The sequence below is a fragment of the Rana temporaria genome, chromosome 3, assembly GCF_905171775.1.
Source record: "Rana temporaria chromosome 3, aRanTem1.1, whole genome shotgun sequence".
Classification (NCBI taxonomy): domain Eukaryota; kingdom Metazoa; phylum Chordata; class Amphibia; order Anura; family Ranidae; genus Rana; species Rana temporaria.
In genome coordinates, this window is record NC_053491.1 from 31,409,456 (window position 1) to 31,481,544 (window position 72,089).

General features: G+C 43.8%; 1 protein-coding gene across 1 annotated transcript; it reads right to left on the reverse strand.

Annotated features, from left to right (window-relative positions):
* Positions 1-24,732: 24,732 nt before the first annotated feature.
* On the reverse strand, positions 24,733-38,962 carry KLHL25 (kelch like family member 25). Its single transcript, XM_040342383.1, has 2 exons — positions 37,139-38,962; positions 24,733-25,452 (listed from the first exon to the last, which is right to left on the reverse strand). Exon 1 carries the CDS (start codon positions 38,947-38,949, stop codon positions 37,180-37,182), a length of 1,770 nt encoding a protein of 589 aa, XP_040198317.1. The 5' UTR covers positions 38,950-38,962; the 3' UTR covers positions 24,733-25,452; positions 37,139-37,179.
* Between the last annotated feature and the right edge of the window lie 33,127 nt (positions 38,963-72,089).

Here is a 72,089-nt window from a genome sequence, read left to right on the forward strand (position 1 = left end):
TTCCTTTCTTTATCTAGAATTGGTGTCTTGTTGTTGCAGTGTGTGTGTGTATATGTATGTGTGTATGTATATATGTGTGTGTGTGTGTATGTATGTATGTATATGTATGTGTGTGTGTATATGTATGTGTGTATGTATATATGTGTATGTGTATATATATATATATATATATATATATATATATATATATATATATATATATATATATATATATATATATATATATATATATATATATATATATATGTATATATATATATATATATATATATATATATATATATATATATATATATATATAGTAAAGTTGGGGGTTGTTTATCTCAAGTGTAGCACCCACTAGCGAGAACAGTCCACGCCAAAAATTCAATTTCAGGGCTTGTTGGCCCACTTTTATTAAGACAGGGTTTGACAAATTTGCTTGGAATCTAGGAGCCATCTAAAAAAGTTAGGAGCCAGAAAACGCACCCTGTCCCGACGAGCTTGCGCGCAGAAGCGAACACATACGTGAGCAGCGCCCGCATATGTAAACGGTGTTCAAACCACACATGTGAGGTATCGCCGCGATTGGTAGAGCGAGAGCAATAATTCTAGCCCTTGACCTCCTCTGTAACTCAAAACATGCAACCTGTAGATTTTTTTAAACGTCGCATATGAAGATTTTAAAGGGTAAAAGTTTGTCGGCATTCCACGAGCGGACGCTATTTTGAAGCGTGACATATTGGGTATGAATTTACTCGGCGTAACATTATCTTTCATAGTATTAAAAAAATGGGATAACTTTACTGTTGTCTTATTTTTTTAATTAAAAAAAGTGTAATTTTTTCCCAAAAAAGTGCGCTTGTAAGACCGCTGCGCAAATACGGCGTGACAGAAAGTATTGTAACGATCGCCATTTTATTCTCTAGGGTGTTAGGATAAAAAATATATATAATGTTTGGGGGTTCTAATTAGAGGGAAGAAGATGGCAGTGAAAATAGTGAAAAATGACATTAGAATTGCTGTTTAACTTGTAATGCTTAACTTGTAATACCAACGGCCACCACCAGATGGCGCCAGCTCACATCTGGTGGTAATAACTTGTAATACCAACGGCTCACCACCAGATGGCGCCACCTTCCAAGCCAAGTTGCCAGGACGCTATTTCTAGTCGCCCTGGCAACGGATTTGTCGAGCCCTGTATTAAGAAAAGTTCAAGAAAACAAAAATCACAGGTTTTCTCTCACAGAGGATTTTCACTGTCCGTACAAAATAATAACTTCAGCCTCCTGGCTTATACATACAGCAGTGCTGCTCAGGCCTTCCGCTTCAGGCTCTTGTCTGTCTCCTACAGACTAATCTCCTTTGCCAACACTGTCCATACAGGTAGCAAGCCCCTCACTGCTCTGACCCTCAGACTTGGGTCTCTGACTTTCATGCCGTGTACACACGGTCGATCCATCCGATGAGAATGGTCCGATGGACCGTTTTCATCGGTTCACTGCTGAAGTGGACTGATGGTCTGATGTGCGTACACACCACCAATTCAAAAAACGATCGGGTCAGAACGTGGTGACGTAAAACACACAACGTGCTGAAAAAAACGAAGTTCAATGCTTCCAAGCATGCGTCGACTTGATTCTGAGCATGCGTGGGTTTTGAACCGATGCTTTTGTGTACTAACCATCGGTTTGGACCTATCGGGCAGCGGTCCATCGGTTCGATTTTAAAGCAAGTTCTAAAATTTTTGACCGAAGGACAACGGACCGATGGGCCATACACCCGGTCAGTTTGGATTGATGAAACTGGACTTCAGGCCGCTTTCATCGGTTTGGACCGACCGTGTGTACGCGGCCTCATTGTGCTCACCTGCACTCTCTGGCTTCTCCCTTCCAAGCCTGGTCTCTTAGGGAGGGTGGAGCCCAGAATGCTGGTCCTGACTCTACTATCGGGCCCACACACACCTGAGCAACCAGTGTGCCGTTGAGACTCAAAACCTGGATCTCTAAGAAATCCCCAGGCTCCCAAAATGGACTTTTGTAAAAAATGTGAAAACTGAAAAGCCAGTTTCCTCCCAAACAAGCAAATACCCTGGAACCCCTCAACCTGCCTGGTTGAGAATCCTGTATTCAGACACTGGTGGGGTACCACACTACCACAATACTGTATTTGCTGGCGTATAAGACTACCTTTTACAAAAAAAAATGTCCAAAAAGCAGGGGTCGTCTTCTACGCCGGGTCAGCTGCTCGGATGCCTGCTGGATGTGCGGTAATACTGTATGTAGCTTCGGCCACATACAGTATATACCGCTTAGCCAATCCCGGTGAGCGATGTATTCAAATGAATACAGAGCCTGCTCGGATTGGAGTAACAACCTCTGCCAATCCAAGAAGGCTACATACAGTAGCCTCCTTGAATTGGCTTTGAGAGTCAGAGAGGCCGGAGCTGATGATGTTACAGCCTCTTCCAATCCAAGCAGGCTTTGTATTCATTAATAGAATACATTGCTCACAGTGATTGGCTCCAGCAAGAAGGAAGAAGAATATGGCTCCAGAAGGAAGAAATATGAAGCCTCGGAAGGGGGGTCGTCTTATACGGTGAGTACAGGCAAAAAATCTTTAAAAAATGTAAAATTAGGGGGTCGCCTTATACACCGGCAAATATGGTATATATGTGTATATATCGGAGAATGTTCTGAAAATGAAAATTTTCAAACAGAATTCTACTGATGTACATGGCCAGCTTTAGAAAGTGTCTCCTTACTTCCTGAAAGCATTTTTCCTTTAAATTTAAAGCTGGCTACACAATAGTAGAATTTAATCACTTGACCTTCAAAAGGTTTTGCCCCCTTCATGACCAGGCTATTTTTCGCTACTTACCTCGTGTTCCGTGATTGGACCACAGCTATCACATAGTACAGGGCGCTGTGATTGGCTCAGGTACCATGTGATGGCTGTACCATCCCTTGGCTGGATCACATACATGTACGTGATCCCGTCTACCCGTGCCACCCTGGCAAGTAAATGTACTGTGGCCGGGCGGCAACCAGTTAATTCAAAAATGTTAATTTTAAGAATATTTTACGATCGCTGACCATGGCCAATCCTAGTATGGATGTACACATGTGAAAGCCTCAGCCAATACCGCTCCTCGGGCCATGACCCTGAGGCTTTCACATGTACAAAAGCAATGTTCATTGCTCACTGGATGAGTTTTTTATTTTTTTACGCTGATATCCCTACTATCCTGAGTGCCAATGGGGCTCTACACCTCTGCATGGAGCGGCACCACCAAGTACTTATGACCTTTTTATTTTAAGAATGTCACTTCACTTTTCTAATGGTTAGTGGGGTCAAACTGATCATCTTTGACAACAGGGATGAGAAAATTTGAAGTAGCTGGATGAATATGTTTCTCCAACTAACACATCTAATATTGTATGTGGTTTTCGTTTTGGGAAAGTCAATTCATTCCAACATCGAATGTTAAAAGCAAACACAATTTTTAAAGCGGTTGTAAACCCGCGTATGAATTTTTTTTTTATACACCTGCAAGGCCCAGCATACTAGCTCATTATGAAATACTTACCTCGGAACGAGGAGAAGAGAACTTACCTGGTCCACGCCGAGCGAGATGTCATCTTGACTCGGCGTGTCTTCCGGGTATCGCCGCTCCATCGCTGTGATTGGCTGGAGCGGCGATGTCGTCACTCCCGCGCATGCGCGGGAGACCAATTCTGCAAGGTCCGGCGGCTGCCGGTCCTTTAGCCGAGGATCCCCCCTGCGCATGCGCCGCTGCAATCAGCGGCGCATTGCGAGGAGAATATCTCCTAAACCGTAGAGGTTTCGGAGATAGTCTCTATACCTACAGGTAATCCTTAATATAGGCTTACCTGTAGGTAAAAGTTAAAAAAACAAGTATACAACCACTTTAAGTACTTTCCAACTGAGGATTTTCATACAAATGTACCATACAACAATCCTATTGGTGCACACGTGTCAAACACAAGGCCAGCCAGGCCAATTCATGTGTGGCCCTCACCTTGTCCTCAGCAGTCGACGCCAAAGATCCTCTCTGTGCAGCCACAGCACCCCCTGGTCTCCGCATTTAGCAAACTCCAGCTTCCCTCCGCTGCACTTTCTGCTTCCCGACTCTGCTCCCAGCTTCTTCCCAGCAGCAGCACAAGGTAAGGGGGGTGCACTGTGATGTAAGGGAGGGTGGTGGACTTTTTACTTCTGATGGTGGAGAGCCTTTGACATCTAATGTAAGGGGGGATGGGGTGCTCTGGACATCTAGTATTGCAGGAACAACCGGCCCTTTGAGGGCAACCATGGCCTGCGATAAAGGCCGAGTTTGACACGCCTGTACTAGTGTATGGCCAGCATGAGTCGCAGAAAGTGCATTGCCTATTGGTCACCCATGACTGGCAGACTTGCATTGAGGTAAGGGAGCCGTGAAGCACAAACATTGTGCAGCATTAGCAGAAAGTAGTAATATTTTAAACATTATAGACACTGAGAAGGATATTTTTAAAAACTCAACGCTTGCAAATATAGCTGTTAAAAAATAATAATAATAAATTAACCTTTTGTAAATATCATTTGCATTTCTTTTCCGCTTTCTGAAGTCTGGAAGTGAAGAGGTTCCCAGTAGTCTGTATCTGAGAAGAGACAGTCTACAGGAAGTCTCTATTCTATTCTCACATGGTAATTGCACACACAGCCCGGACTCGAGTCTCGCGCTCCCCACAGGCGCCTTACTTTTGCAGGATTCATTTCATGCTGGTTATACAATATAATGCCATCGCTGAATGTGGCCTAAAAAAATATGCTGAGAACACCGATCTCATTAATTGCCATCCTCTGCATAGCATAGCCTGCTTTCATCACATAAGGAAACCGCAATTGAAATTGACGTGGTCATCAGATCATGTATTCAGCAGTCATGAGATTTGGAAGATAACCGGCTGTAGTCACGAAGAGTTAGGCAGCCCAAAGATGACACAAGTGGAAGAAAAGAAAATCGCTTGATTCCCCAATCAACAGTGTCTACTGCAGTGCAATTGTGTTTTGCTGAAGGTGGGGGGCCTTCCTGGCCAGCAGAACACCATTACATGGAAAAAAATCAGACAGGATGGTGGTACCCAAATCGATCGAATGACTTTGGTACAATTGGCCTTGCCAGTACATGGATTGAATCTCAGCTGGTCCCTGATGAACCGGACAAATTTCAATCCATTTGTGGACGGATGCACCAATACCATTTATTAATTTTTTTAAATACTCGCCGATACCAATTACCGAAACCTACCTACCGCAACTGTTTTGCTTACACTTCAGCTGTTAGCAAAGGTACAAAACATTGAAAAGTTATTTACAAATTAAAGCGGTGGTTCACCCTTATTAACATGTTTTTAGCATAAAATGAGGCATAGTAGCGCGAGCTACAGTATGCCTGTCTTTATTTTTTTATCCCCGTACTCATGTCGTAGACACAAGATTCTGACTGCCCGCGGGGAATGGGCGTTCCTATGGAGAGGGAAGGTGATTGACGGCCGGCTCTGGCACGTCACGCTCCCCGAAGACAGCCGGAACAGGTCTCGGTGCTATACGGCGCCTGCGCACAGACTATGCGCAGGCGCCGTGAAGCGCCAAGTCCTATTTCGGGTATTTCCGGAGAAGCGTGACGTGCCAGAGCCGGCCGTCAATCATGCTGCCTCTCCATAGGAACGCCCATTCCCCGAGGGCGGTCGGAATCTTGTCTCTACGATTACACAGTGAGTACCGGACTAAAAAAATAAAGACAGGCATACTGTAGCTCGCGCTACTATGCCTCATGTTATGCTAGAAGAAATTTTTATTTTTTTTTATTTTTTTTATTAATGGGGTGAACCCCCGCTTTAAGTACATTTTATTTTAATGTGAATTGTGTAAATATGTTAAAATATTAAATATATACAGTTAATATAATACAAATTTTAATGAACAAGGCAAACAGCAAAAGGTTTAAATTATTAATAGTTCATAAAATAGAAGTTATCAAAAAAACATTCAGCGGGAAAATAATTAAATGAAGGAGAATAAGGAGTTAATTGAGGCTGATTGGAGTAAATTAAGTGTGGTTAAGGGGTAACACAGAGAAACATTTAATAAAAAACAAAAAAAATATATACTTTTTCTCTTTCGTTCGACGGACACAGCGCCTACTTAATCTTGACCATTGGGTTATATCACCTCGGCAGTTGTTTCCGTCAGCTGTCAGGTGCTGCCGCCGCCATTGTGGGTAAGGGAACCAGGCAGTGTAGCCTTTCGGCTTAACGCCGGGAACCCTACTGTGCATGTGCGAGGCCCCGCTCCTCTCGCCTATTGGCCAGTGGCCGGGGGAGGATGAGGAGAGAGCCCCGTGGTGATGTCACGGGTGGCGGCCCGGACTCCCGGAAGTCTCCCCTCTCCCCCCAAAAGGTGCCAATTGTGGCACCGGAGGGGGGAGAAATCGGATGAGGGGTAGTTCCACTTTAGGGTGGAACTCCACTTTAAGTGCCCCTTCCCACTGGCAGCACTCCGCGTCAGCTAGAGGCTTTTCCACCTCTAGTTGGGCACTTTTAACCCGCCAAAAAAGCAGGCACTTCGGCAGAGGTGCCCAATAATTTCAATGGGCAGGGGTGGCGTATACACCACTTCAAAGATACTGCTTGAAGGACTTTTTCTAATGTCCTGCAAGCACGTCACTCTAGTGTAAAAGCACTCAGGCGTTCTTCATCGGGGCTGCAGGGGAGGCGTATTTCAGGTGCTTTACAGACGCTATTTTTAGCATTGTGCACTGTTAGAACTGATGGGTGCCACTGGTGGGTAGCACTGATGGGCAGCACTAATGGGCACTGCTGGGGCTTTACTGTAATCAGGGCACTGAGGAGATGCCGCTGATTGGCTCTCCTCGCTTCACAAACTGTCAGTGTGGGGCAAGAAAAGCCGGTTACTGGCACTTCCAGATTTACATGTGATTGGACACAGCCGATCACATGGTTAAAGAGTCACGTCATCGGCTCTTTACAGAGATCAGGGTCGTGCCATGTCCTAGTAACACGGTGAGGGCGTGCGAGAGCGGCAGTTCTGGGGCGACGTCATATGAAGGAGATCCGCCTCGCTCCTCCATCATTTTAAGGTAGGCGGGTGGCAAGTGGTTAAACTGACAGAAAGATGCAGATCTGTAAATGGTTTTATACCCCTTTCCAGTTGCCATCATAGGCTCTGGTTACGTAACATCCCAAAAGGGCAATTCGTTAGATTATGTAGAAATTGTTCATCAGAGCTTGATTTTCTTTCACAAGCCCAAATATTGGCTGAGAGATTTACATAAAAGGGGTATTCTTTACCTACTATCGACGAGGAAATCGAGAAAGTCAGGTCCATGGATAGAGGTACTATTATTGCTGACAAGCCTTTGAGTTTGGTAGCCAAGTAATTATAAATTAATCCTGGACTATAACATCCAACATAAAAAGTTTGAAAGAATTGTAGCCAAACATTGGCCTATTTTAAAGGGGATTTGACTTTGGGTCCTGTTCTCCCAGAGCGCCCTCAATTTATATATAGGAAGGCTCCGGCATTAAGGGATTGTATAGCCCCTGGGGTTATAGATCCACCCATAGTTGCCCAACCAAGGTTATTCAACTTTTTGTCTGGTTTTTACGCTTGTGGCAGGTGTGCGACTTGCAAAGAAAAATGTAAAAAAAAACGCAAAACGTTTACCTCCTCTGTCACACATGTGGAGCACCCCATTAAACAACTGGTCACTTGCACTACTGAAGGGGTGGTGTATATGCTAGAATGCGAATGCGGACTGCAATACGTGGGGCGCATTTCACGTGCTGTATTAAAAGAGGAATAAAAATGCATAGTGTATCCAGACACTTCAGACAGCATCACCATCGTGACCCTAAGGGGTTAAAGTTCTGGGGGATAGAGAAGGTGTCAAAACATTGGAGGGGTGGACACTTCATCAGACAACTTAGTCGTCGTGAATCTTTCTGGATTTTTGAGCTCAAAGTTGCTTCGCCAGGCGGTTTGAACGTAGAGTTCGACCTGAACTGCTTCATCTCAGATAGATGAGGTTGATTATAGGTGTACTATTTTGGAATATTTTAGAATGCAATGGTCATTTTAAGTTCAGGATTTTCTTGATTTTAATTTGTCTAAAAGTTTTTATATTTTATTATATATATATATATATATATATATATATATATATATATATATATATATATATATATATATAAATATATATAATATATATTTTTTTATATATATATTTTTTATTTTTTTCATGATTCTGTATTTTTATATATATTTTGTAATATTAATAGTAATATCAGATATTAATTATGTTTATGGTGGCATTGTTTGTTGACTCACCAATTGTGGTGATCGCGGATGACGTCCTGTTTTTTTCAAATATATTGGCATATAAATCTGAGTGTATTTACACCTTTATGTGTGCAAACTTCATTTAAATTTTCAGTAAGAACTATGCTCTAATTTTTGATATGACAATACCAGTGAACTTTATATTTTGAATTTTTCCTTTTGTTTGCCGGATTTAGTCTGTTTAATCATCTTTAGCCATGTGTTCTTTCTAAATTGTTTTCTCAGCTCATATACCGCCATTCCTAGCTCATTAGCTCTTCATGTGGGATGCAATTGCTGTTATAGGCTGCATCTACATCAGGATGCGATTGGTGGACATGTTGCTGGGGTTACATATAAATATTAGTCAAGGGGGATGTTTTAGTGTGTGTTCCCTTAACCCAGTGTTTCTCAATTCCAGTCCTCAGGCCCCCCCAACAGGTCAGGTTTTCAGGATTTCCCTCAGATGAAAAGGCTGTGGTGATTACTAAGGCAGTGAAACTGATCAAATCACCTGTGCAAAATAATGGAAATCCTGAAAACCTGACCTGTTGGGGGGGCCTGAGGACTGGAATTGAGAAACACTGCCTTAACCCATGCTGAGGAAGTCCCGCCCACGGGACGTAACGCGTACAGGGGGGAGGAGCCACGCAGAATGTCACCCACGACCGCCGGAGATTGCAGACAGACGGTTTTGTATATATGCTGTTACATGCTGTTATGCTGACACTCGGCATACTGAGTGGACACTCTTTTCTTTTATTATATACACTAGAGATTGTGTATTCTATAACTTTAATTTGTTTATTTAATTTATATTGCGCTGCACTGTTTATATTATCTAGTTCTATTTGGGATTTTGTTATGAATTTGTCCTTAGTGCTGGCTTGCATTTATTAGGTTTTTAGTTTATATTTTTTCTAGCGCTGAATACTTTTTCTATTAGATCTTTAGATGAACAGAAAGATACAAAAATAAAAAATTTCTTTATATCTTTCGGTTTCAGCGCTGAGCAATGTTGTTTTTTCTTTCTTTACCAGTCCAATTGCTGGGACTTTGTTTACACTTCAGCTGTCAACAGGGGAACCCCACTGACAGCTGAATAAATCATTGGTTGTTTTTTTTACATTTCAGCTGTCAGTGGGGGGATCCCGCTAATAACTGAAAGAACCGAGCCTGAAAATAACAAGTTTTAGGTTTCGGAGCATTTGCATGAGTACCGATACTTGTGGAAATGCTTAGCATCGGTGCATCCCTACTGGCTGGCTTAAGTAGAACCAAGCTTGCCCAAACATGGATCGAAATTTGTCTAGTTCCTGCTGGCCGGCTTTAGTCTCCCCTGGAGATATTCTTAAATTGTTACTAAACCCACAACAGTAAAATCAGTCTGTATATGCAGTAAAGCATGCTTGTTGTATTCACTGTGGAACCTGAGGGGTTAATCCTCTGCATTGTGTAAAACTGCTGTTTGATCCTGTCTTCTCTGATCCTCCCCCTTTTTCCCCCAGTCCATAGTTATAGTTTGTCTTGTTGAAAAGGCCACAAGTCCATCTAGTTCAAACAAATAATAAGGGGACTACTATCTCCTGATAGTACAGAGCCTTGGAGAAACTCTGCACATGCTCAGTTTGGTGTGTATTGCTAGAGTGTTTTTTTTTTTTTCTTGGGATGGACAAAGGGATGGGCAAAGGGATCGACACAGGGCCAAATCATAACTGTCCAGACAAAGGGTCAGGGGTCCTGCAGCCTCATATGATAGTCAGAGGAGAATGAAAACTCCTACAAGCTTTAACCAGACACTGATAGAAGTCACAAGACTGCTATATACTGCTGATAAGAAAAGGTATTTAGCAGTTTATATTTACTAAAACGATTTCATTTTCATGTTCTGTGTACTGTGGGAGACCAGATATAGTGAATGCAGGCTCCTGGGTTTAATAACACGTATTCAATTCTTACATTTATATCCAAATGTCATTATATAGATAGATTACTTTTTTTTTTTTGTGCTTGAAAACATGAACAGAATATGTGATCTGTTTTACAACAGATCCCAAATGCCAAAAGGAAATGTATTGTGAATTTCAACATTCTTTATTACACTCAGGACTTCACAAGTTATTTGGGCCAGATTCACGTAGAAGTGCGGCGGCGTAACGTATCGTAGATACGTTACACCGCCGCAAGTTTTCATCGCAAGTGCCTGATTCACCAAGCACTTGCGTGAAAACTTACGCCGGCGTAAGCCCGCGTAATTCAAAGGGGCGTGTGCCATTTAAATTAGGCGCGCTTCCGCGCCGGACCTACTGCGCATGCTCCGTTTTGAAATTCCCGCTGTGCTTTGTGCGAAGTGACATAATTTTTTCGAACGGCGACGTGCGTAGCGTACTTTCGTATTCCCGGACGTCCTACGCAAGAAGAATTTTTTTTTTAATTTCGACGCGGAAACGACGGCCATACTTTATACAGCACATACGTGGGCTGTGTAAAGTTAGGGCAGCTAAAACGACGACTAACTTTGCGACGGGAAACTAGACTAGCGGCGACGTAGCGAACGCGAAAAACCGTTGTGGATCGCCGTAACTACTAATTTGCATGCCTGACACTGGTTTACAACGCGAACTCCCCCCAGCAGCGGCCGCGGTATTGCATCCTAAGATCCGACAGTGTAAAACAATTACACCTGTCGGATCTTAGGGATATCTATGCGTAACTGATTCTATGAATCAGTCTCATAGATACTCTGAGAGATACGACGGAGTATCTGAGATACTCCGTCGTATCTCTGCTGTGAATCTGGCCCTTTGTTTTTAGTCATGTAAATAGGAAACATTCCATAGGTAGTTTTCCATACAGTCATTAGATGGAGCTCTTTGCTCTGTTTTATAATGCCTGTTTGCACAGTTCAATAGCTTAAGTTGTGATTTACACATACAAGTGAATGAGTCGGAGAAGTGGACCATGCCTTGCCAGACGGCTTCATCGCAGGTAGCAGAGACAGCAATGCTTGAAGGAAATGTGCTCTGTGCTCTCATAACATAAATCACAGTGCTCTGGGAATCCTTTGTCACATATTAAATATTGATTATCAAGACAAAGTATGCACGGTATATATAAAATAAAACTGACCAGGCCATTTTAGTTTCTCTTCCATAAATTTAAGCTTAGGTTTGTGATCATGCCGACTAGCTACATTGGTAATGGCATTACACCCCTGAAGAAAGGATGTTCTCATCCTTGAACTGAAGCCAGTTTGATCATTAGACTGCAAGACAGGAAAGCAATAAAACATAACAGACACCAAGCTCCCCTCCTGTGTAGACTCCCTCTTCTGTAGTAGTGTCACATTTCTGCCTCCATGAAGACACTGTCTACAACTCATTCATATTTCAGTGTTACATGTATGATTATCTACAAGCTCTGTGAAGATGTACTGTATATCCCGTTATGACCTATCTATAAAATGGACAGTCATTTACATACAGTATATGGTTTTCAAACCAATACACAAACACAGGTCTATAGTTTTCACATCTAATGTTTGAGCAGTGAGGACATTGTGATCCAGACGCCGCCTGCTATATAATAAGCCGCAGCCCATGGGAGTCGTCTGTACAGCTGCAGGTGACATAGTGGAGAATAAAGCTAAAGATCTCTCGCTTATTAAACTTGGCAGTGTTCAAATCACTGAGTACCAATTATTATTATTATACAGGATTTATATAGCGCCAACAGTTTGTGCAGCGCTTTACAACATCAGGGCAGACAGTGCAGTTACATTACAATTCAATACAGGAGGAATCAGGGGGTCCTGTTCGTTGGAGCTTACAATCTCGAAAGGGAGGGTCAAGTGATACGAAAGGGTAATAACTGTGGGGGATGAGCTGATGGAGAAAATTAAAGTACAGTTGTTAGGTGTGGGCAGGAGAAGCTTCTCTGAAGAGTTGGGTTTTCAGGGATCGTCTAAAAGCAAACAGAGTAGAAGATAATCCGACAGATTGGGGTAGAGAGCTCCATAGAATGGGAGAGGCTCTGGAAAAGTCCAGGAGGCAAGCATGGGAGGAGGTGATGAGGGAGCTAGAGAGAGCAGGAGGTCTTTCGAGGAACAAAGTGAATGATTAGGTTGGTATTTTGAGACTAGGCTAATGATGCAGGTGGGGGCAGAGTTGTGGATGGCTTTGTAAGTTGTTAGTATTTTGAATTTAATTTGTTGGGTTGAGCGGAAGCCACGCCAACATACGTTGGCTGTTTGAAGAGCAATACCGTTGTTATGGTAGCAGCTAGCTGCCATAATCCAGGGATCCTCCTCTTCAGCCGGAGGTCCGGTTTCCGATAATAGTGGTCTCTGTGGTGGATTCGCCACAAGATCAGTTTTATCGGCGGCGGGAGGTAGTGGGAGCCCATGAAAGTGAACCAGTTGTGGGTTAATATATAGTACAGCAACCGCAAAACCAACTCATTGAACTTTCATTGGGTATGTGGCCGTTCCATCAAAAATGAATGAACAATCTGGACTTCTTTGTCATGTGCTGCCGCATCAAGTGTCACTAGCATAGCTCCCGGAGGTACACTATGGCCTTCATTGTGTTTTAATAGGTCCAAGGTGTCCCTAATATACAATGGCACGCTAGTGACGTGTGGCATCAAGAGGAGAACAACAAATTTGCTGGCATTCTCGCACAGGGCACCTATTCCAGAGACAATGGGTCTCCCAGGTGGTTCTAGTAAGTGTTTATGTACTTTGGGCAGCATGTAGAAAGTCGCGTTGCGTGGAAATTGAACAATGAGATATTTGCAGATATCCTGATGAATGAGACCCTCCATGAAGGCTGTGCCTATAAGCTCCTTAAATTAACTTGTGTATTCAGTGTGTGGGTGGAAGTGATGACACGATGCCACTCTTTGTTGGATATTTTTTGAAGACACATGCATTCATATTGGGGTTGCGACATCACCACCACATTGCCCCCCTTGTCAGCAGGCTTACTAACGATATTCGTCTATTGCTTAAAGTATTAAGGCCATCAATCTGTAACTGTGTTAAATTCTTAATAGCAAGAGAGTAACGAGTATGTCTAATGTCGCTAATCGCAGCCGTAAGAAAAGCCCACACGTGTGGATTCGTATTCAGGTCAGGAAATCTCTGTGATTAAACCTGAAATTTATATGGAGTGAATTCGGTATGTGAGTGAGTAAAAAACGTATATAGCGCTACACATGCGAACTGAATCGCCTCTGGGCGCTTGTTTGACCACTTCTCCCTTGAGCTTAAAAGAGGTGGGTTTTGATCTTTCTCCTAAAGGCCAAGTGGTTCTCCTCCAACCGAATGGAGATTGGGTTTTGATCTTTCTCCTAAAGGCCAAGTGGTTCTCCTCCAACCGAATGGAGATTGGGTTTTGATCTTTCTCCTAAAGGCCAAGTGGTTCTCCTCCAACCGAATGGAGATTGGTAAAGTGTTCCAAAGTCGAGGGCCTTGGACAGCAAATCTTCTTTCTCCTTTGGACTTGTATCTGGTTTTGGGGATTTGGAGTAGATTTTGGTATGTAATGATGTAGGTGGATCATCGCCACTTGGATCAGGTTCGTTTTCCTCCAAAAGGAGGATGAGGTCCCTGAGTGCATGGAAATCCTTCATGGTAAAGCCCTTTAAATTTTTAGTGAGTTCCTTATCTTTATTGACCCTGATTCTGTCCCATGGAAGAGGTTTTTATAGGTAAGCTTTCTACTACATAGATATAAATCCTTGATGGTCTCATATTTGTCAATATTGTTTGACGGACAGAAACTCAGGCCCAATTTGTCTATGTTTATTCTTTTTTACCAAGAAAGTCTATGTTTATTCTTGAACAGGGTTTATAACTGTAAGCCCATTCACACAGGGGCAACACGACTTCCAGCACGACTTTCGGAGGCAACTCGGACACGACTTGAGTATGAATCATCAGGCAACTTACAAGGCAACTTACAAGGCAACTTCAAGTCGCCTCCAGGACAGGAGGCTTTCCAGTGGCCAATCAAACAACAATCAGCTCTGTGGGAGGGATGGGGGAGGGGTTCGTCTGAGAAATGTATGTTATCTTCCTGTATTGTTGCTTCAGTTAAGACAGTGATCCGACTTCTGAGGCGACTTCCATTGAAATCAAAGGGTACAAGTTGCCTAGAAGTCGGATTGAAGTCGTACAGGAACCTTTTCTGAAGTCGGAGCGACTTAACCACTTCCGGACCGCCGCATGTATATGTACGTCGGCAGAATGGCATGTACAGACACATTGGCGTACCTGTACGTCCCTGCCTAGACGTGGGTCGGGGGTCCGATCGGGACCCCCCCGCTACATGCGGTGGTCGGAAACCCGCGGGAAGCGATCCGGGACGCGAACGTGGCTATTCGTTTCTAGCCGCCCCCTCGCGATCGCTCCCCGGAGCTGAATAACGAGCTGTATGTAAACACGGCTTCCCCGTGCTTCACTGTGGCGGCTGCATCGATCGAGTAATCCCTTTTATAGGGAGACTCGATCGATGACGTCAGACCTACAGCCACACCCCCCTACAGTTGTAAACACACACTAGGTGAACCCTAACTCCTACAGCGCCCCCTGTGGTTAACTCCCAAACTGCAACTGTCATTTTCACAATAAACAATGCAATTTAAATGCATTTTTTGCTGTGAAAATGACAATGGTCCCAAAAATGTGTCAAAATTGTCCGAAGTGTCCGCCATAATGTCGCAGTCACGAAAAAAATCGCTGATCGCCGCCATTAGTAGTAAAAAAAAAAAAAATAATAAAACTATCCCCTATTTTGTAAACGCTATAAATTTTGCGCAAACCAATCGATAAACACTTATTGCGTTTTTTTTTACCAAAAATAGGTAGAAGAATACGTATCGGCCTAAACTGAGGAAAAAAAAATTTTTATATATGTTTTTGGGGGATATTTATTATAGCAAAAAGTAAAAAATATTGCATTTTTTTCAACATGTCGCTCTATTTTTGTTTATAGCGCAAAAAATAAAAACTGCAGAGGTGATCAAATACCACCAAAAGAAAGCTCTATTTGTGGGGAAAAAATGGACGCCAATTTTGTTTGGGAGCCACGTCGCACGACTGCGCAATTGTCTGTTAAAGCGACGCAGTGCCGAATTGTAAAAACCCCTTGGGTCATTTAGCAGCATAATGGTCCGGTCCTTAAGTGGTTAAGTAGTGTACATTAAGACGGCTCCCATTCACTTCCATTCATTTTCTCGACGGCGCGACTTGAAATCTGATCCCTGGTCGCCCCAGTGTGAACCGGCTCTTATTACCCTTCACACCCCTGAAGAAGCATTATCCGTCAACGTGAAACATGTTGAGCACAGTTCTTTCCATCCAGCGTGAAGCTACGCACCCCTCTACTGCTATAGCCCCGTGTCTATTATCAGCTCTTGGTGATGTTGTATATTATGCTCTATATTCACCATTGTTAATACTTTGGAGGCTCCCTATCTATGCTTAGGGGGTGGGTAGGCTCACACAGTAGTTTTGGTTATTACTGTTGATGTTTTTTAAATGATTTTCTAATAGATAAATATATTTACCTTCATATATGTTTATCTTCTTTGACACTGTGCCCATAAAGTCTCAAATCGTGTGGTTTCCATTTTTCTTCAATGTAGCTTAAATAGCAAAGCAGAACTTTCATTTAAGCTTTCGCTTAAAAAACAATTGCTGCTGACAGTGCAGCTACCAGGCCGTTCTCACAGCCAAAGTTCCAACATTTCTAGGTAGCATCAGGCTGAATTCAATTCACACCAATCTATTGCTTTTTAGCTTGCATTGACGTGCACTTGTCTTGATACGTTTTGACCGTTTTCTTCAAAGACAGTACGGTAATGTTACGTTGCCAAGATAGGATTATTGAATTCTTTTTAAAATGCTTTTCTTGGACTTCATTGAATGATACAGAATTCATGAACATATATACTGGAATTTTTTTTTCTATTCTAGTAATGGCAGCGATCAGCGACTTATAATGGGACTGTGATATTGCGACTGACAATCGGACACTAACTGACCCTTTTTATGGGAACCAGTGACACCAAGACAGTGATCAGTGCTAAAAATATGCACTGTCATTGTGTACTAATGACACTGACTAGGAAGGGGTTAAACATCTAGGGCCATCAAAGAGTCAACGGTGTGCCTAATCAGTGTTTTTGTGTAAACCAGTGGTTCTCAACCTTTCTAGTGCGGTGACCCCTTGATAAAATTTCCCAAGTTGTGGGGACCCCTAACAGTAAAATTATTATTATTTTTTTTGTTTTCACCATCCTCCTCTCTAGCCGTCTTTCTTGTTCTTTCTCTCCCTTTTTTTTGCTCCTCTCCCTCTTTTGCTCTCCCTTCCATGTATTCTTTCAATGGCAACTATAATCACCAGTAGTGTTACTTACTGTGTCTCTGGCTTCACAGACTTTGTGGTGTCTCGTAGCAGTGACAACTATGCCGAAATCAGCAGATAGGGGCTCTTCCCACTTAACATTCCTCTAGTCTCTGCCCCCCCAGCCATGCCATGAACTGAATGGGCGGCTGCGAAGAGGCTGAGTGGGCAGCCGTGGGCTTCAGGAACTGCCCAGCTGGGCCGCCACAGGCTCCAGAGACAGCCGCAAGAAGGCTGGGAGAACAGCCCAGGATTCGGTGACCCCTAGCAAATCATCATTCGCCCCCCAGGTTGAGAACCACTGGTCTAAAGCCTCGTACACACGTTCAGATTTTCGGACATACACAAGAAAACATTTTGAGTCGTTGGTATGCTGCTTTCGACAGCCGATTACGTTTTTTGTCAGACAAAAGCTGGATGTACAGACTATAACATTTTTGTTAAGGGCAAGACTACGCGTGCTCAGAAACAAAAGAATACATTCAAAACTATTCAACACATTACGTCACTTCTAACGTACAAAAATTTTCGTATAGTGGGTAACCTCTTCACTTTCGACATGAGACTAGCTTGCAACAGAAAATGGACGAACGCTCGTCCGAAAATCTGATCGTGTGTGCGAGGCTTTACTGGCTCATCACTCAGATGGGCTGCATTACTAGCTATTAGGAAGGGCCAAAGCTTTGTCTGGCATTCGGGATTAGTAGAAGGTTATGCAATATGCTGCAGATGCATTTATGGGCACCTTCACTTCATTCTTGTTGGCAGCTTTTCTTTTCTTAAATTGACAGTTTGACCTATCAGTAGAGAAAGTTCTTGTACAACACCTCATCCCTACAAAATTGTGGGTTAGTGTAATAAAAAGGTACAATACAACTCTAAACCAATATTGGACTTTATAGGTACCAATTAACAACATTCCAAATAAATATGTTTATTTTAAAAAGAGTAATATGTTCTTAAACTGGTCATTAACCTAATCTGATCGTGCAATCGCCATTGGATTTACCAACATCATGTACCGGAAGGGTCTGCCTGCTTGGATATAAATTTTATGGGTTATTTAGGTATCTGCAATAAAAAATTGCTACCAATATCTAAAGGATTTTACAGCTACCTTTGCTGCCTCTAATCATCTGTAGATATTGGACCACTGATTCCACTAATATGGGAAAAAGATGGACTGGCATTAGGATGCAAACTTGCTTCTGATGGCTATAGACTGCAATTTAGTGCAGACAAACTAAAGCTAAATTTCCAGTGACAATGGCACTTAATAAATATTAACATATAACCATAAGAAGCCTAAAGACCCTATGGCAGCCAAGCAGGTCTCAGTGAAGTCCTAGAAAACAAATAACATTTGTGATCTTGCAGTAAAGCCCAAAAATAACACAAGCTATGATTCACACATTAATTAAGGAGGTTCTCATAGAGTTGCCAAATTTGAAGCCCTCTGGAGTCCCGGGGTGACCCAATACCTTCCAGGGGTTTGAAGGAGTCCTTATTGATTCCCTAAATAAGCAACCCACTTCATTTAGATGTGGAGGCATTAAAGTCTCCTCCTTCCAGCAGTCTCCCGTGGTTCCCTACTATCGCTTCCCTTTCCCATCCCATTACCATGGACCCCTTCCACTGCCCTTCCTCTCTTGCTCTACTCTGCTCTAGTTTTCAAACTTTCCTTATCCTTATCCCACTTTTCGTGTTCAAATAGCCACCAGGGACAATGACCCGCTCTGTGCTTAGACATGCTACCCTATCTTCTGGCACTATGACATCAGCCTCAGTCTGTTACACTTTTTTTTTTTTAAATGTATACTGGTGTCTTACTGTTCAGCCTAGGTTCACATGATACCATATTTACTGTCTATGTTCTGTACTCAGGACCAAAGTTCCACATACACCATTTCACCGTACCTTGATGGCTATCTTTGTATCTTTCTAAAGAATGATATACTGTGATTTATTGTACTTTGCTTTTGTTTCAATAAACAAATTGAAGAAAGAAGCCTAAAAACCATGTGGATCTACAGTAAATGGGACCAAAACTATTCTAGGCAAAATCATTTTTACTATTTTCATTAGTACAGGAAAAAAATCAAATATCCACACTAAATCCAGGGCTCAAGTCCTGCGGAAACGCGTGGGAACAGAGTTCCTGCACTTTTTTCACAGCAGGAACGCAGTCCTCTCTGCAGGACTAGAGCAGCCAAGCCGTCCGAGCCAATCATTCACTAAGTGGCGATGCCCAGCTCGAGTCACTGTCAGGGGCAGGCGAACCTTAGTAATCCTTTATGTTACTGGCCGCTTCCTGTATAGTGTGCGGGTATTCCGTCACTTCCTCAATGCCGCAATGTCTCCTGGGAGCTTTTGTCATTGTTCCCAGGAGACATTGCGGAGGTCTGCCGCGGGATTTAGAAAGAACTTGCTTTCTAAAGCCTCCGCAATGTCTCCTGGGAACAATGACAAAAGCTCACAGGAGACATTGCGGCATCGAGGAAGTGACGGAATACCCGCACACTATACAGGAAGCGGCCAGTAACATAAAGGATTACCAAGGTACAGTGGATCGGAAAAAAAAAAACATGCGGTTTAGTAATTATGCATATGAGCGTATCATTTTTTTTGGTGGGGGAGTGGATCTTGGGTGGGAGTTCCCACTTTTTTCCCCAGGACTTGACCCCTGACTAAATCATACAGAGTATATAAGTCATGAACTAAACCAACAACAGTTTGGACATAAATGTAATATTTATTAGTGAGTGCAGTTTTAATAAAATTTACATTACAACTTGAAAACCATTCAAAATGACCACCATTGTTTGGTCTTTTTGTGTGTTCAATGTAAACTTGCACACCATTCATCTTAATCAAGTAATCTTGATTAATCTTAATTATTAAAGTTTTTTGTGCTGTCATATTGGCATTAACATGTCATTTTATTCATGGATTCAGAAAACAGGTTTTCAGACACAAAACCAAAAAACAGAATGTCAAAAAGGAAGCCCATACTGTCAATAGAGCTGTGAAGGAGGCGATGCAGAGGTTGTATAAAATACATTATTTCTCTAATAATGACCAGAGAATAAAAAAGTATTCAAGGCATACACACAGCAGAGGTGCCATAATGGTGGCATTACACAAGAGAAACTTGTGACATTAGGACATTATGTCTCAGTGATGGATCTGGTTCCTCCAGTAACAAAAGGCTGAACATTATATAGGCACCGAGTGTATCTGTAAGTACCATGTGCTTTACATACAAAGTAGACTTGGAAGCAACCCACATAAGTGCTGAATATCAATAAAAAAAAAAAGACCTGAAAGGGTTTGAAGTCCTTACCTTTGGTTTTACTTGGAGATTTTTCTTGAGCTAGAGTTCTAATTAAAGCAGGGTTTCTCGACCCGGGTTCCATGGAACCCTAGAGTTCTTCCAGAGATTCCTTGATCAATGAGCAATTTCTGCCTCTCAGATAAGTTCCCACTGACACCATTGATCTTTTTAGCTATCTTTAAGAGGTTAATTCTTCCCAATGACCACAAGTGTAAGGAGCATTCTTCCCACTGACCATCATGCTTGTCTATCATGAGTTGTAGATATAGGCCCGGATTCTCGAGATACGCCGCGTAAGTGTAAATATGCGCCCTCGTATCTATGCGCCAGACTCTGAAACCAAGATACGCCTGAAAATAGGCTTCATCCGACCGACGTAACTTTCCTACGCCGGCGTATCGTGGGCACATATTTACGCTGGACGTATTTGGCGCTCCCATTGATTTCCTATTCACATATGCAAATGAGGGAGATACGCCGATTCACGAACGTACTTGCGCTTGGCGCATAATATACGCGGTGTGCGGAAGTCGTACGTCCGGCGTAAAGTTATTCCCCATCTATGAGGCGCAACTCAAAGCAAGGTATGGACCTGGGAACACAGCCGTCGTATTTTACGTTGTTTACGTAGTACGTGAATATGGCTAGGCCTAAGTTACGTGCACGTCGTAGGCAGTGATTCGACGTATCTTAGGGAGCAGTTTCTACGTGATTCTGAGCATGCGCACTGGGATGCGTCCACGGGACGGCGCATGCGCCGTTCGATTTAAGTACTTGTATAGCGCTCGGCCCATCATTTACATGGGGTCACGCCTCATTAGCATGGCTCACGCCCACTTCCACCTACGCCGGCTTACGCCAAGGAAGCCCAGCGTAGATTTGAGAGCAAGTGGGAGCGAGTGCTTTGTGAATACTGTGCTTGCCTCTCTGCGCTACGTCGGCGTAGGGTATATTCGATACGCTACGGGCGTTAAATATGCACCGATGTATGTGAATCCGGCCATAGTAATTTTTAGCAGGGCTTCCCGAAAAGTTTTTTCAAGAGCTCCTTTGTGTTGAAAAAGTTGAGAAAGTCTGGGTTAAAGGGTCACATTAAACATGTGTAAAAGGTTTTTTTTTTTTTTTTATATCACTGGCCAAATGTGTTACAGAACAGCTCATCTACTTCCAGAAAAGAGACGTCCAATTCGCAGAGGCATGGAAAGTTTTATTTTTCTCAGACAAAAAGCCAAGAATTATGTGATTTAAACGGAACCGCTCCATTTCCCCAAAAAGTAGTTTGTCGGTGGTACCAGGTTTTGTGTATCCATACGTTAAGCTCTCTTGATCCAAAACAGTTATCCTCCATAAGATCCAAGTTGATTTGCATAGGGAATTTCATCCTTTTTTTTAAATTAGTTGACAGTGAAGCTTCATAAACTTTTGTGTCTATACTCTGCTTGGTAACACCGTGTTATTGTCATTGCCAATCCACAGATCTTAAGACATAACAATGTGTCTTTGGTTATGGCCTCTGGAATCTGGTTGGCCACATGATCATTTTCTCAGAAAGCCATGCCCCCAAGCTAGATGGTGGCACTCAAATGGGAATAAATTGGGTCTTAGGGGACAAATTAAACAATTTCAAAGAAGTGCAATGCATAAGTGAACTCAAGGTAGCTTAGTTAGAGGATATTTGGTATTGTATTTAAAGAAAACCCATTATAAGATAAAACACGAAGGCTGCTACTGCTGGGCCCTCCCAGGTATGCAGAGGTAAGGGCATCTGGTTTTTCTGCAAATGTCTCAATCGGCATACTTATTTCAGGTCAGTGTGCCAGCATACTATCCAGACGACTAGGATAAGCATAACGAACATATCTGTGTCTGCTTTGCAGTGTAAAAAATTTGTCAATGCTGTAATAAATAGTATTAATTCCCAATCTTGTACCCTTGGGCCTGTACAGCATCCATTGTGCCCAGTGAGAAATGCCAAGCTTATACAGGTTGCCATGATACATCTCCAGCCATAAAGAACATTCTGTCCATATAAGCATTCTTTCAAGACCACCTCATGGCAAGCAGGCAAAAGATCAATGAACAGCATTACTTTCTCAAAGAGCTGCACAGAAAAGACTGGCAACTAAAGAGGAATTCCAGGCATGGTATATCTGTAATTGGGCCAGCTTGACCCAATGTAACTATGTATAATCACATACCTGCCCGATGCACCTGGAAGCTGGAGATCACTGAAGTATACACCGCTACTATCTCCACTTGCATACAAGTCTCTTCATAAATGGCCAGCCTGATGCACTGCACTAAAATGATCTCCACTAGTTTCTGGGCCTGTGCCGAGTGGCTGCTCTGCTGCTTAAAGCGGTGGTTCACCCTCCTTAACAACAGTCTAGCATTAAATTCGGCATAGTAGCGCGAGCTACAGTATGCCTGTCTGTATTTTGTTATCCCCGTACTGACTGTGCAATTGTATATTGAAGATTCCGACTCCCGCGGGGAATGGGCGTGCCTATGGAGAGGGAGGATGATTGACGGCCGGCTCTGGCACGTCACGCTCCCCGAAGACAGCCGGAGTAGGTCTCGGCTCTTCACGGCGCCTGCGCACAGGCTATGCGCAGGCGCCGTGAAGAGCCAAGCCTATTTCGGCTATTTCCGGAGAAGCGTGACGTGCCAGGGCCGGCCGTCAATCACCTTCCCTCTCCATAGGAACGCCCATTCCCCAGAATCTTCAATATACAATTGCACAGTGAGTACGGGGATAAAAAAATACAGACAGGCATACTGTAGCTCGCGCTACTATGCCGAATTTAATGCTAGAGGAAAAAAAAAAAAATGTTTTTTATATAGGGTGAACCCCCGCTTTAATAAATACAGGAGGTTGGCCACTTAGCACTGGCGCCATTCAGAGAATGCTGTGCATTTTCTGAATGAATGCAAATCATTCTCTGACTGAACAAAATGGAGAGTGTGACATCCACCACCCCATCCAATCAGATAATGCTTTCATTCAGAAAATACAAAGCACTCTAAATGATGCCCATATGGAGTGGTCAACCTCCTGTGTTCACAATGCAATTAGGCCAGCTGCTCGGCACGGGACCCAGAAGCACATGGAGATCACTGGAGTAGAGGTGTCGATTTCCAGTTGTCCAGGAGCATCAGCCATGTATGGAATAAGCATAGCTACATTGGGCCAAGTTGGACCAATGTAACTATGCAAAAATATACTATGGAGTTGCTTTACTAAAACTGGTGCACTTGAAATCTGGTGCAGCTTTGCCTGGTAGCCAATCAGCTTCTAACTTAACCACTTCAACCCCGGACCATTTTACCCTTTTTTGCGGTACGGCACTGCGTTACTTTAACGGACAATGGCGTGGTCGTGCGATGCTGTACCAAGATTTTTATTTATTTTTTTAGTGGGACTGCGACATTGTGGCGGACAGATCAGACACCTAACTGCCCCTTTTTTGGGAACCAGTGATATTACAGTGATCAGTGATAAAAATATGCACTTATATGCATGTTACTATACTAATGACACTGGCAAGGGAAGGGGTTAACATCAGGCGCAATCAAAGGGTTAACTGTGTTCCCTATGAGTGTTTGCTAAATGTGGGGGTTGCCCTGACTGGATGAAGACAAAGAACGGTGTTCCTGCTAAGCAGGAACACAAGAGCCCCATCTTCTCCCCTGTGAGAACAGCGCTCTGGAGGAAGAAATTGGTGGCTGCACACCGAAGTAGCAAAAAGTCCCTCGATTTCATTTGGTAATGAATAAGCACAATGTAAGTGTGTGAAACGCACCTACCTGCTACCGTCCTGTGGTGTCATATCATGTTTTATTGAAGAGAAATAAAGGGACTTTTTGCTACTTCGGTGTGCAGCCTCCAATTGATTTCTCCATATACTTTGCACGGAAGGTGAGCCGAGGCTTGGACCCGTGGGAGGTGTGTCCTCTCCTCTGCTCACCTGGAACCGTGGTTTTCTTTTCTATAGAACGACGATCTGCCTTGATCGCCATTCTGCCCTTGCCAGGAACGATCATGGGCAGGGATGGACTGGCCATTGGGACCACAGGGAGTTTCCCGGTGGGCCAGTGGCTCGGCTTCAGTGACAGCGGTCTGTCGCCCCCCCCCCTCCCCGCAGCGCTCACCTCCTCTCCCTCCCCACAGCGCTCATCTCCTCTCCCTCCCCGCAGCATTCACCTGGGGGGAACAGAGAAGCAGGGGAGGACCATAGAAGCAGGGACGACGACAAAGGAGCATGGGGGAGGGGACAGACAGCTGACTCAACAGCTATTGCCTGGGGGTTTCTCACTTCTGCCTAATGTTGTCCCATAAGGGGGGGGCACCAAACTGATTCTTTGCTCCGGGTGAAATAATGTCTAGCTTCCCCACTGGTACTGCCTATAAGAGTACCAGTACCAGCCGTTCTACTCTAATAAAGTAGAATGGCTAGTGGCTAGTGAAGGGGGCTTGGGTGGCTGGGGGGGGGGGGGTGCGGGATTTGTTCGGCCGCCATGGGAGAGACATGTCAAAGTGGGCCAACTTTTTTCCCAGTCCAGCCCTGATCATGGGTGGCCGGCGGACCCGTGAATTGGCATCCCCTGTGTCCAATCAGTGTGCGATCATGCCTGCGGCGGCCCGTGCCCCCCCAGTGGCTATTGCACGAAATGACGTACAGGTATGTGATTTTGCACAATAGAGCCGACCTGCCTAAGTAAATATGCGGTACAAGCCAGGTTGGCAAGTAGTTAAGCTCGTTCAAGCAAGCTTTGACAATAAAACCTGGAAGCTGCACTAGATTTTCCACCTTTTGGTTTTAGCAAATAACCCCCTATGTCTGGAATTCTTCAACACTATATGCAAGTTTTATAAATTTACTATTGTGCCTTAGCCACTAAAATGTTTTAAGGGGTGGAGGTTGGAAAGCACAAACGTAGAGAAGTGGAAGCTTTAGAAGTAGGGGAATCGTCCTTCAAAAATGAATATATACGTTTAACTGTCATATCCTTCAATGTGCAGTTAAGACTAATGCAATTACCTTTCTAGGCAGTTATAAAGACCTCTGCAATCACTCAACAGAAATAATGTGACTCCTTAATCTGCAGTGACTTTCCACTTATCGGTACAGTGGAGACCTACACAAAGCTGTTCAACATACACACAACACATCTGCCGTTCCTGGGAGCTCTTATTTTGCCACTCGAGTTGCAGAAACATAAGATCGTCTCAAACCCCAGCAGGCTTTTTCATAGTCATGACAATGGTCGCTCTGTATCTTGAAACTGAGACGTCGAACGCAGCATTCAGAGCCACGGACACATCTGTGAGGAAGAGGAAAAAACAACAACATTTTAAAGCTTCAGAGTTTAATGTGTTCTGAGTGTTGTGAGCACATCTGCTCAGCAAATACATGTTATGAAGTGAATTTTATTTCATGACCTGCCAGACCTTCTGGGGCAAAACCCATATTGTTACAAAAGCAGAAAATGTACGAAAAAGCCTGTTAAAGACCACAAAGCTGCTACAAATTAGGAGACAAAAAAGTTATGGCAGGCAATTGGTGGGGAAAACTGGAAACAGATTGGGCTTTGATCATGTAAACTGGAGCAATTCATAACTAATGCATTGAGGGGTATCTGACTGATGAGGGTCCATGTCTTAGTTCCTGTAGTATTGTTAGAGAAAGCATACACTATATTGTCATAAGTATTGGGACACCTGCCTTTACACACACATGAACTTTAATGGCATCCCAATTTTAGTCTGCAGGGTTTAATATCGAGTTGGCCCACCCTTTGCTGCTAGAACAGCTTCAACTCTTCTGGGAAGGTTGTCCACAAGGTTTAGGAGTGTGTCTATGGGAATGTTTGATCATTCTTCCATAAGCACATTTGTGAGGTCAGGAATTGATGTGAATGAGAAGGCCTGGCTCGCAGTCTTTGCTCCAATTCATCCCAAAGGTGTTCTATCGGGTTGAGGCCAGTCAAGCTCATCCATGTCTTTATGGACCTTGCTTTGTGCACTGGTGCGGAGTCATGTTGGAACAGGAAGGGGCCATCCCCAAATTGTTACCACAAAGTTGGGAGCATGAAATTGTCCATAATGTCTTGGCATGCTGACACCTTAACCCCTTCCCGACCGCCGCCTGTACATATACGTCGGCAGAATGGCACGTACAGGCACATTGGCGTACCTGTACGTCCCTGCCTAGACGTGGGTGGGGGGTCCGATCGGGACCCCCCCCGCGACTTGCGGCGGTCGGGTCCCCTCGGGGAGCGATCCGGGACGACGGCGCGGCTATTTGTTTATAGCCGCTCCGTCGCGATCGCTCCCCGGAGCTGAAGAACGGGGAGAGCCGTATGTAAACATGGCTTCCCCGTGCTTCACTGTGTCGGCGCATCGATCGCGTCATTCCCTTTATAGGGAAGACACGATCAATGACGTCATTACTACAGCCACACCCCCCTACTGTTGTAAACACACACACAGTGTACACCAAATCCTACAGCGCCACCTGTGGTTAACTCCCAAACTGCAACTGTCATTTTCACAATAAAGAATGCAATTTAAATGCATTTTTTGCTGTGAAAATTACAAAAATCCCCAAAATGTGTAAAAATTGTCCGAAGTGTCCGCCATAATGTCGCAGTCACGAAAAAAATCGCTGATCGCCGCCATTAGTAGTAAAAAAAAAAAAAATAATAAAAATGCAATAAAACTATCCCCTATTTTGTAAACGCTATAAATTTTGCGCAAACCAATCGATAAACGCTTATTGCGATTTTTTTTACCAAAAATAGGTACAAGAATACGTATCGGCCTAAACTGAGGAAAAAAAAAATTTTTCTATATGTTTTTGGGGGATATTTATTATAGCAAAAAGTAAAAAATATTGCATTTTTTTCAAAATTGTCGCTCTATTTTTGTTTATAGCGCAAAAAATAAAAACCGCCGAGGTGATCAAATACCACCAAAAGAAAGGTCTATTTGTGGGAAAAAAAGGACGCCAATTTTGTTTGGGAACCACGTCGCACGACCGCGCAATTGTCTGTTAAAGCGACGCAGTCCCAAACTGTAAAAACACCTTGGGTCTTTGGGCAGCAATATGGTCCGGGGCTTAAGTGGTTAAGGGCCCTTTCACACGGGGCGGATCAGCAATGATCCGCCTCCGTGTGTCCGTAAGCTCAGGGAGAATCGCTCCGTATATCCCCGCTGCGCCGTCGGCTGACAGGGCGGTCCCGCACACTATGCAGGGACCGCCCTGTCTTTTCTCCGCTCTCCTCTATGGGGGAATCGGATGAACACGGACCGTGTGTCCGTGTGTTCATCCGATCCGCAGACGGAGGCGGGTGATTACCCGCTGATGTTTATCCGCTGACACCCGCAATCACATAGGCACCAATGTATGTCCCTTTTTCATCCGCAAACGGATGGATGAAAAAGCGGACATACAGTCCGCACGTCTGAAAGGGCCCTAAGAGTTCCCTTGACTGGAACTAATGGGCCCCAGAATAACAACCCCACACCATAATCCCCCTCCACCAAATAATTTGGACCAGTGCACAAAGCAAGGTCTATAAAGACACGGATGAGCGAGTTTAGGGTGGAGGAACTTAACCGGCCTTCACAAAGTCCTGACTTCAACCCGATAGAACACCTTTGGGATGAATTAGAGCAGAGACTGCGAGCCAGTGCCTGCCACTTGTCCACATCAGTGCCTGACCTCACAAATGCGCTTCTGGAAGAACGGTCCAACATTCCCATAGACACCCTCCTAAACCTTGTGGACGGCCTTCCCAGAAGAGTTGAAGCTGTTATAGCTGCAAACGTCGGGCCAACTCAATATTGAACACTATGGACTAAAGCACACGATCAGATTTTCAGATGACCATTCGTCCGTTTTTTGTTGCATGCTAGTCTCATTTAGAAAGTGAAGATGTTACTCACCATGAGAAAATTCTCGTATGACAGAATTCAACTTCAGAAGTGACGTAACGTGTTTAATTGTTTTGTATGTATTCTTTCGTTTGAGCATGCGTAGTCTTGCTCTTATGATTTATTTTTTCATACGAAGCGTACGACAAAAATGTTCTAGTCCACACAGCCAGCTTTTGTCTGATGAAACAACGAAATAGACTGTCGAAAGCACCGTACTAACGATCTGAAAATCGGCAGATCGGTCGGACAAAATTTTACTTCTGATTTTAATATCGTGTATGTGGCCTCAAGACTGGGATGCCATTAAAGTTCACCTGCGTGGAAAGACAGGTGTCCCAAAACTTCTGGTAATATAGTGTATGTTTGTAAATGTATGAGACTTAGGGCTCTTTCACACGGAGCGGACCGTTTCTGGGTCCGCTCCGTGTGTCCGCCAAAGCTCAGCGGGGATCCCCGCTGAGCTGTCGGCGGATAGGGCGGTCCCCGCACACAGTGCAGAGACCGCCCTGTCTCTGCTCCGCTCTCCCCTATGGGGGATCGGATGCAGACGGACCGTCTGTCCGTCTGCATCCGATCCGTTCCGCCGAACGGAAGAAAAATAGGGTTTCTTCCGTTCGGAAAACCGGATCCCGACTGACGCGGACGCTAGCGGATGCTCCATCCGCTAACGGACGCAATCCCATAGGGATTCATTACAAGTCCGTTAACAGACTTGTAATGAGCGGACGAACGGTCCGCTAGTGTGAAAGGACCCTAAGGTGTTGATTTACTAAAACTGGAGAATGCAAAAATCTTGTGCAGCTCTGCAAAGGAACCAATCAGCTTTCAGGTTTTATTGTCAAGGCTTAATTGAGCAAGCTGAAGTTAGAAGCTGATTTGCTATCATACACAGCTGCACCAGATTCTGAGCTCTCCAGTTGTAGTAAATCCCCTAAACCCCTCGGGCCAGATCCACAAAGAGTTACGTCGGCGTATCTATTGATACGCCGCGTAAGTTCTTCGATGCGCCGTCGTATCTCTGTTTTGTATCCACAAAACAAGATACGCCTGAATGTGGTCTAGATCCTAACGACGTACGTCTTAGTACGCCGTTGGATCTTAGGTGCATATTTACGCTGGCCGCTAGGTGGTGCTTCCGTTGATTTCCGCGTAGAGTATGCAAATTAGCTAGATACGCCGATTCACAAACGTACGTCCGCCCAGGGCAATTTTTTTACGTAGTTTACGTAAGGCTTTTTTCGGCGTAACGTTACCCCTGGCTCTATGAGGCGTACGCAATGTTAAGTATGGACGTCGGGACAGCGTCATTTGCGTAAATCGTTCGCGAATAGGGCTTTGCATAAGTTACGTTCACATCGAAAGCATTGACTATTTGCGACGTGATTTCGCGCATGCGCACTGGGATACGTCCACGGACGGCGCATGCGCCGTTCGTAAAAAGCGTCAATTACGTGGGGTCATACTAGATTAACATAGAACACGCCCACTCCAAGCCTACTTTGAATTACGCAGGCTTACGCCGGCAGATTTACATTACGCCGGCCCGCATATGGGAGCAAGTTCTTTGTGGATACCCGAAGAGCCACTCTGATTTACGGCGGCGTTTGCGCTACGCCCGCCTAAATATACGCCCGATTTTGTGGATCTGGCCCCTCATCCTTAACGAGAACTGTTAGACAGGGCCAATTTGGTTTTGTTGCAGGCTGGCACCGTACGTGAGCTGGGAAATCTTGTTTGTTTTTGATGTGCGTTGCCCTTCCATGTGTTCCTTTGCTGCAAAAGCTAGTTATGGGTTCGGGTGATTGCCATTTGCTTGTAGTAATTGCTTTTTTACATGACTGTATTGTAGCTTGGTTTAATGTGAACCTGGGCTCCTTAAACTTTTGAAGTGCTTGCTGTCCAAGATCTAAGACCACAAGATACCTATTGTTACCTTTCCGTGCTCCTCTGTGATTTGATTTGAATTATATTCTGGTCCTGAGTTTTTCCTCTAACTCTATGGTTAAACCCAGCCACCTACCATTCACATTGCTTCAGTGGCCACTAAAGGCACTCTCATTGGATGGACAGAAGGTGGAGTTTAGCCATCAAATCAAGAAAATTCAGGCCCCCAGTAACAAATTAAAACTAAATCAGAGTGAGTAACATTAGAGCGGCGCTGTTTCTTGGCCCAGGCCTAGGGCGGCACTTTGCGGAGGAGGCATGAACAAAAAGCCTCCTGCCAAGTCCCGGCCCTGCCTCCCACACTAACAGTCCTCAGTGGCTTGCTGTAGCGCCAGTGTTATGGGGAGTAATTGGCAGGTACTGGCACCTCCATAAAGTGGCCAGACCGGCCGCACTTCACGCAACTGGTGAAGGTGAAGCCCAATGCTCTGCCTATCCTCCATGGCATCCAAACACCCGGCACCGGTGTTGTAGGAGAGAGGACAATGAGAGGAACCCCTGGGCCTGAAACTTCAAACAGTCATACCTTGTTTCCCTGAAAATAAGCCTGGGTCTTAGATTAATTTTGGCAACAAAAGACAAAAGTAGGGCTTATTTTCAGGGTAGGTCTTATTATGTAATGTGCTGTCTTCTCTCCTCCTCTTCCTCCCTGCCTAGTTAAAGTTAAAATGCTTGTAAAGTTAAAATGCTTGTAAAATCCTATAATCCACTCTATTAAAGTAGTATATAATGTAAAATTGTGCCAAATACCTTCGTTATAGTGCCACTCTGCGCTTCTATGACCCCCCGAAGTTCTCTCGCCACAATTATAATCACAGAACCATGCACATTGTACATTATATACTACAGTAATAAGAGTGGATTATAAGTTTTTTACAAGCATCTTAAACTAGGGCTTATTTTTGGGGTAGGGCTTTAATTGCAGCCCTCCTGGAAAATAGCACTAGGTCTTATTTTTGGGGAAACATGGTAGCAATTCTCAATGTGCAGCCAGTGTGTTGTTCTCCTGGGTCTCTATGGTGACCGGAGCTCAGAGCGATGCCAAGGGCAAGTGCAATGCTGCAGCTGTGTTTAATGTACAGTTCAGGCATCACTGAATTTTTTTTGTCCTAAGCAAATGGTATCAGTGCCTCACCCAATGTTAGACTAGTCCCACCTGCAGGGCAGAGCAATGCTCTGGTGAGAACTACCGTGTTTCCCTGAAAATAAGCCTGGGTCTTATATTGATTTTGGCAACAAAAGACACAGTAGGGCTTATTTTCAGGGTAGGTCTTACCATGTAAAGTGCTGTCTTCTCTCCCCCTCTCCCTCCCTGCCTGTCAGGAATCCCCAGTGTGAACGGAGTTGAAATGCATGAAAAATCCTATGGTTCACTCTATTACAGTAGTATATCTGGATCAACTGTGGGTATAGAATTGGGTATATGGGATTGTATGATATTATTATTGCTATTTTTTTTTTTTGGTTGAACTGGATTGACTTGTCTTTTTTTTTAACCTGACTAGCTATGTAACTATATAATGTACAATGTGTGTTTTTTTTTTGTAAAATAATTGTGCCAAATACGTTCGTTTAAGCGCCAATTTGCGTTTCTGTGACCCGCCGGAGCTCTCTTCCCTGGATTTATATTACAGAAACAACCACATTGTACAATATATATACTACTGTAATAGAGTGGATTATAGGATTTTGCAATCATTTTCAACTAGGGCTTATTTTCAGGGTAGGTCTTATATTTCAGCCCTCCTGGGAAAAACCGCTAGGTCTTATTTTCAGGGTAGGTCTTACTTTCAGGAAAACAGGGTATTGTGACACTTATTGCATATAGCACTTTGCTTTAGATTTCCATCACTGCTTGCTTGAACATGGAATGTGTGCTTAGCTACAGATCTACCATTTATAATTTTTCTATTTCCCATGTTTAATTAATGCTGCGATTTTGACTTTACTATGTAGAACATTCACATTGATTAAAATTCAATCGTAGACCCTTATTGGGGCAATATGATGCTGCCTGGATGGGCACTGGTGAGGCTGCATTGATGGATACTGGTGTGGCTGCATTGATGGATACTGGTGAGACTGCATGGATGGACACTGGTGTGGCTGTATTGATGGACACTGACAGCAGGGCCGATCCGCCCTATAGGCTCACTATACAAGCCACTGAGGGCCCACCAAATTACTAGAGGCCCCGTCTGGTAAGAAGTCATTTTCGGCCCCTCACCCCGCTTCTCAACTCGCTGACCACTTTAATGTAAGATGGATGTAATTTCCGACAGCACAGAACACCCCCTCCCCCCGCTTCTCAACTTTAATCTTTAATGTGACATGTCACTGTTGGCAGCTCCCAACCCCCCCTCCCAACTTTGATGTGACATGTCATTTTGCTTAGGGCCACTGGGAGGTCAGGATCGGCACTGCTGACCAGGCTGCGCTTTTGGCCACTGACAAGGCTGCGCTTATGGGCAGTAGGCACTGGTGAGGCTGCGCTGATGGGGCTGCGCTTGATGGGCACTGACAAGGCTGTGCTTGATGGGCACTGGTAGGCAGCACTGATTAGGCACAGATGACAGAGCAGGTCTTAAATAGGAAAAGGTGTGGCCTTGACAGGAACGGGTGGGACATATTTAAATTAGGGTGTGCACGAGTTTAGTCGGGCCTAGTGCAGCACAAAACCTTAATATACCACTGCATTAGAGGCTTTGGGGCAGATCCAAAAAGAGAGTACGCCGGCGTATCTAGTGATACGCCGGCGTACTTTCAAATTTCCTGCGTCGTATCTTTGTTTTGAATCCTCAAAACAAGATACGACGGCATCTGGGTTAGATCCGACAGGCGTACGTCTTCGGATCTTAGATGCAATTCTTCGGCGTCCGCTGGGTGGCGTTCCCGTCGTATTCCGCGTCGAGTATGAAAATTAGCTATTAAGGACGATCCACGAACGTACGAGCGGCCGTCGCATTCTTTTACGTCGTTTCCGTTCGGCTTTTTTCGGCGTATAGTTAAAGCTGCTATTTGGTGGCGTACGCAATGTTAAGTATGGCCGTCGTTCCCGCGTCGAATTTGAAAATATTTTATTTTGTTTGCGCAAGTTGTCCGTGAATGGGGCTGGACGTAACTTACGTCCACGTCAAAACAATGACGTCCTTGCGACGTCATTTAGCGCAATGCAAGGCGGGAAATTTAGGGACGGCGCATGCGCAGTTTGTTCGGCGCGGGGACGCGCTTCATTTAAATGAAACGCGCCCCCTACTCGCCGATTTGAATTACGCGCCGTTACGCCGCGAGAGATACACTACGCCTCCGTAACTTACGGCGCAAACTCTTTGTGGATTCAAAGATTAAAAAAGTAAGTTACAGCAGCATAGCGTATCTCGCATACGCTGCGCCCATGAAATTGTACGAGGATCTGCCTCTGTGTGTGTCTGCACTTAGGCAGGAAGTTTACTTTTAAAATATGGAGTACGGTACGGTTCACTTTAAAAGGGTCCTGGACAACATCTATTCCTTCATCACTGACCACAGGCCCATTTCTTGGCCGATTACAGCGTGGTTAGTTCTAGTCTTGGAGTATCATGAAATAGCTGCAGTCAAGCATTGCGTTCCTTATTTCTTGTAATTTTTATTCCTAATGGAATAAAAGCAGAGAGCCCCTTTCTGAATGCGAGACTTCATATTACTCAAAAATTCATAGCTTATGTAAGATTAACAGGATAATGTCTCCATGATCCGCATCCCTGGGGAGTAATAAAACTACAAAGACATTTCAACAATCCTCAGTGCTAAACTAACTGTACAGCGCATTCTTTTTCTTTTTTTTTTAAAGAGATTGCAGAGCGTTCTTGGATTTTAGAAGCCCGATTTTCAAAAGCTGGCATTCTTTATAAAAGGATTATTGCAGTCATGGGGTAGCTAGTTGATTATGGGTATAGCAGCTTTAAAAACGTCAGAGCGCTGAATATGACCGAGTAGAAGCCAACGGCGGCCCACAAATTACACCGAGCATTTACTTTATAGAGAGGGAAAAATCATGCAGAGTGCTGTCTCAGCTAAGCCTTTCACTTCTCCTACACATCATACGAGTACGCCTAATTTCCATTGCAATTAATTGGGGGAATGGTAAGATCGTCTCCCTTCAAATAATCAGTTTGCTTTCCTCCAGCCTTTTTGGCAGACGTCCTCCATAATGATGAAAACCACAAACCGCTCCGAGACTTTGTGATTGATATCTCTGCTCTTCTAATTCCATATTTTCAACTGATGAAAAAGAATACGACACGGAACAATCAGTCCACAGACCAGTAGACTGCCTCTCAATTATATTAGCAGTGATCTGGCTGTGATATTCTACTGGAGGAAAAAACTCTGAAAGGGAAACTCATTTGAGTCCCTCAAGCCCCATACACACTATCAGTTTTCCTGCTGGTTTTCTCTTCAGGTTTACCAAAACCATGTAGTACAAGGACCTGCCTGATTGCATTCAAATTGAAATGCTTAAGGTTTGACTTTCATATTAGATGGTTTTGGTAAACCTGAAGAGAAAACCATCAGGAAAACTGATAGTGTGTATGGGGCTTGAGCCTTTCAGCTTTTCTATGAACTGGACTTCACCACCTTCAAAGAGCACCTGTCATAAGAGAAACACATGGACTGCCTGTTTTGACCTTCTTCTGTCATGCGGATCATCAGGGTTAACCATGTCAGCTTCCTGACCAAGGCATTTTTTTCAGATTTGGCGTTTACAAGATTAAAAATGTTTTTTTTTTTGCTAGAAAATTACTTAAAACCCCCAAACATTATATATATTTTTTTCTAACACCCTAGGGAATAAAATGGCAGTCATTGCAATACTTTTTGTCACACCGTATTTGTGCAGTAGTCTTAAAGGCGCACTTTTTGGGGAAAAAAATGTACTTTTTTGTATTAAACAACAGTAAAGTTAGCCCAATTTTTTAATAAATTGTTAATGTTACGCCAAGTAAAATGGTACCCAACATGTCACGCTTCAAAATTGCGCCCGCTCATGGAATGGCGTCAAACTTTTACCCTTAAAAATCTCCATAGGCGACGTTTAAAAAATTCTATAGGTTGCATCTTTTGAGCTACATAGGAGGTCTAGGGCTAGAATTATTGCTCTCGCTCTAACAATCGCGGTGATACCTCACTTGTGTGGTTTGAACACCGTTTTCGTGTACGTTTGCTTCTGTGCATGGCATGCATGGGGTGCATGCCCTGTCACCGCAGCAGAAGCATATGTAGAGTAAATGAAGGATGGCCGTACTCCTATACAATGCAATGTGGTTTATTTCCAAAATATAAAAACAGCACTGGAATGATACAAACAGGGGGAGCAGGTTACACGTTTCACACAATTAGACTTCTTTGTCACAATGCCTGTGTACCAATCAGTGGGGGCCGGCAGGCATCGGGTCTGCCGGACCAACTGATCAGCTTCTGCTGTGTAAAATCACAGCGGGAGCGAGACGCGGCTCATGCCGCGCCCGATACCTGGTAGAGAAGTGTCATGAATATATATATATATGTGATCCGGCTGTTATAGGGTGGTTGGCGAGTGGTTAAAGCGCATCTCCGACGAAAAAAAAATATTAAAAGCCAGCAGCTACAAATACTGCAGCTGCTGACATTAAATATTAGGACACTTACCTGTCCTGGAGTCCAGCACCGTCAGCAGCAGAGCACGAGCGTCAGCAGCACGGGACTGCTGCACACAGAAGGATTTTAGCTTAATGCAAAGAGTGCATTAAGATAAAAAACCTTCTGCCTTTACAACTCCTTTAAGGTGAAGAAAATGAAATTAGGATCAGAGGGGTCTTTGGCAGTAGCTTTTATGGTTAAGAAAATACTCTGCCTTCTAAATTTTTAAAAATACTGTTGCTGGGGGAACTATGTACCCACCTATGGCCACATCAATATTTGGCCCATCAATCAGAGCTTTTACAATCCTGAAGTTCTTCTTTAAAGCGGAGGTTCAACCAAAACACAACACTGTCTCCACCGCATCAGTGGACATGTAGGATATAAAATCTGCCTTTTTTTTTTTTTATATGCAAGTACCTTTGTAATTGTGATTTTCATGAATCCCACTCCTGCGGGAGTAGGCGTCTCCCCAGCGCCGCAGTGTTCTCTTGGAGCTAACCGCAGTGCGTACTGGGAGCTAGTCACCTGACGGCGGCGTAGCTGTAATCGCCATGATGCTCTGTCCCCGTTCTGAGCTGTGAGGCCTTGTACACACGACCGAACATGTCCGCTGAAACTGGTCCGTCGGACCAGTTTCCGGACATGTTCGGCCGTGTGTAGGGCCGACCGGACAGTTTCCCGGCCTAGCGGACAGGTTTCCAGCGGACAAAAGTTTCTTCGCATGCTAAGAAACTTGTGCGCTTGAAGCCTGTCCGTCGGACATGTCCGATGGTCTGTACGACTCATCGGACATGTCCGCTGGCCCGAAATCCCACGCATGCGTCGAAGTGATTTGACGCATGCGTGGAAGCATTGAACTTCCTGGTGCGCGCACCTCGCGGCGTCATCACCGCGTATTCTGTCCGCGGGGAATTTGGTCTGATGGTGTGTACACACATCAGACCAAATGATCCCAGCGGACATGTCCGATGAAAACGGTCCGCGGACCGTTTTCATCAGACATGTTGGGTGGTGTGTACGAGGCCTCAGAGTTTTGAATGCCATCACAACGGGGCGTATACTGTCTATGACACCGCCCGTTGTGATGGCAACCAGGAAGTGTTGACGGCGCTGCGCGAGAAGGAGCGGTGAATGCCGGGAGGCGTGTATTCACCACTTCCAGGAAGTCAGTGCTTGTGGGCTTCACAATGCCCACAAGCAAAATGGAAAATCCCTAGATCGATTTTTAAAAGTTAATCTTTTAAACGAAAATGGACGGGGAATGGTTTTATTCGCCAAACAAGTGAGTACTAGCTTGTGATGATAACCCACATTGAATGCACAGAAAAAAGAAAAAAAACAATCGGCCACAGAACCTCCGCTTTAATTCCTTTACATAGAGATTATGAATGTTTCTGGCTTACTGGCCAATTACTTGTACCCCATTTAAAATGAATATCACGTGTCATTTCATCTTAGGTTTACCTTTGAGACATAAGAAGTGATCCTTTATGTAGTCGACCTGCTCATGCTGGCAAGTGCTTCCAAGTGCTCACAAAGGCAGTAGGTATAAGAGAGTAAGGCACAGTGGTGATACTATTCCAAGAGTCTGAGATCGGATCGTAACAATCTAGTGTTTTACACCTTTGAGTCCCAAAGTATCCTCCAACCACATAAAGTTTATTTCCTGATGCTAATGCGTGACAAGACATCCTTTTGGATGTCATATCTCCAATTCTAGTCCACTGATTTGTTTCACAGTCAAAGCGATACGCGGAGGCTGCTGTAAATTCAGTGTCCCCACCCATGATAAAGATCTGGCTGCCCAATACAGCAGCGGCAGTATAGCGCCATGGTTGTGGACATTCTGCTTTAATATGCCAACGGTTTTCAAAAGGATCGTAACATTGCACTTTGGAGACGCGATCTCTATGTATACTTGTACCTCCAAAGACAAAGAGTTTCAGCTTTGCACTGACCACAGCCGCATTGCTTACACCGTCTCTCAGTGGTGCCACCATCGTCCATTTATTTGACAGAGGGTCGTATCTCTCAACTTGCTTTAAAGAAACTGAAGGCGATGCTGGAAAAATGCCAGCAACTGCCGTATGTCCTCCAACAACGTAGAGACAATTTTGCAACTCTGCGGAACCGTGCCCAAACCTTGCTATGAGCATGGGCGCAGCCTTGGCCCATTCCTCGTGGACCGTGTCATACACCCAAACGTCTTTAGACACTCCGTTTTCAGAACCCCTTCCACCAGTGACATAGACCTTACTACCTATGGCACAAGCACTGAATTCTTTTCTTGGACTCGGTAGGTCAGCTTTTGGAATAATTTCTTTAGCTTTGTGGTCAACCTGATAAATTTTATCGCACATAAAAGTCTGTCCACCCAGAATGAGCAGAGTGTGTCCGGCTTGCCTAGGTTTCGCACAAAGGCTAGTCACTATTCCGTCATTCTGCAGGATTTTTCTCTTGCAATGAACAGCCTCCTCCATAATTCTTTTACTTCTCTCGTCGGCCATCACCAAATTCTCACAGGCAATGGCCTCCTTCAGAGATTCTGAAGAAAGCAAAGCCAACCTAATGTTCTTTAGCATTTCGGGAAAACAGTCTTTTCTTTTGTCCAGGTCATACTTAACCCATTCTAACACAACATTAAAAACGACTTGCTCATCTTCAATTTCAAGTTCATCACTAGATACCAAGTCAAGCAAAAGGTCTTTTGACAGGTTAATAAATTCTTCTGTTGTGTGCAGCGTTTCGAAATTTGCCAAACACATTCGCAAGGACAGTTCATACAATCGTCGGCACTGATGAGCGTCAGAGAGCATCAGCATTCCCAGGCAATTCGAGGTATGGAGATTTTTTTCCAAGAATTCGGCTGCTGCATCTCGGACATCATGAAACTGAAGCATATCTCCTGCCTCCAGTAGAGACTCTGCATTCTCTTCATTAATGATGATTTTAGATGAATAAGCAAAGTCGAGCAGAAGTTCCAAAACTTCAGGGTGTAGACTGTCATGGAAGTTCACAGTGTTATCAAGGGTTTCCCTCAATCCATTACTAAACATGGCCTCAAAGTACTGGCTGCAGGCTGCCAACACTACACGATGGCATGGAAAAGAGCGGTCTCCTGCCCAAAGAGTGACATCGGTGAAAAGCTGCTGTTTCCGCATGACATTAAGATGGCTCAGGACGCAGTCTGGATGAGTAAGCTTGTGATATAAGGAAATATTCATAGACCCAGTACTGGTCCGGGATTTCCTATTTTCATGAACACTGACGGACATGATGGTATCTAGAGCTGACAGATGGAAAAAAAAATAATAAAAAAAGTTATTTCAAGAACTTCAACAGTGCTCGCTTTTAACACTTACATATAATGATGTGATATTTGTGATGGATTAAATGCAGTTTTAAACTCCAAAGATGAAATAAGCCAGTGCCCACAGTATGAGGTGCCTACCCTTGGCACCATTTCTATTTGATAGCAAAGCCAGATGCACTGGAGATATGTCAAAACAGCATCATAAAATCAGCCTTTCAATGAAGCTCAGTCTGTCCAGCTCAAGTTTTTGTTTTTTTGTTTAATGGGTTACTAAACCCACGTTTTTTTTTTTTTTTTTAAATAACAAACATGTTATACTTACCTCCTCTGTGCAGTTGGTTTTGCACAGAGTGGCCCCGATTCCGATCTTCTGGGAACCCTCAGCCGCACTCATGGCTCCTCCTCTTCCTGAGTGCCCGGAGAAGCGTTCTCCTTTCGGGGCACCCTTGTGGGCACGCTACCGTGACCTGCTGCATCTATTGACACAGACAACAGGACTCGGCCCTGCCCCCCTACTGCCCACATCATTGGATTTGATTGACAGCAGCAGGAGCCAATGGCTGCACTGCTATCAATCTATCCAATCAGGACACGAGAACACCAGCTAGAGCTGGTGTGCTCATCCCCGGGGCGAGAAATAATGGGTTCAGGCAAGTAAAGCTGGGGGGGGGGGGGGCTGCTGCATGACAGATTTTTCACCTAAATGCAAAAAAAACGAGGGTTTAAAACCCCTTTAACTACTTGCCGACCTGCCTCCGTCATCCTACGGCGGCAGGTTGGCTCTCCTGCGCGAGAGCCCGTAGCTCTACGTCGGCTCTCTCGCAGGCCACTAGAGGCGCTCACCCCTGACTCCCGTGCCTGGCGGGCGCGATCGCCGCCGGGCACACGCGATCGCTCGTTACAGAGCGGCAGGTCTCTCCTACATCATCGCATCACTCCCCCTCCCCGCACACCTTTTTCACACAAGCCTGGAAGCCCTGCAGGTCCGGACAAAGGGCGGGATATTTCAAGTTACAAAGCAGGCGATTGGTTGCTAGACAGTGGGGCGGTACCACCAACAATCAACCGCCTTTAACTTGAAAAGTCCCACCCTTTGCCTGGACCTGCCATGCGTGCTTTCCGGCTTGTGTGATTAAGGTAGGGCAGTGTGGGGAGGGGGAATGCTGCGTTGATGAAAGGGACAGTATGACTCTAATATTGAGGGAGGACTATGATGGAGGGAGTCTGTAATGGGGAGGAGTTCTAATGGGGCAGGGGTCTGAGATGGAGTAGGGTCTATGAAGTGGGCTCGGTGATGGGGGGGGGGGATCTGTGATGGAGTGGAGATGGACTGGGGATCTGTGATGGAGAGGGATCTGTAATGGGGGGGGGGGGGGTATCTGCTATGGACTGGAATTTAAAAAAACATCCTGAAACTTCCCCCTTAAAGTGAAGGTGCGTGTTATACGCCAATAAATACGGTATATCCAAATAACACACCCAAGCTCATCTCTTTACTCACACACGGCCATGAAGGAAAGAGAATTGTTGTTGGGCGGTGTATTAGTGCTCGTACGAACACACTTAGACCGAATTCTAATGGTTCAAAGAATGTCAGGCAAAATGGTTGGCCCTCGTGCATGATCACTTCATCAAATCTGGCCCTCTTTGAAAAAAGTTTGGACACCCCTGCATTAACGGATTCACCTTTCACTTTGAGACTACTCAGCTCACTGATATTTAATTTTCTAAAATATATTATATATATATATATATATATATATATATATATATATATATATATATCTCTTGCTGTGTATTGGCAGCACTGGATTAATTTCACATATATAACCCATGCGATGTGATTCATGTCCGAACTGTCAGTTTGCAGTGCGATATGCAAGCTGAAATGGGGGTGTCATTAACAATGTATCGACACTCCCGGAAGTTTGCATATGGCAGTGTGAACTGCTGTGCAAGTCGGTTGCGATGCGGGAACCCCGCAGTGGTAATTTGCAGGGTTCTCGTCTCACACAAGTGTGAACCGAGCCTTGGAAAGATGAACTGAGCGGCTTTGAAAGGTTGACAAGAAAAATGCTGTTGCTTTGACTTATCTTTGCTGCAAGACCTTCGCCCTCTATACCTTGTTTGGATTTGACCGATAGGAATAGATACCTACACCAGGAGTGTAATGCATTTATAGAAGATGTAATGTACAATGCAGGGGAGAGTCCTTAGGCTCCATGTACACGGGACATTTTTACAACTGCCCCTGAACGATTTAACTTGACAGATAGTAACCCATATTTTTAAACGCCCGTTTAGCCGCGTTTACATGCCGCGTTTAGCTGCGTTTGCGTCTAGAAGCGTTTGGAAAAAATAATATTTTTTTTGTTAAAATAAAAAAAATCTGTAAACACTGCTAATTGCGAGTTTCCGCTTCAACTGCCTCCAAACACAGCGTCTGAACGCATTTTTATGAGTTCAAGAAAAAGCCTCTAAAACACAACTGCCTAGAAACGACTATAAACAAACCAGTGTACATGTACTGATAAGATAACAGAGGAGAGTTCAGGAGCAGTTGAAAAAAATGCCCAACTGCTCCTAAACGTCCGTTCACCAGCAGCAGTGTACATGAGGCCTTAGGTAGCCATATTAACCAAGGTGACTGTAGATATCTATATACAGGGATAGCATACTAAAGATATTAGATGCAATTCTTTAGGTTATGTGAGTGAGTGACTTATATAGTGCAAACAAATGCGAACTTAAAGCGGGAGTTCACCCATTTGTTAAAAAAAAAATTTTCTCCCCTTAGATTCCTGCTCGTTCGGTCTAGGGGAATCGGCTATTTGTATTAAAATATGAGCAGTACTTACCCGTTTTCGAGATGCATCTTCTTCCGTCGCTTCCGGGTATGGGTCTTCGGGAGCGGGCGTTCCTTCTTGATTGACAGTCTTCCGAGAGGCTTCCGACGGTCGCATCCATCGCGTCACTCGTAGCCGAAAGAAGCCGAACGTCGGTGCGGCTCTATACTGCGCCTGCGCACCGACGTTCGGCTTCTTTCGGAAAATCGTGACGCGATGGATGCGACCGTCGGAAGCCTCTCGGAAGACTGTCAATCAAGAAGGAACGCCCATTCCCGCAGCCCATACCCGGAAGCGACGGAGAGGATGCATCTCGTAAACGGGTAAGTACTGCACATATTTTAAAACAAATAGCCGATTCCCCTAGAGAAAACGAGCAGAAATCTAAGGGGAAAAAGTGCCCTCTAAGGGTGAACCCCCGCTTTAATCGCCACAAGGCGAAAGAAAAAGTGTGGAGTTGATTTGCTTCAAGTGTAAATGGCCTCATTCACCAGTCAGCCATACATGAAGTGCATCTTCTACTGTGTGACAAACTGGATATTGTAAAATCAGGGCAGCGAATAATACATTATGTAAGTAGTATTCATTACCAGATTTGTTTCATTAAATATATAAAAGGCCTTTAAAGTATTCATCATGCCCTACATGTTCTTTCTCAGAAGCCATAGTGGATCATCTCCAAATGGCTACAGTTAAGGATGGAATGTTCCTTCAGAATCAATCAAAATGTAGACAAGAAAATTGGGACTTTAAAAGAGAAACTGCAGTCTGCTCACATAATTTGTAATAAAAACATCTGTGCCATTCTGAAACTTCTCTCCAACCATTTTGCATATTAATTTTATATATACTGTGATTCTGTACTTGCCAAATATGCTGCAGAAATCTCCCGCCACCAAGTCTGGCAGCATCCATTTTAACTGTTGGCAGCTTAAAGCGGTCCTCCACCCTAAAGTGGAGTCCCGCTGATCGGAACCCTCCCCCCCTCCGGTGTCACATTTGACACCTTTCAGGGGGGAGGGGGGTGCAGACACCTGTCTAAAGACAGGTATTTGCACCCACTTCCGGCCACACGCTACGGGCGAAAGACGGGCATTCCGTCACATCCCGTCTGTCGCCCGTTGTGTGCTGGGAACACTCGGCTCCCAGCACACAGCGTGTGAGCCAATCGGCGGGCGCAGCGCGACTCGCGCATGCGCCGTAGGGAACCGGGCAGTGAAGCCGCAGCGCTTCACTTCCTGGTTCCCTCACCGTGGATGGAGGGGGGAGCAGCAGGGTGACGAGCGATCGGCTCATCCTCTGCTGCGATCACCGCTGGACTCCAGGACAGGTAAGTGTCCTTATATTAAAAGTCAGCAGCTGCAGTATTTGTAGCTGCTAGCTTTTAATATATTGTTTTAGTGGCACATCCGCTTTAAGCTGCTGCCTGTTCACTTCCTGAATTTACACACAGAGGCACACCTCCAGCTCTGTAGCTCTCATTGGCCCTCTTATGACTCACCCCCGTCTTTCCTGGGAGGGGGGAAAAGGGGGAGAGGGGGATAGAGGGAGAGGGACTGACTGACTGTGCAAGATGTCATAAGACTAGGCTAATGACCAGACAAGAAACAGGAAGTGGGCTGTATAAGGTATTTACTGGCAGAAAAAAAATGTTTTACTATCCAAAAGTAAAAACAACAAGGGATTTAATAGATGGAAAGTTTTTTTTTTTTTTTTTAAAGACTGAAAATCTGCTTTAAGATTAGTAATCAGTGACCAATTGATAGCCTTAAAACATCACAGTGCATTAAAAAAAAAAAAAAAAAAAAAAAAACATATATACAGTGGATATAAAAAGTCTACATGCCCCTTTAAAATGTCAGGTTTCTGTGATGTTTAAAAAAAAAAAAAAAAAAAAAAAGGGATGAGAAAGAAATTTCAGAACTTTTTCCACCTTTCATGTGACCCATAAACTGTACAAACTGTTGAATAAAACTGAAATATTTTAGGTGGAGGTAAGTAAAAATAAAATATGGTTGCATACAGAGCTTTTTTTCTCAGAAAATAGGTGCAGGAACTCAACCATGACCCCGTTCAGATTTCACAAACAGCAGAAGGGTCTTAAAGGGGCATTAAATACCAGCATTGCATTACATACAGAGTGCAGAGTTCAGGGGGTTACACGCAGAGTGCAGAGCTGTCACTTGTAATCACAGAAACCAGACTTCTGTGTTTACAAGTGATTGTGGTGAGCAGGCACCAAAGGGTCCGAGCCAGAGGTGGTGGAACTGAGTTCCCCCCAAGTTCCGCCTGAAAAAAAGCCCTGGTTGCATAAGTGTGCACACCCTTAAATACTTTGTTGAAGAACCTTTTGATTCTATAACAGCACTCAGTCTTTTTGGGTATGAGTCTATCAGCATGACACATCTTGACTTGGTAATATTTGCCCACTCTTCTTCGCAAAAACATTCCAAATCTGTCAGATTGCGAGGGCATCTCCTGTACAGAGCCCTTTTCAGATCACCCCACAGATTTTCAATGGGATTCAAGTCTGGGCTCTGGCTGGGTCACTCCAAAACTTTTTCTTCTTCTGGTGAAGCCATTCCTTTGTTGATTTGGATGTACGCTTTGGGTTGTTGTTATGCTGCAAGATGAAGTTCCTGTTCATATTCAGCTTTCTAGCAGAGGCCTGAAGGTTTTGTGCCAATATTGACTGGTTTTTGGAACTGTTCATAATTCCATCTACCATGACTAAGGCCCCTGTTCCAGCCAAAGAAAAACATCCGCAAAGCATAATGCTGCCACCACCATGCTTCACAATGGGTATGGTGTTCTTTTGGTGACGTGCAGTGTTTTTGCGCCAAAACATATCTTTTGGAATTATGGCCAAAAAGTTCAACTTTGCTTTCATCAGACCAGAACACATTTAGGGTCCTTTCACACTAGCGGACCGTTCGTCCGCTCATTACAAGTCCGTTAACGGACTTGTAATGAATCCCTATGGGAACGCGTCCGTTAGCGGATGGAGCATCTGCTAGCGTCCGCGTCAGTCGGGATCCGCTTTTCCGAATGGAAGAAACCCTATTTTTCTTCCGTTCGGCGGAGCAGAACTGATGCAGACGGACAGACGGTCCGTCTGCATCAGGTTCCCCATAGGGGACAGCGGAGCAGAGACAGGGCGGTCCCTGCACTGTGTGCGGGGACCGCCCTATCCGCCGACAGCTGAGCGGGGATCCCCGCTGAGCCGACGGAGACACATGGAGCGGACCCGGAAACGGTCCGCTCCGTGTGAAAGAGCCCCTCTCACAAGCTTTGGGGAAACTTCAGATGTGTTTTTGCAAAATTTAGGAGGGCTTGGATGTTTTTCTTTGTAAGAAAAGTCTTCCATCTTGACACTCTACACCATAGCCCAGACATATGAAGAATACGGGAGATTGTTGTCACATGTACCACACAGCCAATACTTGCCAGATATTCCTGCAGCTCCCTTAACCACTTAACCCCCGGACCATATTGCTGCCCAAAGACCAGAGCACTTTTTGCGATTCGGGACTGCGCCACTTTAACTGACAATTGCGCGGTCGTGCGACGTGGCTCCCAAACAAAATTGGCGTCCTTTTTTTCCCACAAATAGAGCTTTCTTTTGGTGGTATTTGATAACCTCTGCGGTTTTTATTTTTTGCGCTATAAACAAAAATAGAGCGACAATTTTGAAAAAAAAATAATATTTTTAACTTTTTGCTATAATAAATATCCCCCAAAAATATATAAAAAAACGTTTTTTTCCCTCAGTTTAGGCCGATACGTATTCTTCTACCTATTTTTCGTAAAAAAAAAAATCGCAATAAGAGTTTATTGATTGGTTTGCGCAAAAGTTATAGCGTTTACAAAATAGGGGGTATTTTTATGGCATTTTTATTAATATATTTTTTTTACTAGTAATGGCGGTGATCAGCGATTTTTTTTCGGTACTGCAACATTATGGCGGACACTTTTGACACATTTTTGGGACCATTGGCATTTTTATAGCGATCAGTGCTATAAAAATGCATTGGATTACTATAAAAATGCCACTGGCAGTGAAGGGGTTAACACTAGGGGGCGGGGAAGGGGTTAAGTATGTGCCTGGGTGTGTTCTTACTGTGGGGGGGGGGGTGGCCTCACTAGGGGAAACACTGATCCTCTGTTCATACATTGTATGAACAGAAGATCAGCATTTCCCCTGCTGACAGGACCGAGAGCTGTGTGTTTACACACACCGCTCTCGGTCCCCGCTCTGTAACGAGCAATCGCGGGTGCCCGGGGCGAGCACGCGCCCCTAGTGGCCGCTCGAAGAGCGGACGTATAGCTACGGGCTCTCGCCCAGGAGAGCCGACCTGCCGCCGTATAATGACGTGGCTGGTCGGCTAGTAGTTAACATTGCTGTAGGCCTCTTGGCAGCCTCCCTGACCAGTCTTCTCGTCTTTTCATACATTTTGGAGAGAGGTCCGGTTCTTGGTAATGTCACTGTTGTGCGATATTTTCTCCACTTGATGAGGACCGTATTCACTGTGTTCCATGGTATTTCCAATACCTTGGAATTTTTTTTGTACCCTTCTCCTGACTGATACCTTTTAACAATATCTCCCTCTGATAATTTGGAAGCCCTCTACAGGCCATGGATTTTGCTGTAAGATGCGACTAAGAAAATGTCAGGAAAGACCTGCTAGAACAGCTGAACTTTATTTAGGGTTAATCAGAGGCACTTTATATCATAGCTGGCGTGTACTGACTCCTATTTAACATGAGTTTGAATGTGATTGCTTAATTCTGAACACAGCTACATCCCCAGTTATAAAGGGGTGTGCACGCTTACGCAACCACATTATTTTATTTTTACCCCCCTCCTAAGTTTGTTTTTGAATTGAGTTGTACAGTTTATAGGTCACATTAAAAAAGGTGTAAAAAATTCTGAAATTATTTATCTTTATCTCTTTTTACATCACAGAAACCTGACATTTTAACAGGGGTGTGTAGACTTTTTATATCCACTGGGAAACCCAATTTAAAACAATTCACATCAGAAAAGAGGTTATTCTTCACTAGACACATCGCTCCCGTCTACTTTTGTACAGGATTGCAATTTTTCGGGGGGGTTTTTGGCAAGCTAAAATCTCCATTTCCCTGTGTCTTCTCCCATGGGGAGCTTCGGGAGATCCAATTTCATTAGTTGCACCTTTGGGGATTGTACTTGTCTTGTATACAAGACCTTCCATCAACAACATTCCTACTCCGGGATGATACCAACCTCTACAATTTACTACAAGTGAGCACTGAATTGCAGATATTCAATTTTGAATATTCCCGCAGACACAGCATTACCTCGTTTCTACAGAGCCCACAGTACAACTTGAAATTTGTTGCCTATAGCCAGACTGTGTACAAGTGTTGTACAACAAAATGGGCTTCTAGTGTGTTGCTGTACCTTTATATAAAGAAGGGTTGTCTCCAAATAGGCCTGCTCTCTGTTTATGCATTGCCATACGCAAATGCCAAAGAAGTGGCCAACGCAGGTCTTGGAGGAGAAGGAGGGTCAACATTGGACCTTGCGAAGGAGATAGCTGGAGCAAAGGTATAGCAGAAGTTCACATCTGCGCACCTGTATACACCACACCCACAAACTGGATTAGCCCAACATACATGACCCTTTAAACATTCTAATGCAGTGGTCTCCAAACTGAAGCTTGGGGGACCAGACACAGACCATTGCTTGCTTTTATCTGGCCCTTGGAGCACTACTGTATTTCATCCACAATACCTAAAATAGAGCATAACCCCCCCCCCCCCCCACTAATGAAGGGGCACAATTCCTCCCAATGATGGGGCACACTTCCTACCAATGACATCCAACAACGGGGCACAATTTCTCTCAATGACACGATGTATTCCAATGACAATGATGGAACATAATTCCTTCCACTGACCCCAATGAAGGGGCGCTCATGCACCCACTGAAACAAACGATGGGGCATTCGATTTTTCCTCCCTGATAAATCAGGAACTTTTCGACTCATACTGCCCACAGTCCAGCCCCCTAAAGTCTGAAAGACTGTTAATTGGCCCCTTGTTTAGAAAGTTTGGATAGCCCAGGCCTAATGGTTTACTGTACCAACAAAAGATAGCTATGGGAGCTGCGGTGGCTCAACGCGATTGGCACTGCGCTGACAAGCCATTCACCTCTGCAGCTAGGGGTTCGGATCCCGGTCTCGGCTACATGTGAATTGAGTTTGGTGGTCTCAGCCCGACTCCCAGTGGGTGTGCTATGCGAGGTAAGCCTGCACTTAGTACGCCCACCCCCCTCCCACAAAAACCACCACACTTACACGCATTCGAAATTGGGTTAACATGCACGCACTTTGACCACGCGGTCTCTAAAAAGAGAGGCAAAGGACTAACGGGGCTGGTTGAGCAGGCTAGATCCTCTCACTCCCTTATAGGGAGTCCCTCTGCCCCGTTGAGCTTCAAAGTTGAGCAGGTAGGGCGGGCTGTGTGGGAGGACCCCCTCACACCCGCCATTGCCACCCGTCGCATGGAGAAAGGTGGCAGATTGCCTCTGGGGGAGGCCTGCCTACTCCCAACTCCTGCAGTCCGGCTCCTCTCTTGAGTACACGGACAAAATACAAAAAAAAAAAAAGGTAAAAAAAAAAAGATAGCTATGGGCCCCATCTATTAGGTGTTGTCAAAGTTTACAATGGGTGTTCACTGTATTCTTAGGCCCTGTTCACACTGGCATTTTGCCGGTGCATTTAGGCTGCTCTAAAACAGCAGCCTACAATGGCTAATATAGGCAGAGCTTTCACATTTGAAAAAACAGGTAGCGTTTGCATCACTTCATGTCAAGTGTGGGAGTTGAAGCTTGTCAACCTCTTTTCATTCAAATCTATGGCAATGCACGGTAAACACGCCTGCAGCATTTACAACACATTTACGGAGCATTTGTGAGGTGTTTGTCAATTATCAGTGAAGTGGGAAAAAAAGAAGCTCCCATCAAAAATCATTTGAAGGCCACTTGGTGTGCGTTCTTTTTTTATTTTCTTTACGTGAAAAACATGCGTTGACGCTACAGGCACTTCGGTTCACATGAATGCCAACATTAGAATTTATATGTGAGAACTTAGCCTTTCAGTTCACATTAACTGAACTTGAATTACACAGCGAAAATTTAGCAGCACGTTAACATAAGCCAAGACAAAATTTTGACATTCTAATGGAAACTACTTCAATCGACCACATACCACACAAGATTATAGTTCATCTCTGTTCCCATAAAATTAAAGAATAGCTCTGATGAGCAAAACCCATTTCTCCTATTACAATGAAATTTAAACAAAGCAGCAAAGATGTAACTATACAAATGAACATGCATAGCAAACATTTTGTCCCTGAAACAGCCACAAAAAAATAAAGGCCAAAAAAATATTAAGGAGTAATAAAATGGCAGACTTTAAACGGTTTAAAATGAAAAGCAAATACTTGATTTTGTGCTTTACCCCATCTCCATAGAGTTTTGAGAATTACATTTTGGGGAGAATAAGAACGTGTACATAAAAGAACTGGGAAAAGTTACAAGAACATTACTTCCTAATTATTCCACATAAAATATATAATTTTGGTTATCAAAATCTGCTTGTAAATTAACCACTTGAGCACCCAGCTAATTCTGATGAGGGGATGAGGGCACTTTAAAAACGTTTCTCTAACACCCTAGAGAATAAAATGGCGATCGTTGCAATACTTTCTGTCACGCCGTATTTGCGCAGCGGTCTTACAAGCGCACGTTTTTGGGAAAAAAATTACACTTTTTTTAATTAAAAAATAAGACAACAGTAAAGTTATCTCCCCATTTTTTTAATATTATGAAAGATAATGTTACGCCAAGTAAATTGATACCCAACATGTCATGCTTCAAAATTACGTCCGCTCGTGGAATGGCGACAAACTTTTACCCTTTAAAATCTCCATCGGCGACGTTTAAAAAATTCTACAGGTTGCATGTTTTGAGTTACAGAGGAGGTCTAGGGCTAGAATTATTGCTCTCGCTCTACCAATCGCAGCGATACCTCACATGTGTGGTTTGAACACCGTTTACATATGCGGTCGCTGCTCACGTATGTGTTCGCTTCTGCGCGCAAGCTCGTCGGGACAGGGGGCGTTTTCTGGCTCCTAACTTTTTTAGCTGGCTCCTAGATTCTAAGCAAATTTGTCAACCCCTGTCTTAGATCACAGAGATGATCTGTGGTGTTCGGGTCCTTGGTCATCTTTGGTCAGCCGGTGAAAACACAAGCTTCAGTCCTGGGCTCCCGGTGGTACAAAACAGCCTGTAAATGCAATCCAGTGGTTAATTAGCCACTAGGATAGCTTTTACAATAAAGAGCATTGCCACCTGAAAAAATAAAAATAAAATCAATTGCTGGGATGATGCTTGAAGGCGGCAGGCATCATCTTGGTATAACCTCTTTGACGCAACGATGTATGGGTATGTCACTGAAGCTGAAGTGGTTAAAGCCATATCTGTTCAAACATTATACGGAGATGATGTAGGACCACACGTCTGCAAAAAAATTCAATAAAAAATAAACACACAGTCCTACAGAGGGGCACAGGATGTGGTCTTGAAATGTTAAGAGACATGTATTCAACACTAAGAAAATTAAGCTGCAGGATGGAGTTTACCTTGTGAACATGACGTCCATACTATTCTTTCCAAGCTAAAAACCAGGTTAAAGCTGGCCACAGATGGTTCGAATGTTGGCTGGTTCAGCAGGAACCAGATGTGATTCGAACCATGTATGGGCAGACTAAATGTACCCCAGTTGATTGATCGATTAACTTGGGTACAACCAGCATGTTGGTTTTTACATGTGATCATTGCTAGCGGCAGTAATAACTGTTCTCCGAGTGGGGATGGTTTCCCACTCCCTGAGTACACAATGACTTGCCGGGAGAGAATCCCTTGTTAACACGGTCTACACTGATGGAGAGAATTTAACTAATTTATTTCCTGCAACCCATGCTTGCAGGAAAGAAATGTGTTCCGTCTATGGCGGTCTAATGCCGCGTACACACGTCCGTTTTTCATGACGTGAATATTTTTTTTTAAATGTCATTAAAAACGATCATGTGTAGGCTCCAGAGCATTTTTCATGACGTAAAAAATGGGCATTAAAAATTTAGAACAAATTTAGAACAATTTTTTCGCGTCATTTTTCACCTCATAAAAAAACGGTCGTGTGTAGGCCTTAACTACGTGAAAAAAACGCACATGCTCAGAAGCAAGTTATGAGACGGGAGCACTCGTTCTGGTAAAACTAGCGTTCGTAATGGAGATGGCACATTCGTCACGCTGTAACAGACTGAAAAGCACGAAGACTGAAAAGCGAGAATCATCTCTCAAACTTTTACCAACACGAAATCAGCAAAAGCAGCCCCAAGGGTGGCGCCATCCGAATGGTACTTCCCCTTTATAGTGCCATCGTACGTGTTGTACGTCACCGCGCTTTGCTCGAGCATTTTTTTTATGATCGTGTGTAGGCAAGAATCAGGTTGAAAAAAACATTGGCCCGGATTCACATACGAGTTACGACGGCGTATCTCCAGATACGCCGTCGTAACTCTGAGTTGCGGGGTCGTATCTATGCGACTGATTCATAGAATCAGTTACGCATAGATTTCCCTAAGATCCGACCGGCGTAAGTGTCTTACACCATCGTATCTTAGGCTGCATATTTACGCTGGCCGCTAGGTGGTGCTTCCGTATATTTACGCGAGGAATATGCAAATTAGGTAGATACGCCGATTCAGAAACCTACGTCCGCCCGGTGCATTTTTCGTTTACGTTAGGCTTTTTTCCGGCGTAAAGTTACCCCTCGGTCTATGAGGCGTACGCAATTTTAAGTATGGACGTCATTCCCGCGTCGAATTTTGAAAGTTTTACGTAGTTTGCGCAAGTCGTTCGCGAATAGGGCTGTACGTAAGTTACGTTCACGTCTAAAGCATTGACGATTTGTGGCGTAATTTCGAGCATGCACACTGGGATTCTTTCACGAACGGCGCATGCGCCGTTCGTAAAAAAAATCGTCAAATACGTGGGGTCACAATTAATTTATATAAAACACGCCCACATCATCCACATTTGAATTAGGCGGGCTTACGCCGGACCACATACGTTACGCCGCCGTAACTTAAGGCGCAAGTTCTTTCTGAATACAGAACTTGCGCCCTTATTTACGGCGGCGTAACGTATCTGAGATACGTTACACCCGCCGAGAGATACACCATTGTATCTGAATCCGGGCCATTGTTTTTTCTAGACCAATAAAAATGGTCGTGTGTACGCGGCATTATCATTACCTGAACTGCAGGTCAACTGCCAAATGGTGCATTGAATAGAAAACGCACAAAAAAAAAAAAACAATTAAAAGTGCAGTACCATGGAGCAACCATTTGGTAAATTGAATAAAAATAAAGATAATAGAAAACAAAAACTTCTATAGTTCCGACCTTATTATTGCTCTTTGTGTGCTTTATAAAATATTTCCAGCCTCTAGAATTCTAAGTTAAGGTTACATTTACAATCACCTCAGATTTTCATGACCTCCTTTTTCCTCTCCAGTAATTTTTTTCTTTTGCTTTAATGTTCCTTTTTTTTTAAAACTCTATTCTTAAGATATCTAAATTCTGTGACCACCATGAGCTGCTTTGTAATAGCGCCAGGAATTTATACTTCACAAGAGTAATGAAATGAAGATCTCCGATTTATGGAGTGTTGCAGCGGTTATTGTGGTTTGGAAGCTCTTACTATAAAGGTATTTTCACACTTTCTTGTTTAGCACTTGGAGTTCATTCCTGGGAAACCCGGGTGGCATGGGAATCTATAGAGTCATTTCAGGCCAAGCATCTGAATACATTACCATGTGTAGACTTTTCAAAGAATAACATATGCAACGCTAATGTATCGTAAATCATTACATTTACCATCTTAAAGTATACCTGTTGAAAATTCAGCCATACTATTGACTGTTCTGGCATTCAGCCTACCAATTCATTAAGTATTAACAATATTACTCTATACTGTATGGGCACCATTGCATAATGCATGCATATATTGCTGGTGGTGTTGCCAACCACCATTATTTTTACCGGCAGCCAAAAATAGGCCAGTAAATGCCAGTGACAGGAAAAGGTCGCCAGTAAACAATATGGTTGTGATGCTCCGAGTGCTTGTGTTCTGTCAGAATCTGCAACCCGTCAGATTAGGTGATGAAAGGGACGTTCAGTCACTACACCGCGACGGCCATCTTGCTACACCCCGCTCTTGGCCGCTAAAAGCTTGTAGTAAGAAGGCGGCAGCGGACATCTTTTTACACCCAGCCAGGTCTTGCATTTCACACTTAATTTTACCAGTAAACTGAGCTTATATAGTGAAATACAGTATTTTAAAATCTGACTTTTTTAATGTTGAAATTTAAAAGCAGCGGTGTTCTGTCAGATCAGCAAACCTGTGAGATCGTGAGCGGGCTTGCCGCCGCTTTTAAAATTCAACATCAAAACAGTGTCACAGATATCAAAAATACTGTATTTCACTATATAAGCTCAGTTTACTGGTAAAATTAAGTGTGAAATGCAAGACCTGGGTAGGTGTAAAAAGATGTCCGCTGCCACCTTCTTACTGCAGGCTTATGCTGCGTACACACGCCTGGAATTTCCGACAACAAATGTTTGATGGGAGCTTGTTGTCGGAAATTCCGACTGTAGGAATTGCCAACAAAAATTTGAGAGCTGGTTCTCAAATTTCCCGACAACAAAATCCTTTCTCGTAAATTCCGAGCGTGTAGACAAATCCAAACACAAAATTCCATGCATGCTCTGAATCAACTACAAGAAAGAAGCGCTCGGTCTGGTAAAACTAGCGTTGGTAATGGAGATAGCACATTTGTCACACTGTAACGGACTGAAAAGCACGAAGGCTGAAAAGCGCAAATCATCTCTCATCAAAACTTTTACTAACACGAGATTAGCAGAAGGAGCTCAAAGGGTGGCGCACTTGGTATTGAACTTCCCTTTTATAGTGCCGTAGTACGTGACCGCCTTCTTGGCGACCGTGTGTATGCAAGACAAGTTTGAGCCAACATCCGTCTGAAAAAAAAAAAAAAACACGCTTTTGTTGTCGGAATGTCCGATCGTGTGTACACGGCATTACTGCAGCAAGATGGCCGATACGGTGTTGTGACAGAACATCACTTCCGTTACCTAATCTGGTCGGCTATTCAGTGGATGATTGATAGCAGCGCAGCCATTGGCTCCTACTGCCGTCAACCAAATCAATGATGAGGCAACAACTGTATCACACAGAAGCACACCAACAAGGTAACCCCCTCGGGAGAGAACTTCCCAGGGGGGGGGGGGGGGGTTTAGCTCTTGCGGGGAGGAGCTGCGAGAGCCGCCCTGGGCCCCCAGAAGAGGACGTTCGGGGCCACTCTGTGCAAAACGAACTGCACAGTGGAGGTAAGCATGACATGTTTGTTATTTATTTATATAACCTTAAAGAAAGCAAGTATCCTTTTCATCACCAGTGAAGAGGGGACAGATCAAAAACAATACTGCCAATGAAAGATCCAAGTATCACCAAATCCAATGAGAAGGCCTGCAATGTTAAGAGTTAAAAAAGGGATATCTCTCTATATATATTGACATATTGACATGACATCATCTAATGTGGTTTCTCTGGGAATTATTATCTAAACCAGCATGAGACTTTCATTACCACAATAGTATTTGTTTAGTGAGATCATCGCATATAGACATAATTTAAAGGAGACCACTTAGAAATTGTGCTTACTCTGTGCAAAAGACAATGGAGTGAGTCACTGCAATTCATGGATAGATCAATGCGGTACCATACCCTCAATCTAATGATATGTGCCTAAATGACATGACCGATTCAGAGCGCTCAAGACGGACGTACGCTCAATCTCCTGCAATTACGTTATCAAGCTCTAACTTGAAAATAATATCCATTGCTGGTTCTCCGGGTTGCCTGTGAAAAATTACAACATTAAATCGTATGCTCAGTCAACGATAGATCAAACACACACACACACACGCGACTAGGAAACTGCCAAGGGAAATTTATTGTCAAGCCTCGTACACACGATCGGATATTTCCACAGACATGAAATATGAACAAAGCATATCCTTCTATAGTGTGTACTTGTCTCAATCCAGAGCACTTAATCCCTGTACACACGGGCCAGAATCTCGTCAAGAAAAAAAACGTTGTTTCTCCTGACGAGATTCTTAGCAAGAATCTCTTGCCGCCCGAGTGTACAGACTAATTTCAAAAGAACCACGGTTCTCTTGAAAGGCAAGAATGCAGTGATGTCATCGCGTACGACGAGGATGCGCTTGTCACATTCGATGCCGTCGCCACCATCTTGTTGCACCCGACCTATGCCTAGGAAGCTACCGCGCATGCGTCAAAGTCATTTTGAGCAAGCGCGGGTTTCCACGGTAACAAGTATACACACTCTCGGGTTTCTCGGCAGGAAAACTGCAGAGAATCTCACGAAGAGAAAACAGACAACATGTTCTCTAATTTTCTCGTCTAGATTTTAGGCAGTTTTCTTGTAGAGAAACCTGAAAGCCTCGTACACACGCTCTATATACTCGGCAAGAAAGCTCTGCCAGCAGTTTTCTTGCCGCGTAAACTGAGCGTGTGTACGAGGCTTAAGTGTCTGGGGGGGGGGGGGGGGGAGTGGATGCAGTTAGGTGGATATACATCCACACAGAAATATATATACCGTATTTATCGGGGTATAGCGCGCTCCAGCGTATAGCGCACACCCCTAATGTGGACCCGCATTCCTGTAAAAAAAAAAAAAAAAAAAAAAAAAAACACACACACATTTTAGTACAGTTTTGGTGTCTTGCGCAGCGTCCGTCTGCGGCCTCGTCGGGTCCGGCGTCCGTCTGCAGCTTCGGTGGTGTCCTCCTCGTCGGGTACGGCGTCCTCTCGCGGTCACGTCCTGTGCATCCTGTACGTGACCGCGAGAGGAGCCGAGCCTGTCCGACTATACCTGAGTGTACTGCGCTCGGTAAATGCCGGCGCAGTGGTTCAAACTCAGCACGGGAAGCGGGTATCGGCGTAAATCGCGCACCCGCGATTTTGCCCCGATTTTCAGGGCAAAAAAGTGCGCGGTATACGCCGATAAATACGGTATCTTCCGTACCTTTTGCTACGACCCTACAATTCCCCAACAGCTGCAAGAAGTGCGACACACGGGATGAAGCAGTAGGCTGGATCCTTCCACTGTAATCATGCCCCTGCAGGTCCGCTGTACAGATCTTCTATTGTAGGCGCATGGCAGCTTTTTAGCACACAAATAACTTTTTACATAATGTGGACTATACATTATGTGATATTCGCCTTGTTTGTTGCAGACATCATACAAGCTTTCTTTTTTCGGGTCGGTGGCGGGCATTGTTATCGACGATGGATCTACACGAGGGGACATTGTTTTGTTTTTTAATAAAATGAATTGTCAAAAACTGTCTGTTTATATTTCTTTTTGATACTTTTTTTGGTGAATGAGTAGGGGTACAATGTACCTCATACTCATTCACATTGCCCTTCCAGATTCCGATTAGCCTCCCTGCCTACAGACCCCCACAACCACCATCCAGGGTTGTGGGGAAAGAGGCCCTTGTCCCCATCAACATGGGGACAAGATGCTTTGGGGCAGGGGGGGCAAGGCACTCACTCGCCGCCCCCCCCCCCCTTCCTGGCCTGACAGGCAGCATGCTCAGGATGTTATGTTTTGGGGGGGGGGGGGGGGTTCGCCTCTACATGCCATATTTCTTTTTTTTTATTTTAGTGTGGGGGGTTCCCCCCAAAATCCATATCAGACCTAAGGATCCGGTATAGATTTTTTTTGGGGGGGATAGTATGCCGTTTTCTTTTGAAAATTTTGGTGTGGAGACATATTTTCCATATGGTGTAGTAGAAGAAACGTGTGTGTGCGCGCATCGCGCTGTTGGTGGAAAATGAGTGACAGGAATCGGGAGCAGAAAATTTAATTGTATGTGAAAATTGGTAAAAGTGCGAGTGAAACTTTAGCTGTGTTACAACAGGCTTATGGTAACATTCCATGAAGATATAATTTTTTTGAATGACATAGGGGTTGAACCCCCTTCACGCCGACAGTTAGAGCTGCACGATTCTGGTTAAAATGAGAATCACGATTTTTTGCTAAAAGATAAATCACGATTCTCGCGGCGTAACATCATCTTTCACAGTAAAACAAAAAAAAGTGGGCCAACTTTAGTTTTTTTATTATTCATCGAAGTGTATTTTTTCCCAAAAAAATTGCATTTGAAAGACTGCTGGGCAAATACAGTGTGACATAAAATATTGCAGCAATTGCCATTTTATTACCTAGGGCAGTGATGGCGAACGCGTGGCACGCGTGCCGCTCCCGGCACGGCAAGCTGTTTTGGTGGGCACGCGGTGACAATGCAGAAATGTCAAAGAAAAAAAAATTAAATCGTCAACCGCAACTAGAAACTACATTTCCCACACTACCCTGTGCTAGCGGTGACGTGTCCGAGTGGGCGTAACTTAGAATGAGCGCCCGGAGGTCACGTGTTAGCTTGCTACCCAATGAGAGCTCTCAGATCATCCACTGCCTGACGTGCTGCTGGGCGTGACTGGGAGCATGAGGAGAAGACGCACGGCGGGAAAGAGCTGCAAGACTCGTGAAGCCATCTTCTTCATTGCGCAGTTTGATTCAGCTGCAGACAAAGGTAAGAATACTTATTACTCGAATACTATTTAGACATGGGATACCTGGGTCGTTTTATGGGTTGCCCTGCTAACATCACCCAATCTAAAATGTAAAATTTTGCTGAACAATTACTTTAGCTAATCTCGCTGGTGGGTGTTCTGACAGTTGCTGACTGACTTGGGAAACTTTGTTCTGCAAACATATTACCCCCCTCATTGCTGTTATTGGGTCTAGTTGTCCTTTGCAAACATATTACCCCCCTCATTGCAAATGACACCTATGCCCAATAACAGCAATGAGGGAGGTAATATGTTTGCAAATGACACCTAGGCCCAAAAACAGCAATGAGGGAGGTAATATGTTTGCAAATGACACCTAGGCCCAAAAACAGCAATGAGGGAGGTAATATGTTTGCTGTTATTGGGCATAGGTGTCATTTGCAAACATATTACCTCCCTCATTGCTGTTATTGGGCATAGGTGTCATTTGCAATGAGGGGGGTAATATGTTTGCAAAGGACACCTAGGCCCAATAAAAGCAATGAGGGGGGTAATATGTTTGCAAATGACACCCAGGCCCAATAACAGCAATGAGGGGGGTAATATGTTTGCAAAGGACACCTAGGCCCAATAAAAGCAATGAGGGGGGTAATATGTTTGCAAATGACACCCAGGCCCAATAACAGCAATGAGGGGGGTAATATGTTTGCTGTTATTGGGCCTAGGTGTCATTTGCAAACATATTACCCCCCTCATTGCTGTTATTGGGTCTAGGTGTCCTTTGCAAACATATTACCCCCCTCATTGCAAATGAGGGGGGTAATATGTTTGCAAATGACACCTAGGCCCAATAACAGCAATGAGGGGGGTAATATGTTTGCAAATGACACCTAGGCCCAAAAACAGCAATGAGGGAGGTAATATGTTTGCTGTTATTGGGCATAGGTGTCATTTGCAAACATATAACCCCCATCATTGCTGTTATTGGGCCTGTGTCCTGGCCTATGGACAACAATGACACACTTTTTTTTTTTTTTTCATTTTAGCCCTTTGGATTCTTCTTTGCAATTCTTGTAGAATCTACAGCAGCTTCCAGACCCAGCAGAGCGGTGTCAGCAGCGGCACAGCGCGACTTCTTGTTTCACAGGACATTGGACGATTTGAGCTTATATCTGTCTACATTAAAAAAAGTAAGTTGCTAAGGGTCACATCTGGCCCCCGGGCTACGGTAGTTTCCTGTGTCCCTATGGACAACAATGAAAACATATTTTTTTTTTCATTACAGCCCTCTCTCCGGGATTCTACTTTGCAAATCTTGTAGAATGTACAGCAGCTTTCAGACCCAGCAGAGCGGTGTCAGCAGCGGCACAGCACGCCTTGTTGTTTCACAGGACATTGGACGATTTGAGCTTATATCTGTCTACATTACAGAAACGTAAGTTGCTAAGGGTCACATCTGGCCCCCGGGCTATGGTAGTTTCCTGTGTCCCTATGGACAACAATGAAAACATATTTTTTTTTTCATTACAGCCCTCTCTTTGGGATTCTTCTTTGCAATTCAGAATCTACAGCAGCTTCCAGACCCAGCATAGCGGTGTCAGCAGCGGCACAGCGCGACTTCTTGTTTCACAGGATATTGGACGATGTATATCTGTCTACAAAACCGTGAGTTGTTCTACCTTTTTTGTGAAATGTTGCAATAATATTTTTGGTATAGGTAGGTAGGGATAGATTTGTATTGGGTGCTTCATCCATCCTTATTTTATACATTTTGTGTTTTTTGTAGACATGAACAACCAAAAATGAGTACATCAAAAAAAGCAAAATTAAAAACAGATAGTGGAAGATCATTCCAAGAGACCTGGACACAGTCATTTGGAGTGATTGAACGCAATGGGAAAGCGTTATGTGTTCTGTGTAGTGAAAGTGTGGTATCTCGCACATCTAGTGTCAAACGTCATTTTGATACCAACCACAAAAGTGTTGCCGAACTTGGTGTAGCTGAAAGAAAAGAGTTTCTTGATGGGAAATTGAAGAGATATCACTGCCAGTATCGTAGTTTTTGCAACTATCTTTCTAAAACAAATTATCTGGCAAATGCCAGCTTTGAAATTTCACTGTGCATAGCAAAACATGGAAAGCCCCTCTCTGATGGCGATTTTATCAAAACGGCCATGTTGGCTGTGAGTAATTCCCTTTTTCATGAATTTCCAAACAAGGACAAAATTAAGCAACGAATCTCTGAAATGCCACTTAGCAGAAATACTGTTAAAGATAGAGTCCTGCGTATGGCAAGTGATGTTAGTCAGCAGCTCACCACTGACTTACAAAAGGCAGCCTGTTACTCCATGTGCTTGGATGAAAGCACAGACATAAATAATCATGCAAGGCTAGCAGTAATTTTGCGTTATGCTGTTGGTGACACCATGAGAGAGGAGCTCATGAAACTGTTGTCTTTGCCTGGAAGAACACAAGGGATAGATATCTACAATGCTGTGATGGAGGCTTTTGTCTCACAAGACATAAGGCCAGAAAAAGTGGTTTCAGTTACTAGTGACGGGGCACCTTCCATGGTGGGGGTAACATCTGGTTTCATACAGTTTTTTGTCAAAGAAGCAAAGCACCCAGTCATTCAATTTCATTGTATTATACATCAAGAAGCTCTTTGTGCCAAGGAAAGCAGCAAAATATTAGACGATATCCTCAAGGATGTCACAAAAATGGTGAATTACATCATGGCTCGTGCTCTTAATTTTCGACAGTTTCAAGCACTTCTTGATGAGGTACAGGCACAGTATAATACTTTACTTATGTACAATAATGTACGATGGCTAAGCAGAGGACGGGTCTTGGAGAGATTTGTAGCCTGTTTGGATGAAATTGCAAAGAAGAATCCAAAGGGCTAAAATGAAAAAAACAAAAATGTGTCATTGCATCTTTACCAATGCCCAGCCAAGGCATCTTTACCAATGCCCAGACAAGGCATCTTTACCAATGCCCAGCCAAGGCATCTTTAAAAATGCCCAGCAATGGCATCTTTAATAATGCCCAGGCAAGGCATCTTTACCAATGCCCAGCCAAGGCATCTTTACCAATGCCCAGACAAGGCATCTTTACCAATGCCCAGCCAAGGCATCTTTAAAAATGCCCAGCAATGGCATCTTTAATAATGCCCAGGCAAGGCATCTTTACCAATGCCCAGCCAAGGCATCTTTAAAAATGCCCAGCAATGGCATCTTTACCAATGCCCAGACAAGGCATCTTTACCAATGCCCAGCCAAGGCATCTTTAAAAATGCCCAGCAATGGCATCTTTAATAATGCCCAGGCAAGGCATCTTTACCAATGCCCAGCCAAGGCATCTTTACCAATGCCCAGACAAGGCATCTTTACCAATGCCCAGCCAAGGCATCTTTAAAAATGCCCAGCAATGGCATCTTTAATAATGCCCAGGCAAGGCATCTTTACCAATGCCCAGCCAAGGCATCTTTAAAAATGCCCAGCAATGGCATCTTTAATAATGCCCAGGCAAGGCATCTTTACCAATGCCCAGCCAAGGCATCTTTAAAAATGCCCAGCCAAGGTATCTTTAAAAATGCCCACTGCTCTGCTGGGTCTGGAAGCTGCTGTAGATTCTAATCTACAAGAATTGCAAAGAAGAATCCAAAGGGCTAAAATGAAAAAAACAAAAATGTGTCATTGCATCTTTACCAATGCCCAGCCAAGGCATCTTTACCAATGCCCAGACAAGGCATCTTTACCAATGCCCAGCCAAGGCATCTTTAAAAATGCCCAGCAATGGCATCTTTAATAATGCCCAGGCAAGGCATCTTTACCAATGCCCAGCCAAGGCATCTTTAAAAATGCCCAGCAATGGCATCTTTAATAATGCCCAGGCAAGGCATCTTTACCAATGCCCAGCCAAGGCATCTTTACCAATGCCCAGACAAGGCATCTTTACCAATGCCCAGCCAAGGCATCTTTAAAAATGCCCAGCAATGGCATCTTTAATAATGCCCAGGCAAGGCATCTTTACCAATGCCCAGCCAAGGCATCTTTAAAAATGCCCAGCAATGGCATCTTTAATAATGCCCAGGCAAGGCATCTTTACCAATGCCCAGCCAAGGCATCTTTAAAAATGCCCAGCAATGGCATCTTTAATAATGCCCAGGCAAGGCATCTTTACCAATGCCCAGCCAAGGCATCTTTAAAAATGCCCAGTCATGGCATCTTTAATAATGCCCAGGCAAGGCATCTTTACCAATGCCCAGCTAAGGCATCTTTACCAATGCCCAGCCAAGGCATCTTTAATAATGCCCAGCAATAGATCATTAGACTCATCCTCTGCTTATGTTCAATAATGTCTTTTAGCTATGCAAAGTATACTGTGCCTGTACCCATCACAGCATTGTAGATCTCTATCCCTTGTGTAAGCAAATGCATCTTTACCAATGCCCAGCCAAGGCATCTAATGCCCAGCCAAGGCATCTTTACCAATCTTTACCAATGCCCAGACAAGGCATCTTTAAAAATGCCCAGCAATGGCATCTTTAAAGATGCCTTACCAAGGCATCTTTAATAATGCCCAGCAAAGCCATCTTTGGAAATGCCCAGCAAAGCCATCTTTGGAAATGCCCAGCAAAGCCATCTTTGGAAATGCCCAGCAAAGCCATCATTGGAAATGCCCAGCAAAGCCATCTTTGGAAATGCCCAGCAAAGCCATCTTTGGAAATGCCCAGCAAAGCCATCTTTGGAAATGCCCAGCAAAGCCATCTTTGGAAATGCCCAGCAAAGCCATCTTTGGAAATGCCCAGCAAAGCCATCTTTGGAAATGCCCAGCAAAGTCATCTTTGAAAATGCCCAGCAAAGTCATCTTTGAAAATGCCCAGCAAAGTCATCTTTGAAAATGGCCAGCAAAGTCATCTTTGAAAATGCCCAGCAAAGTCATCTTTGAAAATGCCCAGCAAAGCCATCTTTGGAAATGCCCAGCAAAGCCATCTTTGAAAATGCCTAGCAAAGGCATCCTTACCAGCGATCAGCAAAGGCATCTTTACCAGCGATCTGCAAATGTATCCTTATCCAAAAATACATGCACAAGTACAGTTGTTGAGAATCTTTTTCAATAAAAAAAAAATGTTTAATAGAAAGCTCTGTTATTGTGTTTTTCTTTTAAAACAAAAGCTGTTAATTAGTTTGGACAAGTGTACGAGTTGATTTTTCTAAACGAAAACCTTGGTATTCATGTTTAATTGCAGTGTTGGCACTTCAAAAAAAAATTAGGTTTTGTGTTGGAGTTTGGGCACTCGGGCTCAAAAAGGTTCGCCATCACTGGTATAGGTTAACTGAAGACTCATTGCACCTCCAACATAATGACAATATGGAGGGGAATATTTTTGCCAATCTATATGGGACCACCAATAAGGATTTTTTGAGAATTGTCAAAATGTTCAATGCAAGCAGATGTTTTAGTTATTGTTATAGCTTTTTTCCATTGTTCCCAAGAGAATGTTTGTGAGAGGTCTTTCTTCCATTTCAGCATGTTGGGATTTTCCCTATTTGTAGAGATGGATGAAAGGAGTTTATAAAAAAAAAAGATACTCCCTTTTTATATTTAGATGGTTATCTGTTAAGTATTCCCAGATTATCGTGGGAATTGGTTATGTCTTCTAGTTTTAATTTTTTTAGGCGGTTGTTTTTGTTCTTTTTATTTTTGACTATGTTTTTGAGAAAATCTGGTAGATATTGGTAGGTTTGAAATCCTTGCTTTGCATTTTAAATGTTTTAGAAATTCATGTGAGGAGTAGGGATGAGCTTCAGGTTCAGGCCAAACATGAGTCTGAGGCAAACCCAAGCTTTTTGTAGTTCGAGAAAATGGACAAAATAATGTTGCAGTTCACCTCTATAACAACCATTCCTATTGTACTGGTGTGCAGTCACACTGGAGCAGAAAGGGGCCATCCCCAAACTGTTCCCACAAAGTTGGAAGCATGAAATTATCCAAAATGTCTCGATACGCTGACGCCTTAAGAGTTCCCTTCACTGGAACTAAGGGGCCAAGCCCAACTCCTGAAAGAAAAACCCACACCAAAATCCATTTCCCTTTGATCTTGCTGGCCTGCCACCATTACCAGTTCCTGCTACCACACAAAAACCACTATGCCAGTGTGAAAAACATCTGCTCTCACATTTTTTATTTAAGAGCATTTACTTAATATAGTGAAATCTATTGCAAATGGGGGGGGGGGGGTGCTTTGATGCACACAACTGTATCGCACATGTATACAATGACATGCTTCACAAAAAAGAGCTGATTTGCCTGTGTCAGCAACAAATATGCAACCAAAGCCTCTTTGTGTGAGGGTGGCTAGCCTGTACCCTTAAACTTTTCCCCTGCAGCTTTACTTCAAGTTCAGTGGATCCACATCCCACACTACTAAATGTAACAAAAGTAATTGCGAGTGGGAGGAAATAAAAGGGGGTGATTTGGTGCACAAATGTACAGTATGTGATGATGCGCTGCACGCAAAGGACACCTTTGCCTCTGTCAGCAACAAGTGTAAAACCAAAGCCACCTTGTAGGATGGTTGGCAAATCTATGCACTTAGGTTTTCTCTCTGCAGCTGTGCCTACAGTGTGGTAGATCCAGACATCAGCAGGGAATGTGGCAACAACTGTCCCTGGACCGTCAGGTCCAAATAATGAGTCCTGCCACTGTGGTGCATCCTCATCAAAGGGTTTATCCCTCATAGGAGGAAGAGGAAAAGGAACCCATATAAATGGCTGATATATGTACTTGGGAGGGTAACGATAAAGGGTACACTAGCATCACTTGCAGCCAAGTGGCTGCTTTATGACTGGGAGGATTAAAAAGAGAAATGGTTTGTTGGCCACTTCACTACGTCATATGCCATTCACCACTGGTGGGGTGAAAAAAAAACAGTTCTTCAGAGCCTCTCCACACATCCTCTCTGATATGGGTGACCAGCAAGGAAGATTTTGCGAAGGGCAGGCAGCCCATGGCCATGGGATTCAATGCTTACTACCTAAAAAAAAAAGTATACTCCCAACAATCTGGCATGTAAATTGCCACCATCCCTGATAAGTCAAAGGACAAAATTACCTCAAAAGGTTTGGGATTTTATGGGCAATGAATTTATATATATATATATATTATTTCATTCATTGCCCATAAAATCCCAAACCTTTTGAGGTAATTTTGTTCTTTGACATTTTAACTACCTTCCCTTTCTCCTGGCCTTAAGTTGTATCTCCTCTATTTGCTGCTGCCTGACCCATCCTCTGTGTTATGGGAATTCTATTGCAGTATGTTTCCTCCTGGAGCTATGCCTCAAATGTGTGGTAACCAGCCACCATCAGCAAATGCAGTAAATAGTATATTATCATGCATCCTCAAAGCAAAGCATTTTGGACTCCCTCTGGGATGGTGGCAGTAGCTCACCTGAGTTTGTCCTTGTATCAAGGAGAGTTTTTCAAATAAAAATGATATCATATTATCCTACATAATGCATGCAGTTTAGGGGGGGCGTGGCTACCGTGCAGCTGAATGGCTGTGTGATCGCGGTGCTCCGCTCCAGACACAGGAACCGCTAGTTTCTGAAATGACACAGCCGCCTAATTTCACCTACTTTCACTGCCTTGAGGTTCATGGACACCAGGGAGATGACCCGCAAACGGAAAGAGTCGGCTAAACCCAAGAAGTTAGATGACTTCTACCCGCTGAAGAATGGCGGCCTACTTCAAGATGGCGCTGGCGCTGCAGGCTGCTCTCCTTCCTCATCCTATGGCTCACAATCCACCGCATCTAACCCAGGAGAACTGAACGGGTCTTCGCAGAGGGCTCCGGAGGTGTCTACCGCGCTGTCCCGCAGTCCAGCCAAATCAAAGCCTCGCCTGGAAGGGGAGGCTGCCCAGGTAAGCCCGGGACATGAATCGATGGATGACACAATGGGGCTGGTTTATCCCTTTACTGTGTTCCCCACGTTGAGCAAAGCGGTATCTGATACCACACTTAAAGTATCTTATAACACACTGATCGATGCACACTATGACCATTTGGATGAAATTGCATGGCTAAGGGCAAAGGTCGCAGATTTGGAGGAAAGGTCAAGAAGGAACGACGTGAAGATTCGGGGGGTACCTGAAACTGTACTCCCCACACAACTTCAGCAGTATGCTAAAGACCTTTTGCAACAATTGCTTCCATCTGTCCCAGAATCTGAATTACAAGCGATCAGATTCACAGACTACCCAAACCCTCACATCTCCCAGATAATATACCCTGTGACGTCCTGATGAGGGTGCACTTTTATCAAGTGAAGGACCAGCTTGTGTCTACGTTTAGAAAAACCCAGCAACTGCCGGAAAGATTTGCTCATATTCAACTATTCGCTGACTTGTCGCAGTTCACCATGCAAAAGCGTAAGTCGTTGCTCCCTGTGACTAAAGTACTTCGTAACCACAATATACCTTATCGCTGGGGATACCCATTAAAGATTACGGTCACCCACGATGGAAAAAATACGGTGGTTTCAGAATTGGAAGCTGGACTCGCATTGCTCCGCTCTCTGGACATTCTCCCGGACCATCCAGCTGTGGGTTCATCGTCCATAATGCATGCAGTTTAAAACACTGCCTAAAATATGTTTACAATCATATTGCAGGTGTTTAGGCTTGAGAATCCAAACTGAGCACCTGAGGTCCTAGGACATGACAAATCATGCTATTGGTTTATTTCTCAGTATCTATGTGTTTGAAATAGATATGCACCACACTTAAACTTAGTTCATTGCTGTAAGCTATAATTCACTGGTCATTATATTATATCCCACATTATCCTTCCTCTGTAGATTTAAATGTTTGCTGTAATATAGGTAAACACTTTTTTTTAGTTTTTCCTATTCAGTCTGGAAAAGGGAAACCCAGCTAATCAGGTTTTCAACCACAGTCTGGGAACATCTGGCATTCTCAGGCAGGAGATTGACAGATCATCCAACTGCTTTAAGCCATTATTGTGGACAGAATAGAGATTTCATGAACAGTGACCCCAAAGGTTAGGCGACTGAGGTTCATAGTGCTGTCACCATGTAGCAAAGTTCAGTATATAGCAACTGCCTCATCTAAGGAAACTGATGTACTATCCAGTTTTTACACTGGCAATGTAACCAGCATGAAAATGTTAGCGTACAGGCGATAAAGCATGCATGTATTGTATACTAAGAAAAGTACACCAGAGCGTGCCCACCTAAGTATGGCATTAGAAAGGCTTTAAAGTGATACTAAACAGACAAGTGTTAACTGCCATAATTCATTTACATAAATTATATATTATGACACATATATTTTAATCCTCTAAGTACCTTATTCCTGAACAGCTTTCTTTGGGAAAGATCTGTGCCGGTCACACGCCATAAGAAAAAAGTTTCAAAAGAGCAATTCAAAATCAAGATTCTAAATATCAAATAACTTATGTTTTACGGCTTCCAATATCTCGTTATTGTACATCAAATGTGTATTTTTTTTTTTTTTTACTTATCTTTTATTTTCTCCAGCGTATACCATACAATTTTCTTACATTACTTCTTTCAGTATTATTACATTTTCAAATACATAATTCACATAAGCTGTCCTACTCAATATCTTTATCTATACAGTATTCATTCCTATTACTCCCTATTTCCCCGCCCCCCACCCTCCCCTCCCAAAAAAAAAAAAAAAAAAAAAAAAAACCAAGAAAGAAAGCCCCCTCCCTTCCTCTCTCCCGTCCTCTATACGTCCTCTCCATTCCCCTCCATAAGTCTCCTTCCTTCTTCAGATCTCGTGAACATATTCCATCCTGACCAAGTATCGATGTACTGTGTCCTCCTATTCTGCGCTGAAAGCACCAAATCTTCCATTGCTCCTACCTCTTGGATCCTATTGAGCCACCCTGAAATACAGGGTGTCCTTGTATCTCTCCACCTCAACGTGACTTCTGCCCTTGCTGCATTTATCATGTGGCACACCACTGATTTTCTATACTTTTTCCAAGATATTTGTGAACTATGAAGTAGAAAGAAAGCGGGATCATCTGGTATCAAATCTTCAATAAATTTTTGACTTATTCTTCGTACCTCCTCCCAATAATGCCTCATTTTATTACAGGACCAAAAAATATGTAAAAGTGTACCCTGTTCTCTACCACATCTCCAACAATTTCCGTCTGCCTGCTTGTCAAATTGGTTTAACCTTTCTGGAGTGTAGTACCATTGTGTTAAGAGCTTATAGTTCGCTTCTTGCGTCTTTGAACACACCGAGGAATTTACTGCCATAAAAATTATCTGTTTATATTGGGTTGGGGTGAAAATTCTCCCCAGATCCCTCTCCCATTTCCGAATACTTGGCATCACAAAATCCTCTGGAGGTGCGTTCAAAAACCCATACATTTTCGACAACACTCCAGATATTGGTTCCACTTCACTACAACATCTCTCCAGTAATGTCAATTGTCTTTGGAATTCCCCTATCCGTCCCAAAGATCTTAGGAAATGGCTTACCTGCAATGCCTGCCACAGTGCAAGTTCATATGCACCTCCTATTTCTGTTAAGTCTCTAATTGAGGGCCACTCACTTGATTTTGTAAAGTCTAACACCTGACTAAGGCCCTTTCTTCTGAACTTTTCACCTATAGCCTGCTCCAACCCTGGAGTAAAATTAGGGTTTCCTATTACTGGTATCAATGGTGATTTGCCTGGTGTGTATTTCTTATCTCCACATATTTTAGCTGAGATTTGCAATGTTGGACCTATTATAGGATGTCTCTTTAGATATCTGGGGAGTGCCGAATAGCACCACGCTGCTCTAGATAACGGGATCGGGCTTACATCTTGCTCTATATTTACCCATCTTTTGGACTCTCCATGTCTACACCAGTCTATCAATCTGGTCAGGTGAGATGCTCTGTAGTAATTTATTATATTTGGGATTGCCATCCCTCCCACCTTTTTAGGCATTCTCAATAGTTCCCTTTTAATTCTAGGTTTTTTCCCTGCCCATATAAAACTCATAAACAAAGTATTTACCTGTCTTAAGAAAGTTATCGGTATAGAAATTGGCAAGGCCTGGATCATATACAGCATTTTTGGTAGAATACACATCTTTACTATGCTTCCTCTCCCAAACCATGAATGCATTCCTTGTCCCCATTTATCTAACAGTAATTTCATTGCATTATATAGTGGAGAGAAATTCAGAGCAAAGATGTTCTTGATGTTTGATGTTATATATGTACCTAAGTATTTTAGCGCTGACACCCATTTAAACCTAAAGTTCTGTTTTATTGTATCTCCTATCCCTCCCCGACTCTCTACCATCATCGCTTCTGATTTGGTATTGTTAATCTTCATATTTGAGACTTTCCCATACTGCTCAATTTCTCGTAGGAGGTTAGGGAGTGATATATGGGGGTTAGTTACTGAAAAAAGTAGGTCATCCGCATATGCTGCGATTTTATGTACCTGTTTTCCCGTCTGTATTCCCTGAATATCTACATTTTGTCGAATTCTGTTTAGTAAAGGCTCTACTGTGAGTACGAACAACAGGGGGGACAGTGGACATCCCTGTCTTGTACCATTTTTAATTTTAAAGGGAGATGAAAGTACTCCATTAACCCTTACTGAGGCCCGTGGGTTTGTATATACACTCATAATCCATCTGATCATACAATTTCCCAAACCCACCTGTCTCAGTACTTCTTCCAAAAACCGCCAACTCACCCGGTCAAAAGCTTTTTCTGCATCTGTATTCAAAAATACACATGGAATTTTCTTTTCTCCTACATAATGTACCAGGTTAAGGATTTTGATCGTATTGTCTTTGGCCTCCCTCCCCGGCACAAATCCCACCTGATCCATATCTACCAGTTGCGCTATCCATGGTTGAAGCCTAGATGCTATTATTTTTGAAAAAAACTTTAAGTCTACGTTTAACAATGAAATAGGTCTGTAACTACCGCAGTCCGCCGGGTCCTTCCCCTCTTTTGGGATCACGGTGATATGTGCCAGAAGGGCTTCCGGAGGGAATACCGCCGTACCCCCCAATGCATTAAAAAACTTTGCCATCTGTCCATTCAATAGCCCGGAGAATTCTCTGTAATAACTCACAGAGAATCCATCCGGGCCTGGGGATTTCCCTAACTTAACTTTTTTTAAGATTTCTCCTACTTCTTGCGCAGATATAGGTAACTCTAATTTCTTTCGGGCCAATGAAGGTAATCTAGGCATACCTGCTCCCTGCAGATATTCCTCTATCCCCGACTGTGTGTCCCCTTCTGATGACAGGTTATATAGGGCTGAATAATATTCCTCAAACGTCTGCGCTATTTCTCTTGGTTTTTTTAACAGTTTCCCCTCTTTCCCTTTAATTTGAGGGACATAAATTGTTCTGCTCTTCTCTTTCAATTTCCCTGCCAACAACTTACTGCATTTATCCCCCATCTCATATTTCGCCTTCCTCCCTCTCTGTATACTTGCTTTAGCTTTAAATCGCATAATCTCTGATATCTGCCTCCTCAATTGTCCCAATTCCCTCCCTACTTCCGCTGATAGTTTTTCCTTATGTTGAGTTTCTAATCTCTGAATTTCTTCCAGTATCTCCTTAATCTGTTTCTCGCGTTTTTTCTTCAGGTAGGACCCATGTTTTATCAGGATCCCCCTGATCACAGTTTTATGTGCTTCCCACACTATTCCGGGGTCACTGCCTGGTATATCATTGACCTGGAAGTATGCCGCAATCTCCCTAGTTACATCCTCCTTAACTTCTGGATTTTGCAGCAAGCTCTCATTCAGCCTCCATCTTCTATCTTGAGCAAATACCATATTAGATAGGGAGAGATTCATACTAATCGGGGCGTGATCAGACCAAGTTATATTTCCAATTGTGATTTCAGAAACTGAAGTAATCAGATAATGGGGGACAATAAACATGTCTATGCGTGTATATACCTGATGTGGAACCGAAAAAAAAGTATAGTCCTTTTCATCTGCATGAAAAGTCCTCCACACATCCACTAATTGTACCTCGCATAGTTTCTTCATTATCCCCCTTCTGACTCTACCTGGAATCGACGAGACCCCTGAGGATGCGTCCATTTTTGGCTCTAACGTAATATTGAAGTCTCCTCCCAAAATTAATTTCCCCTCTGAAAATTCTACCAGATCTGTGAGCACTTTCTTAATGAATACGTCTTGTTTAATATTTGGTGCGTACAGCGTAGCCAGGGTTACCTTGACCCCTCCTATACTCCCCTTTAGGAAAAGGAACCTGCCATTAGGGTCTAAACGTTTTTCTTGTAGCGTCCACGCTATTCGATTTGAGATCAAAACTGATACTCCCTTAGACTTCGCCTCTTGATTCATCGCATGATATACGCATGGGAAAAATCTGTTCTGTAAGAATGGCAGGCTCCCTCCCCTAAAATGGGTTTCCTGTACAAAAGCAACGTCTGTCCCCCATCTACTTAGGTCCTTTAACATCATTTTCCGTTTTTCTGGAATATTAAGTCCCTTCGCATTTAGGGAGGTTACCTTTATTGTCCCCATCTCAATATTACTTAAGGAGACCGAATAGAGGCCAGGGAGGGAAGAGAGGGAGACCGCGAGGAAAGGAGAGAGAGGAAGAGGGAGAGAGGAAAAAAAAAAAATCCCCCACTAAAAAAAAAAAAAAAAAAAAAAAAAAAAAAGGGGGGAATAAAATTTAGCCCCAGAAAGAAAACAAAAACAAAACAAAAAAAAAAAACAAACAAAAAAAAAAAAACAAAAAAAAAAAAGGGGGGAAAAAACTACCCTGGTACCTCTGTACCTACCTCCACCCCCTTTTCTATGCCCCTAAGGGAAAAACCACCCAAGGCTGGATCCTTCTCCAGCAATCACCGTGGGTGTATACTACTATAGGGGGATTTGCCGGAATGGTCAAGTGGCTCCCACCCAGCTCCCCTACGCCCCCCCCCCGACCCTCTTCATCCTGTTTTTCTATCCCATTTTTCTTTTTCTTCCCCATTCCATTCTCCCCTTTCCTTTCCCTCCCCCCCCCGTCTCCCTCACCATTTATTCTTCTTTTACCATATCTCTTACTTCATTACTTTCTTACTCAATCGTTCACACTTTCCGGTCCATTTAACCCCAAATTATCTTTATGTATTTATTTATTTATTTAGTACTACTACCCTCCAAAGGTCCTATGCCCTCTTCCTCAGGGGGCTCCCCCCTCTATTCCTTACCTCCTTGACCTCAAAAAAAAAAAAAAAAAAAAAAAAAAAAAAAAAAAAAAAAACCTGACCGCTACAACTTATTCATACTGGTAAGGTGAGGCGGGGGCTCATTTCAGGGAAAGCGAGGAAAGGGAGGGAGAAAAAAAAAACCAAAAAAAAACCCTGTACACCTAAACAGCAATGGGGAAGAAAAAC

Excerpts from the sequence above, each read along its gene's own strand:
- KLHL25 (XM_040342383.1), bottom strand. The coding sequence starts at position 38,949 with ATGTCCGTCAGTGTTCATGAAAATAGGAAATCCCGGACCAGTACTGGG.